Source organism: Castanea sativa, chromosome 5 (assembly GCF_040712315.1).
Source record: "Castanea sativa cultivar Marrone di Chiusa Pesio chromosome 5, ASM4071231v1".
In the NCBI taxonomy this organism is placed as follows: Eukaryota; Viridiplantae; Streptophyta; class Magnoliopsida; order Fagales; family Fagaceae; genus Castanea; species Castanea sativa.
In genome coordinates this window covers 38263693-38335781 of record NC_134017.1, presented here as the reverse complement: position 1 = coordinate 38335781, position 72089 = coordinate 38263693, and the positions used below count along the sequence as shown (strand labels likewise).

General features: G+C 35.8%; 3 protein-coding genes across 4 annotated transcripts; all 3 read left to right on the top strand.

Annotated features, from left to right (window-relative positions):
- Positions 1 to 26861: 26861 nt before the first annotated feature.
- On the top strand, positions 26862 to 36609 carry LOC142636224 (splicing factor U2af large subunit A-like). 2 transcript variants are annotated; one of them, XM_075810367.1, is made up of 18 exons: positions 26862 to 27174; positions 28111 to 28283; positions 28535 to 28654; positions 29039 to 29106; positions 29733 to 29803; positions 29898 to 29942; positions 30031 to 30090; positions 31220 to 31280; positions 31416 to 31528; positions 31765 to 31880; positions 32017 to 32115; positions 32338 to 32413; positions 32588 to 32676; positions 33342 to 33408; positions 33496 to 33588; positions 33848 to 33929; positions 34667 to 34734; positions 36151 to 36609. In XM_075810367.1, the coding sequence occupies exons 1-18, from the start codon at positions 27070 to 27072 to the stop codon at positions 36286 to 36288; spliced, it is 1644 nt and encodes a 547-aa protein (XP_075666482.1). In that variant the 5' UTR covers positions 26862 to 27069; the 3' UTR covers positions 36289 to 36609. The 2 variants fall into 2 exon arrangements, with proteins under 2 accessions (XP_075666482.1, XP_075666483.1); XM_075810368.1 differs by lacking the exon at positions 26862 to 27174 and adding an exon at positions 29369 to 29501 and having other exon boundaries at positions 28268 to 28283.
- Positions 36610 to 56585: 19976 nt separating this feature from the next.
- On the top strand, positions 56586 to 57329 carry LOC142635140 (uncharacterized). The gene is made up of 2 exons (XM_075809347.1): positions 56586 to 56989; positions 57053 to 57329. Exons 1-2 carry the CDS (start codon positions 56586 to 56588, stop codon positions 57327 to 57329), a joined length of 681 nt encoding a protein of 226 aa, XP_075665462.1.
- A 10087-nt stretch (positions 57330 to 67416) lies between these two features.
- Positions 67417 to 69199, top strand: LOC142636859 (stem-specific protein TSJT1-like). The gene is made up of 4 exons (XM_075811149.1): positions 67417 to 67879; positions 68160 to 68400; positions 68495 to 68615; positions 68826 to 69199. Exons 1-4 carry the CDS (start codon positions 67671 to 67673, stop codon positions 69014 to 69016), a joined length of 762 nt encoding a protein of 253 aa, XP_075667264.1. The 5' UTR covers positions 67417 to 67670; the 3' UTR covers positions 69017 to 69199.
- Positions 69200 to 72089: the final 2890 nt, after the last annotated feature.

The window sequence follows — 72089 nt, the reverse complement described above, 5'->3', positions numbered from 1 at the left end:
TAGTGACTCATTAAAGGTATGAATTGTAATAATTTATAAATTTGTGGTTTTAATTTAAAGTTTTCAACATTTAATCTTTAATTTGAAATTGTCCCTAAACTATTGGGAAGTTATGTAATTTATTCAAATATTTAATAAAAGAATAAAAGGTAACCACTTGATTTGAGGAGAGTTTAGCCTCTTGCTACACAAGAGTTTAGCCTCTTGAGCACTTTTGGTGCAGTGGTCACTCTACAAGTATAAATACTTGCGGGATGTTGGGGGCAAGAATCATGGTTCATGTCTCCAGGAGGGAGCTTCACATGCATATACACTTAGATTACGTTAGAATATAAATTCTATCTTGTATAAAAAAAATAAAAAATAAACCACTTTTTTTTTTAGAAGAAAAAAAAAATTAATGTTTTAAAGTAAACAATATGTAAGTTGGCTTGGGAGGCTACCATTAAACACGTCGGGAGAGATAGAAATGAAAGACTCAGGGAACGGAAGAAATGGGGATGTTGAAAGCCATCATATGTGTGGTAAGAGATAGATTAGCAACAAAAACCAAGATTTTTTTTAAAAAAAAATCCTTAAAAATTTGACTGTTGTGCAGCATTTGAGAATTCATTTAGATGGTAGGATTTGGGTGATTAAAATCTAAATGCCTTGTTTGGATAGTTTAAACAATGTCAAGTATTTGGATTTAACAAATCCACCAAGAATTTAAAACCTTTAAAATCCTTGAATTTGAAACGATATATAAAATCAATAGATTTGAAATCATGGCATTTCAAATCTATTTATTTAAAATTCAAATCCAAATCTAAATTCAAGCTTCCAAACTCAACTTACATTGTTTTCAATTACTCACTTATGTATTTGAATTTTGAATTGGTTCATGGGTTGCTTATTCATTATTATTACTAATGTGTAACTTCGTGCATATGCACGGCTACAATTAAAAACAAATCACAATTATACTGTTCAATTTATAAAAAAAATTTAGAAGATATTGGAATTATACATGGTATTAACTTATTTTTTTAAAACTATAAAATTTTAAAATATGTAATGGTTTCTAATTATATATAGATAATTCACTTGCAACAAAAATTAAAAAATTAGATGGACTCATGGCGCAAAATTGGACTCCAATTGAAATTCAATTTAGAATTTAATTAAATTTGGACTTTTTGCTTTTTATGCTCAATAATTCACTTGACACAAAAATTAAAAATCAAATGGGACACATAACACACAATTGGACTCCAACTGAAATTTAATTTAGATTCTAATTTCATTTTTTTTTTCTAAACTTTGGCTTTTAATATATATAGACAAGAGATTGAAAGGGTCATTAAAGAGTCATACATGATTTGAGGGCATCTATATGTATATTTATGGTGTGGTCTCCACTTGACTCCCAAATTTAGAATAATTTTTGGACATATGGTGCAAATTAGACTTCAATTGTAAATTTTAATTAGATTTTCCCTGAGTTTTGCTTACCTTATTAATATATATATATATATATATATATATATATAATTTTAAAAAGGCCACCTATCCGTAACTTTAATACTCCCACCTAATACTCAAGGATCGGGAGAGATTGGAAGGAGAGGCTCAAATTAGCACTTCTGATATTCCTCCTCCTTGTTGTTTCACTGCATGGTTTGTCGATTGTAGGATCTTCGTCTTTAGACACTGACTAGTTTAAGTGAAGCACATATATGGAGAAATTTCTAATTGTTTAGTGTTTAGGGGCATCCTACTTTTACCTATTTTTGCACTTATTAATTGGCAATGTCCTAAACATATGTATTTTGATTACCTATAAATCATTTAGAAGCTATGTGTATCTTTTGTAATCCGCTTTTTATTTTATGGCACCCAATTTGTTAATTGATTTTTTATGGAATGCTTTTAGGTTAGTCACTAGTGTTTTTTATGCCTAGTTTGTTTCGCTGTAAAATGTTTTATTAAAAATATTTTCAACATTTTAAAATAATTTTTTTGTTTGTAAAATATTGGTCAAAACTAAGAACATTTTCAATTGACTATAAAACCCTTCGTAAAATTTTATAAAACATTTTATAGAATAAAAATAAACTTGGTAAAACATTTTACAAACTAACCAGCTTGCACAATCCCCCCCTTAAACACTCGCCGTACACCTTCCAGCCCTCTCCTCTGGAGCTTAGTTTGCAACGAGTGGTGATTGGGTTTTTGGTGAATCGTGGAGGTGAAGCTTCGATTTGCAATTGGGAGTTTGGGAGGCTCCAATTGCAATTGAAGGGCGTTAATGGTGGCGGCTGGAAAGTGTCAATCTAGCATCTAAGTTGATTTGTGGCTAGGCCCATAAATTCCTTAAGATTGCACTGATTTAGTTAATGGGTCTTGGCTTGATCTAGTCAGGGATTTGGTGGTGGTGAGCTTGGTGGGTGCCGAGTTGGTGGATGGTTGGTAGGTTGCGATATGAATTATTTTATTCTCATTTTAGGATACACCAAACACTTCAAAATGTTTTCAACTAAAAATATTTTACAACAAAACAAATTATGGTTAATATAAATCAATTTTTTTCTTTTTACAAAATAAATCAACATGTATTATACACAGTGGCGGAGTTAGAATTTGAGTTTAGGGGGGGGGTAAGATTAAAAACATAAAATTAGAAGCAAAATTTATCAAAGATATCTCAAGTTCAAATACCACTCTTCTCATTGTAAACTATGAATTACATCAAACAATAGTTTATAAGTAGGACTCACTGAGCCTTTTTTTTTTTTTTTGTTCATAAAAATATTAAGACTTTATGTAATGAAAATAAAAAAAGAAAAACATTGCTAGTTTAATAAAACTTGGATATAACGCTCATAACCTTTTCAACCGACTAAGCTTGAACCTTGGCCATAGATGACTTTGGCTAAAACCAAGGGAATTACCTTTGAATATGAAGCTAATACATAAGATTTAGAGGGTTAGAGCATATCTTGCAAGCTAACAGGGGTATCATCTAATTTCACTTTACATTCAATGCTTTGAATAACTAGGGATGCCAACTTGAAAGCACCCATGTTACACGACTTTGAAACAAAGTGTTTGTCAACTTCTAAAACTATGCAGCAATAGCAAAGTCTCAGAAACCAATGGATTAGTCAACAAGAGTCCCTCATATAATTGAATTCGAATTATTAATTATTGTTAAAAATCAAAGTTCCGTGAGTCATAATATTTTATCAAAAAAGAAAACACTCTTGTGAGCTCGTTATTAAGTTATTTGCTAGTTCTTTTTAACTTGTCTCTTAAAAAGGAGGGCAAACTTATCCAAAATATGTTAAGAGGGGCAAGCTAGACGCTAGACTCTTATATTGAAGGAGTTTTTGGGGAGGTCCGGGGGGGTACTTGACCCCCCTGGCTCCGCCCTTGATTATACATGTTTTGTTGTTACCATTTTTTTAAAATGAACAGCCATCCGTGGCCATATAAATTAAATTCACAAATAAATAACTGGTTAAATTATACAAATGGCCTCGAATTTTTATTTATATTTATTTATTACCTAAAGAAACCAATGGCCTTGAGTTGAGTGCCAGTATGATACAGGTAAACTTTTTGATTTCACGTTCATAATAGAGATATCAAGTCGGACCTGCGTTCACAATGGTTTGCAAATTAAAGGAAATTTTATTTACATTAATGCTGCAATTTTTTTTTTTTTTTGAGAATGAAGTAATACTGCAAGTAGGTAGCCCATGTCTTATTTTGTCAGTATTGTCCGCTGCCCAAACAGAACTTTTCCAAAAAATGGGACATTTTTGGTAATCATCAAAGATAATTACCAAGCTATTCAGCAAAAAAAAAAAAAAAAGATAATTACCAAGCTGATTAAAAAAAAAAGAAGAAGAACATAATTACCAAGTTACCATCAAATATAATTTTTTTTTTTTTTTTCATTTGCCTTTATAATGCCTCCTTTTTTTTTTTTTCGTGAAAACATTATTGCATCCACTTACGCTGACATTGGAAAATCTATGAACCGAACCTACAACAAGAAACTATGTTCAATAAGTGGAATGCCAGCTTTCAAAAAAGAAAAAGAAAAAGAAAATAAGTGGAATGCCACCTTTAATCTTGACATAGACTCGTTTGTGTTAACATATATAGTGTTGTGGGCTTTAGGCCCAACTAGTTTACTTGTTTAGCACTCTTATTTGTATAGCACTCTTACTTGTACTACACTCATATTTACTTGTACTGCACTCATATGCCTCCTATATAAAGGCACTCATGTATATTTTTTCAGTGTGAAATACAATACTATTGAATTCAGTATTTCTAACATGGTATTAGAGCCACTGCTCTGACCTTTTCTTAGCAGTCTTGTCTTTATTGGTGTAACTCCGTTCTCAATATTGCTTCCGCTGTCACGACAACTGCCGCAGCCTTTCGCCGTTGAACCTTCGAGTCTTCCAGACATCGTCCTCAGGTTCCGGACCAGCAGCAGCCGCCGTTGAGGAGTCCGAACACTGCAAAGACCACTGCCTTTTTCGGCACCGTCGTGAATATTGCTCCGAAAAATTTTCCGAAGGTACCACGAAGATCGTCTTGCTCCGATCTATCTTTTCGTGAAAACCTCACAGTCATCGGAGTCTCCACGCGCCCTCACGCACTGCCAGAAGTTTCTGCACTGCAGTTCACGCGCCCACGCGCCGAACCGAGCCGCCACGCGCCTGCTCACGCGCCTCCACGTGCCATACTGATCCTGCTGACGTCAGCCCTAGTCACGTCAGCTGCCACGTCAGCAAGCACGTCAGCTTGCCATGTCAGCTACCGTTGACTTTGACCGTTGACTGTTGATCGTTGACCGTTGACCGTTGACTTTTCTGGAGTTGACTTTTTGCGGCCCAAGTTCTCCTTACTCAGTTTTTCGCGTAGATTTCATTTTTGCAATCCATTTTTGCATATTTTGCTTCTAAATGAAGAATAAGGACAGGTCTTCTTCCTTTTGCAACGATCATCGCAGACAACCTAGTAAACGCTTTTGCAATTTTTGCAAACGTTTTAGCCATAATATTGAGACTTGCTTTCAGCGCAATAAATCAGCTGTTTCAGGTTCTTCTGCCACTATTGCTAACATTGAAAGTGTCCAACCAATGGCTCCCGTCTTTGCACGCCTAAGTCTTCGTGTCGCACTTTCACCATGACCACGTATGACCTTAAAAACATCATCGCCAATGTCATTCGTATGGTTGGTAATGCATCTTATTCCTCTTCTCTCTCGGCCTTTGTCCGTATGTCTCCTTCCTCTTGGCTTATGGATTCTCGCTTGTTGCAATCACATGACACCTTACTCGTCCTTATTTTCGAACTTAAACCCGCACCACACCCTCTTACTATTCACACAAATGGTTCCACAATGTCCGGTCATAATATAGGTTCCGTTTCAACCTCCAACTTCTCCGTTTCTGGGGTCTTTAATGTTTCTGACCTTTCTTACAATTTGTTTTCTGTGGGACAATTAGCTGAGTTGGGTTATCGAATCATATTTGATTATTCTGGGTGTATTGTGCAAGATCCAAGGACGGGACAGGAGCTAGGGACCGGTACCAGAGTTGGGCGTATGTTTCCCGTGGACAACCTTCGTCTTCCACTTGTTGCTCCTGTTTCTATTGCCGCAGCTGCTGCAGTTTCCTCTATTCCTTCTCTTGCTCTTTGGCATGCTCGACTTGGTCACGCATCTTCTTCCCGTGTACAACAATTGGCTTCTAGAGGTTTGCTAGGTTCAGTATCTACAGAAAATTTTGATTGTGTTTCATGTCAATTAGGAAAACAATCAGCTTTGCCTTTCAATTCTAGTGAATCTATATCCACTGATATCTTTGACCTTATTCATTCTGATGTTTGGAGACCTTCTTCTGTCTCTAGTATTGGTGGATCTCGATATTTTGTTGTCTTTGTTGATGATTACTCTCGCTATAGCTGGATCTTTAATATGAAACATCGTTCTGAATTATTGCAAGTGTATTCTAATTTTGCAAAAATGGTTGAAACTCAATTTTCTAAACGTATCAAAATTTTTCGATCTGATAATGCTCTTGAGTATACTCAATATGCTTTCCAAGCTGTTTTGCATTCTTATGGAACTGTTCATCAACTAACTTGTCTAGGTACCTCTCAGCAAAATGGTAGAGCCGAACGAAAACTTCGTCATATTCTTGACACTGTTCGTGCTCTTCTTCTCTTTGCCAAAGTTCCTGCTCCTTTTTGGGGCGAAGCTGCCCTTCATGCTGTTTATACTATTAATCGCATTCCCAGTCCTGTCATCCAAAATCAAACTCCATATGAGCGCCTTTTTGGGTCACCTCCAGACTATCACCACCTACGCTCATTCGGCTCTGCTTGTTTCATTCTTCTTCAGCCACATGAGCATAAGCACTCTCTTCCATGGTCTTTTCTACTCTGCTCGGTCTCCTCTTGTTCTCCGTGCATTTTCTGATGCTGATTGGGCAGGAGATCCCACTGATCGCAGGTCCACCACTGGTTATTGCTTTCTTCTTGGTTCTTCTCTGATTTATTGGCGAAGCAAGAAACAAACTCATGTGGCCCGTTCTAATACTGAAGCAGAATATCGTGCCCTTGCTGATACCACATCTAAGCTTCTTTGGCTACGATGGCTTCTCAAAGACTTAGGTGTGTCAACATCCTCTGCTACTCCTCTTTATTGTGACAACAAAAGTGCCATTCATATTGCTCACAATGATGTCTTCCATGAACGGACTAAACACATCGAGATCGATTGTCATTTTATCCGTTATCATCTTGTCCATGGTGCTCTCAAGCTAATCTCGCTCCTCTACGATCAATTTGCGATATCTTCACCAAGTCACATCCTAAGAGACGCCTTCGTACTTTGGTTGACAACCTCAAGTTGGTCTCACATCCACCTTGAGTTTGAGGGGGTTGTTAACATATATAGTGTTGTGGGCTTTAGGCTAACTAGTTCTTGTTTAGCACTCTTACTTGTATAGCACTCTTACTTGTACTACACTCATATTTACTTGTACTGCACTCATATGCCTCCTATATAAAGGCACTCATGTATATTCTTTCAGTGTAAAATACAATACTATTGAATTCAGTATTTCTAACAGTTTGAAATTACAGACGCCTTTTTAGCATCGAGGGTCGAGGCCGGCCTTGTAATCTTGTTGTAGAAAAAACAAAAAATTATAAGTAGAAATTCATTGAATCCCTTATCTATATACGTTTCATGCATGCACATGACACGATCCATTTCCCACTCCCATTTCTTCTAAAGTCATTTTTCTTCATCCTTGATCCATGAAAATTTTGTATTCACAAAAGTTGAATTCTGCTGAGTTATTTTCTTGTTCTCTCAACGTTAACGTCAACGTCGAGATATATATATATATATATGACATCACATGACACATGCATATAAATCGACAAGCATATGCTTGATACTTCCGAATATTATATGGTAGTAACGTGAAGAAGATGGTTTGATCATTTTTAGAGTGTGACCACCAAGTGTTTTATGGCAACAACTTCACAAAACTTCAGCCACAAATGTAGAAAATGCCTTGCCCTATTGGACCTATTGGTCCATGTCCTCTTGAATAAAGTTTTGCAGCATAAGCACATGGGACATGGATGGCGAAATCTATCGAAAAATTATTTTATAACAAGAATGAATATTTGATTGATGGTATGAATAATGAATATGATTATACTAAGAATTCTTTTTAAATTTTAATTTCAAAATGATTCAATAGTCTATATATATATATATATATATCTTAGAAGCCAAAGTTCAAAAAAAAAAAAAAAAATCCAATTAGAATTCAATTGGATTATCAATTTTTGTGTTATGTGTCTCATTTAATTTCTAATTTTTGTGCCAAATGTATGGTTTTAAAAATGTATAAGCTAATACCATGTATAATTTGAACATATTTTCAAAAAAATGTATAATTTAAATTGTAAAATTATGATGATTTTTTATTGTACCTGTGCACATGCTCAGAGTTACACACTAATTATAATAATAATAAAAAATTGAATTCTAAATGTTTACTAATTATCGAGTTGTTAAGAGTTGTTACCAACTCCTGTATAGACTATAGACCACCACTAGTCTACTAATATGGTTTTATTTTTACATTAATAACTTATCACTTCAATAGTTTAAAAAGAAAATGACAAAATTGTAATTCTATTGAAAAGAGAACGGGTAAGGAATAAGGATGCCTTTTATTTTATACCTAGTAGCCGCCCAAAAAGGAGGGAAGAAAAAAATTGCGGCCGACTTGTGTGTGTGACCATTTTTCAACATGTCCAATTGTTTATTCCCTTATTACTCTATGTCCTTCTCTAGTCAATTAATGTCCATTATGCGAAAGAAGATAAAATATTTTGTTACTATATATGCAAATGCAATAAGAAAATGTTATCTTGAAGCTAATTTCTCAAATTTTCCAGGTTATTTGTTTACACGAGACAAAATGGGTACTGTTTGCATTTTTATTTTCTGTCTACTGGAAGCAATAACTTAGAAGTGTCGCATTATTATTAGGATTTGGAAATGTTAAAAATGTCACATTAGCGTATGCATGCGTGTATTATAATAATGCAAAAATGAAGTCTTAATTGATGATGTAAAAAGGTTATAATTAATTTATTACAGTAGTTTTTTTTAATAAATTTGACAGTATTCCCTAATTCATTGATGTAAAGCCAAGAAATACTACCACCGTGCACCCTTTGTGCGGTGGTCACTTCACAAGTATAAAAACTTGTGGGATGTGGAGAGTAAGGACCGGGGTTCAAGTCTCCAGGAGGGAGTTTCACACACATTTACGCTTAATGGCCTGTTTGGAAGTTTAGAGAGGGAGGAGAGTAGAGGGGAGTAGAGTAGTGGAGAGTAGAGTAAAGGGGAATGGTTATCTTCCACCTTGTTTGGATGTTTTTAAAATTAGTAAGGGGGAAAGGAGTAATTAGCTCTTCCTCTTGTTTGGATGTTTTAAAAATTATGATGGAAATGAGAGGAAATTATTTAATAGACAAATTTACCTTTATTTGCAACATTGGTCTATGATTAATTTGTTAGATTAAATAATTATTTAATCAATTTTCTCATTCTATCACCCTAAAAAAAAAATCTCATTCCATCAAATACCACTAATAAAAGTATAAAACTACTTATAAAATAATTTGTTATAAAATATCAAATAAAAAAACTGTTATAAAATAATTGTTATTACCTAAAAAAAATTATAATAAAAATAAAAATAAATCACATAGGAAGCAACCACGACCCGCCGCCTTGGAGATTTCTAGGTCACGTCCGCCACGGCATCGACGCTGCCGTCTTGTGTCCCCGATCAACGGCCGGTTTTCGTGCAGAGTTCCGACGTCGGACCTCCAGCGAATCGTTCGGCTTCAAGCTCGCAGTAGGTGTTGAAGTAGCCCCAGCAGTTCTCGCACCTCGGCAATAAGTCTCCCTCCGATCCATACTTGGGACCCTGACCGTTCTTGTCCTTCTCCGCAAATGGCGTCACCGTCACGCCCCACGGCATACTCGACTCGTCCTGCGTGCCCGGATCTATCGGGAACTGCGACACCGTCGCTCTCCCCAAAGCGCACTGTTTTGGTCAGTGATAGAAGAAAAAAAAGGTTGCATAGCTGCTTTGCGTTTCAAGTTTCAAAACGACATCGCTTGCTTCTGTTTCCTTCAACCCCTTCGTTCCTAAGCGCCATAAAGCTTCCCAATACCTTCATTCATTCACCATTCTCTTTGCTACTGCTACTGGTACGTATTCAATTTTCTGACACTCAATAAGTTTTGTTTTTTTTTTAGCTTCAGTATTAGTGAAATAGTGAGATTCAAAAAAAAAAAATTTCATTCACCTTAAATTTTAAATTTTCTCAAGAAACAAACAAATATTATTTATATAATCAGTTTGTAATTTTTTAAATTTAGAAAGGGTAAATTGAGAAATTCATTTGGTCAATAATTCATCTACTCTACCCTCCCTCTAAATCTCTTCAATTTGGGGAAATTAAAAATGAGGGGTTAGAGGTAGTTAAAACCCTTCCAAACCTCTTCCCCTCTTTCCTTAAAAAACTTCCAAATAAGGTAATTGAATTACTCTCCCTCTCTCTACTCTACTTCCCTCCTTTTTTTTTTTACTTTCAAATATGCCATAAATTAGATTAGAGTAGAATTCTATCTTGTTAAAAAAAAAAAAAAAATACGACTTGGCTGCCACAGGACAGACAACTGGGACATTAATACTTTAATTTTCCCGATCAGTGAGCGCGACTTAATTAAATTTAGTACTATTAATTAGTATCAGAGACATTTGCGCATGGCGCAAGATTTTGTGAGGATGAGATTGAGTTACGTACGTGGAATGATTTTGACCATTGGGAACTAGGACAATTGTGTGGTTGTCACTGTACCACTTTGAGTTCATGTATCGTATGCACTTGTTTGTTCTCAATGATCGAGCTTACGGTGTTCCTTTGTATTCGGCCTAGCTAGGCTGTAGCGATAGAATGCTACTTCTCCGTGACTATCTGCTTCGTATTTTTTCGAATCTGTAGAAGCTGGCCCATAGTTATATATTTGTCAATGTCATTTTTATTGTCTTGTCATGCCTCGAATTTTGATTGGCTTAATTGGCTTTCAATTTCAAACCCAGCTGGTCCATGCATGATAGAAATAGAATGGAGCCCAAAATTCCATCAAAAATACAAGGTAAATTAAAGAATCTTGTAATTTTGTAATATTACTTGATCTCTTTGATAATGAGAACCATATATGCATGGTTCAAATTCTTCATCTTCACTTATAATAACAATTAAATTATTTTAAATATGCAATATAATATAAAAATTGTTTTTTTTTTTTGGACAGTCTTTTAGAACCTAGTATCATTTTTCTATACCGTGACAAAATCCTATGACTTTCATTATTCTCTCTATTCTCAAGACGCATTTTAATTAAAATGAAGATTTTAAACCTTAGTAATATTTCAAGAGTACATCACATCATTTGCTCTTTGCCTAAAGAAGTGGGATTGCTTTATCTTGGTTTACCTTAAAGTTCTCTCAAGCCAACAACATAAAGTGCTCAGGTTGGTTTTTTTTTTTTTTTAGAAAAAGATACTGTTTCGTTAATTCATCAAAAAAGGTTAATTGTTATCATTGCACACCAAAAAAAAAAGAGTAGCATCTTATCAAAATGGATAAAGTAAACGAAATTGTCATAAATAAATGACTTGCTTAATATTTACATATTTAATTAAAGAGTTTAATTATTATATATCATTGGTTTGATGTTCAGTTTACAAATATGAACATTTGTAAAAGTAAAATTGAGGTTCAAGTTTCAATGAAAGAACTATATGGTCATCTCAAATAAATAAAATAAAATATAAAGAGTCCAAGTTGCTAATTAATTCATTATAATCGGCCGGCTCCATATATATTAATATTTTTGTGAGGCTGATCGAGGAGGGAACAATTGCGAGGTATTCACTGGGTGTTTCTACTTTCTACGTAGTTCCACATCGAGACAAATATTGGTCCATGCAGGTGCAGTCCCACAATCGAAATTCAAATTGAACACGATTTTAATTATGAAGAGAAAAGGAAAAAAAAGTGCAATGAGCTAGCTAGGGACCAAATCCCATTTTATCCTTTATGTACTTAATTAGCTGCCTGCGTCAGCGCCTGCGTTTTTATCTACACGCTCGTCTTCTGCCAACTATTTTCCCTTCCTGCGGCTGACAAATTATTGCGGCAAAACAGAAACGCAGTTTGGTTATAGCTTCGTACAATTTACTGTTATGCACCAAAATCTATTTATTTGTGAGATAAATTAAAATAATTTTATAAAATTTTAAATTAATTAAAAACTACAATATTACATGATTTGTTCTTGTATGATTTCAATTTGTGTTATAATTTGATGAAAAAATCCTTACTTGAATGTGCAATGACTTACAAAAAATTTGTCCTACAATTTCAAATACTGAAAAAAAATAACTTTAAAATTCAAATATTAAAACTTCTAAAAGACTAAATAATATTAAAGAATTAAATGATTCACGACTTAGAAATTATTGAAACAAAACAAAATATGTATGACTAAAATTATAAAAATATAAAAAAAAGATTGGGTTACATTCAAAATAATAATTTATGGCTATAAGTTTGCATCATATCATAAAATATTACCTTAGTGAAGTAGAGAGATAATAATAATAATAATAATAATTGTAAGTGCACAATTGTACTCGGACCCAAAAGCAGGTGATGGGCTCAGGCCCAACGAGCCTTATACAATGAAATTGGTAGAGTATGGATTTGAAACCTAAGTTTGGGATGTTGGAAGATCAATTAACAGGCTAGAGTGTCACAATCTATGCAAATGATAAACAAGTATGACAAGGAGACCTCCTCGAACGTAAGCCGAGAACGATTTATATAAATATTCTCTTTCTATGCCAAAGTTTACAATTCTTAGTTCTTTTTAGCTAAGGAGTTGCGCCCCCTCTCTTTCCTCTCTCATCTCCTTATATACTTCTTCTTCTTCACTAGTTCCTCCACTTGTCATACAAATCTTCCCCTTAGATACTTGTCTCATTCACCACCTTCTTGAAGTCTTCAACTAATAGCAAGAAGACTGAATTCTACTGTTCAGAGGTCATTTCCCCATTAATGCGGCCAGGGAGGTAGATGCAGAGCCTTTAATGTGGTGGTAGCAGCTTTTTCCTCAGATATTTCTCATACGTTCTTGCTTCTAAAGGGTGCTTGGATCACCCTTTTACCCATCAGTTTCTCCAGAATCCTGCCTCTAACCCATTTAGCAAATCCAGGGTCATTGCCGGGCCTGTCTGAGGAGGCACTCCTCCTCGGACAACTCCTCGGATCTCTACAGTGTGGACTGACTTGTGGGCCTAGAGGCCTTGATCAAAACAAATTGGTACCAGCCAATCAGGCCCAAAGCCCAAACGTTTATTCAAGAGCTTTTACCCCCCACAATAATAATAATAATAATAATAATAATAATAATAATAATAATAATAATAATAATAATAATAATGTCAACGTTTGAGTTTGAGTTTAAATTGGACTTGTTAGAGAGATAGAGTTTCACTTCTTGTTAAGTTTGGACCAAACAAAAATAATTTTATTTAAATAAAATGATAATTTTATTTAAATATTGTGTTGATATGAAAAATTGTGAGAGTTTCAGAGGTTTCGGTTATATATATAGATAATACAATAGTCCTTTGGAATTTGGACAATGAAATAGCTAGCTAGATAATTAAGAACGGTAGGTGCTACTACTACTACAACTACTACTACTACACTCTTGTTTACTACATGGATTTAATTAAAGGATTTTCTCAAATAAAGAAAGACAATAAAATATGGAGTTAAAGGAATGAAAAAAAGTGGTTTAATAGTATGTGCGTTCAATGAGTGGTGCAAAAGTACAAGGGGAAAAGAAAATTTTGAGTTTTATTTCATTTTTCTAAGGACTCTAAATTTGATAATGTGGGGGGTGGAAGAGTCCTCATCTAGGCCTTAAGTTCAACAATAAACTGGGACGCGGGAAAGAACTGGGCCTAACATGTATACTTGAAGGAAGTCTCAAGGGACAACGAGCTATGGAAGAAAGAAAACTGATCTCAAGTACCCAAAAGGAGGAAAACAACACGGGAAAATAGTTCCCGTGGAAAAGATAAGAAACTAATCTTACTTAAAGCAAGGTGTACAGATGATCCATATGTGGTTTCCAAAAGATGCCTACAACCACGGGAAACTTCCAGAACATGCAAGAAGATTGAAGATTTTTATCTCTACATTAATGAGGGGGTTCTTACCTAATCTCTACTGCATTGAATGCATATGAGATAGCCTATACAGTACAAATACCCCTTAAAATTTAGAGTTCCAAGGGAGTGGAGGAAACTGATAAAGTAAAGAAAAATATCCCTGAAAGTTTAGCTAGCAATAGGATAGCTGTAGAGATAAGAAAAAGAAATGTACCTATAAAGAGAGGGTGAGAAACAAAAGTAGGGGATGGGAAAAAAGTGAGCAATCTTAGAGAAAGAAAAAGAATGTATAACACCACGGGAACAAGAGAGTTTTTGGTGGTAACACTTGAGCAATATTTGTAATATATATGGTCAATGAAATCAACTGTTTGAGTTTCTCATTGTGGAGTGTTTATTCCCAATTGTTCAACTGTAAATAGATTGTGTAAGACATTTCAACCGTAAGCTGTGGAGGTCTTCTCGGGCCAGTTTTTGTCTGCCCACAGATAAGAATGAGTGTAAACCCATGTTTTAAACTATCTAATAAAAATCGTCATATTATTATTTTTACTTAAAATGCAATGCATTCTTTCACATATAAATAATAACAACTCATCTCAATAAACTCTCAGTTATAAAAATTGATTGGATTTAGTTGTGTCTATTTTTTAATATATAATAAAATGATGTGGCATGCACGTATAGATCAAAGGATGTAAAACGTAAGTTTTAAACCCATCAATATGTGATAAACCATATGTTTTACATTACATCCTTATAGAATTTAATATATTTTCTAAAACGTTTCTTAAAAAAATATTAATTTGCTTTAATGAAATGATGAAGAATAGATAAAAAGAATTTCATAGGTGTAGAAAAAGAAATTTTATATACTAGTATTATGCTCGTGCGATGCATGGCTTAATAAAAAATATTTTGATAATATAATTAAATTTAATAACAAATAAAATTAAAAAAGAATTAATTCAAAATTTAGGATTAAAAAATAAATTATACTTGTACACTTGAAAGAAATCTATTTTTTATTTATTATTTTGATATTTAAATCATTTGTTTTAGTATTGATTTCATTCAAATGGTTATAAGTTATATCAACCCTAAACCAGCATAAGTATCCATATGTAACATTCTAAATTAATAATAAATAAAAATATAATACTCTAACTTAATTGTAACATTCTAACTTACTAATAAATAAATATAACACCCTAACTTAAATTAATGTTTGTAATTGTATTGTGTTTTAGCCTTTAAGAACACATATATTATTTTTTATATCATAAAAAAAACACAGATATTAATATTACACATGAAAAAATAATGAATTCAATAATTGAAACGGTTGAAAACAAAATTAAGCCATGTGTGGGCCTTTTTTTTGCAAACGTTAGGTTGGGCCGCCTCCTGCTGCACTTGGCCCCAAAGTTTTCTAGATCAGGGAGTTAGGACTGGTCCAATAGCAACTCTCCTTGATCCGGCTTGTGAGCAAATGATGAGTCCAAGCCCAAGGGAAGATGCTGCAAAGTGGGCTTATTCCTTATTTCTACCGCAGAAGGAACTTTTCTTCAGTTTCTGCCACAGGTCTAACTTTTCTGCTGTGTAATGAAACTGTCTGCGGTGCAGTAGAACCATTTGCTGTGCAGTAAAACTTTCTGCTATGCTTTAAAGCCATCTGCTGTAAATCCTTTTGCTATGCAATAAAGTTGTCTGCTGTGCATTACAGCCGTCTACTGTAAAGCCTTCTGCTGTGCAATAAAGCTGTCTGCCCTGCATTAAAGCCTTCTGCCATGCAGTAAAGCCTTTTGCCGTGCATTAAAGCCTTCTGCCGTGCATTAAAACCTTTTGTCGTGCAATAAATCCTTCTACTGTTCAGTAAATTTGTCTGTCGTGCATTAAAGTTGTCTGTTGTGCATTAAAACTATCTACCATGCAGTAAAGCCGTCTGCTGTGCTAATGAAGCTGTCTGCGGTGCAGTGAAGCTTTCTGCTGTGTTAATAATACTTTCTGCTATGCTAATAAAGCTGTCTGCCGTGCAGTTAAGCTTTCTGTTGTGTGAATGACTACTCTTCATTTTTTACTGCAAGAATACTTTTCTACTTCCTGCACATAAACAAATCTAAAACCCAAAGAAAATACCAATTAAGCAAGTATTAGCTTACATGGGTTAGCATATTCTCAACTATATACATACAAATATTCGTAAATATACTTATACGTATACACATATACATCTATAAAATATGTTCTGCAGAACATGAGAAATAAGTTATATATATATATATATATATATATATATATACACTTATGGCAAGATAATGGGTCAAAAGTAAAATACGTAATAACAAAAAAATAAAGAAGAAAGCTTCGGCAGGAAAGGTTTAGCTAGTATAATAGCTAACACGGTAAAGACAATAAAAAGTTACTACAACAGAATAACTAGTACAACAAGTAAATATACCACAACAAGACAACTGATACAACAAACGTAACAAAAACGTACTACAGCAGGATGACTAAATACAGCAGATATAAGTTATAATGAGAAAAATCAAATATATTTGCGATCAAAATCAAATATAGAGTTTTCTCATAAAATAAGTAAACCAAGAAAGAACCCAAACCCCAACTTGAACAACCTTGTTATAGGCTCCTACCATTAAAGTTGTGCATTTTGGAGAATAGGCCTAAATGGCTACTAGCTATTACTTTTTGGAGACTTCAAAGAGTAGGTTTGCTAAGAGGGAGGGAAAAGATGGTATATTGATGCATGCCCCTATTCCTGTTGTGTTTTCGCTCTTCTTTTTACCACTTTCTTTCTTTCTCTCTGTTTTTTTTTTTTTTTAACTCTTAGTTTCCTTACTACTCTCTTGCCGTAAGTTGTTTTTCTCACTTAGGTCTTTTCCCTTAGGTGCTCCCTCTCTTGGGTCGCCTTCCCATTGGGTCTCCCGTGCTTCCTGTCCCCCTCTTCTCATGGGTTCCCCCCTTCTCCTTTTATAGTGAACTAATTCAATGAGATTTCTCCCTTTTACCCCCAGGGCTTCACCAATTACTTTTGGTTCGTTGTGGGCATCCATTCAAGACTACCCACTAACCTATTGGTTGCCCTAACCACTGTCATTGCTCCGTTTGTTTGCTACATCATTACTCATTTCACGACAAAATTTCCTTTTGTTTGTTCTTGTTGTATGCCTCTATCTCTAGGTTCAAATGGGTAAGGATTAGGCTACCTCACTATCTAACTCTATGGCATGCATCAAATGGTCCCAACCATCTACTACTTCTTTTGGGTAAGATACCATCCTAGCAAGGTATACTCCCAAAAGAAGTTATGCCAGGAAACCAAATATAGACCTCATTTTCCCCCCACCACCAACTCACATCCTCTGAATCTCCTTGACCATGGGCTCACCTCCCTTATATTGGCTGGGTACAGGTTGGTGGTGCTCCAGCTCTTTTGTTTTTGTCTTTTTTCGTTCTCACGCCGTTTCTACCGTAGCAGATTAGTTCTGCTTCGTCCTGCTGCATGTTTTTTGTCTTATTTCTTCACGTGTTTCCTGCTGCGTTTGTCATTTCCTTAGGTTTGATTTTTCTTTCCTTCACGTGATTCCTGTTGCTGACACTTCCTGCCGTTCCTTATTTCTTTTCATCGTGCTTCTTCATATTAGCTTTCACGTCTATCTCTTTTATACAAAAGGATTTGGGCTTTTGTGAGCCAAATAATGATGAATGGATCAAAAAGGTCTTGGGCCCAATTTATCTTCATCTGCCGAAGCCATTCTGCTCAAGACTATATTCTGCGGCAGATTTGTATTTTGCGGCAGATTTGTATTGCTGCAAATAGCTTTCCCTTGTATTTCTTCCTGTGGACCTCTCTTGCTCTTTAGTCTTCTTGGTGGGCCTTTGGGCTTTGCTTTTCGTCTTGCAACTTATTGGGCTTTCTTCCTCATAGGCTTTTGGGTATGGATTTGCAAAAATGGGTATCAACAAGCCAAAACCTCAATTCATTAATGAAAAAATATCCAAAATTTTGAACTTAAAAAAAAAACAGAGTTAATTAAAGATAGACTTACATAGAAATTTGGACAAATGGATTCTCTCATATCAAATTTCATGTTTGTCAGCAAATTTTGCTTTTAATTAAAGAATATAGATTACATGGAACAAAGCACCAAACAAAAGCCATAACAAATTACATCCATTATAAAATATTGATGTCAACAACAAATACTCATGTAATAAGAAATTAAAAAATACAAATATATTGCTTGCTATATTGACTTCTAAAAAAAACACTAAAAGGTGTGATCAAACATAGAATTTTAGCCTATCTATAAAACTTGTTGATAAAAATCATATTATATATAATAAAAAGGCAACACATACACAAAATCTATTCAATTTGATGAAAGAAAAAAAAAATTACCTGCAAGGTTGTAGGTAGGGCAAAGAGGATAAATGAAGAATATAGCAAATAATTGTAAAGTACGTAGTAGAAATAATAAAACACCAAAAAACTGTGTGCATATATAGTGAAAATTTTAGGTTGGGAAGAAGATGATATGAACAAAAAGAAGTAGTTTAAGTGAAACTCAAATACTTCTTTTTTAAAAGATTTATTATTAGGAAAAAGATGATATAAGATGCAAATTTATCCACAAAAAAAAAAAAAAAAACGTAGGAAAAAAAAATGCAAGTTCTATTTGTGAGGTAGACTAAAATAATTTTATAAAATCTTAAATGGATTAAGAAACAACACCATTGCATGATTTACTCTTGTATGACTTCAATTTGTGCTATAATTGGATAAAGAAGTCATTGTTTGAATGTGCAATAGCTTACAAAAAATTTGCCAGACAGTTTCAGATACTGCAAAAAAAAAAACACAAAAATTCAAATATTAAAATTTTTGAAAGACCAAAAAATATTAAAGAATTAGATACTGCAAAAAGAAAAAAAAACTCAAAAATTCCAATATTAAAACTTTTAAAAGACCAAAAAATATTAAAGAATCATGATTCACGACATATAAATTATTGAAAATATATATATATATATATGATCTTAAAATATATATATATATATATATATATGACTAAACAGTGGAGAAATATAATAGAAAGATGAGTTACATTCAAAAGAATAATCCATGACTATAGCTATTGAAAGGAATCAAAAAATTTTGAAGCCTACAAATTATGTGTGTGTGTGTGATTACATAACAGAGAAATATAAGAGAAAGATGTATTACCATCAAATGAATAATTCATATGTTAAAACTTTTGAAAGACCAAAAAATATTAAAGAATCATAAGATTTACTTCCTATAATTTTTTGAAACAAAACTAAATGTATATGGTTACACAATAAAGAAATATGAAAGAAAAATTGATTACCTTCAAATGTATAGTCATTGAATTTTGCAAAAACATGTTCAAATATTACAAAAACTAATACAAATTCAGATGTTAAAACTTTTAAAATCCCAAAAATTATATAATTAAAGAATAAGTTATTGAAATAATTCAAAAAATATATGGCTATTCAAAAGAAAAATATAAGAAAAAGAAAAAAAATATACAAACCCATAAAATAATAAGTTTTAAATTTTAACAAGTCTAAACTTTAAAGGATGAAAAAAAAAATCATATATTCTCACAAAACCCACTCCAAATTCACACCCAAAAGAGCTCTCTCACCGCAAGGAGAAACCTTAATTTTCCCGAAGTAAGTTGCCTCAGCTTGAGGCACAAAACATGTGACGTTGAGCATAATTACCGAATCCAATGACTCTTTAGATAAGCATCCAAGTAGGACTTGGATTGCTTAAGTCGGCAAAAGATCTTTTTTTGTCTTTTACGTTTTTTTATCACTTTTTTATTTAAATTCTATCCAGGTAATTCTATTTTATTGATTTTAGGCTTTGTGGATAACATTTTAGATAGAGATATCTGTGATAATTGTAAATCAAATATTACTTTTTTTCATTACTTGATTTGTTATATTTATTCAAAAAATATGTATATATCTATTCTTAAAATCATAAAATTTATTAAAATATTTGCAATTTGATGAAGTTACGTGGCGTAATCATGATGTTTAAACCCAACTTTTATTATATATAATATGATATGATTTTTTTTTAGGGTCTGGTTAATGTGTGCCCTAATTCATCTATTTTTGAAAAAAAAAAATTTGAGAATTGAAAAAGCTGTTAAAATTATTTTAATTTTGGAGAAAATTTTTTTCAAAAATGATAAATTATTATATGCCTAAGGCACACATTAACAAATTCTTTTTTTTAAAACAAAGATAGAATTTTATATATTTCTTTAGTAACAATTTATGCTTTTTGGTTCAATTTCTTAATGATAAGATATAGAATAGGCTGATTCCAAAAAAAGAAAAAAATACCACATATGTTTCTATAGCTAGCCGTGTCTGTGCCGTGTTTGTTTAAAACCATCAAAAGTTACATGTTGGTGCGGACAAAATAATTTAACGTCAGGACAAACGAGCACATATCAATCGCACTAGAAAATCGAAGCCTAGATGTAGATGATGTTCTGTTCGTACACGGAACTTATCTACCGTACTCGATAATTGATCAATCTTCTTCTTTGGAATGACCCATAAATCATAATCGTTGCCAAATGTAGAATTTAAGGGACAGGTCGTGTGACTGTGTATCAGAGTATGACATAGACTTGACTCTGTGAGAGAGAGAGAGAGAGAGAGAGTGAGTGAGTTTGTGTGTGTTTTTACTTTTTAGTGTTTCCTAGTACCTAGTACGGTAGTACACTCCTTGCTTTGTAGTTTGTACGCACTAGTCGAAGCGTTTATTGAAAAAACACTCCAAAGGGCCTCAACTCCGGTGAGCCCATAAACCAGAAAAAGATCCACAGGGGGTCTCACGTGAAAGCATTTTGAGCTATTGGACCTTTCCCAAAATGCAAGGGAGGAAATACGAGGCTTGTTTAAGTGGAAAAATATCACCCCTCATTACTTATCATCCTATACTTAAAACTTGTTTTTGTTTTTAGTAACTCATTACCCAATTTGGCGAGAATTGAGTAATGAAAACAAAATCCCAAAACCTATCCAAACAAGCATCTTCTCTATGAGACCCACTTATTTTGAGTGATGAGGGATGGAAATAGGGTGATGAGGGATGGAAATAGGGTGATGAGTGATGGAAACCCACAAATCCAAACAATCCCTGAATGTTTTTATGAACAACTTTTAATTTCTTGCAAATTAATACATTTACAACATATTTTTATAAATGTATTTTATTTATCTATATACTGTTAAATAGCCTATTCATGGAAAATATAAAAAATTTACACTAGCACTAAAATAGTGAAAAAAAACCATAAATTCAAAATCCTAATATTTCACTTTCAACTTCAGGGTCTATATTAGATTTGACGAAATTGGACCTAACTTGGTGACTTGATGTAAATCCAAAGGAAAATACTGGATCCAAACTCAAGATATTTTACTTGAAGTAAAAATGGGTTGACCTATGCCTTGACCTGTTTTTTAAACATATTTTTTCAAGGACAATGGGATATATAGTGTGAGAAAATTTATATGCCAAATAGCGATTCTCAAGTATGAATTATGAAGATTTTTAATACTAAATTCACTATATATGTTTTTTTTTTTTTTATATACAAGATAGAATTTCTACTCTAGTCTAATTTAAGTGTATATGTGTGTGAAATTCCCTCTTGGAGACTTGAACCCCGGCCCTTACCCCCAACACCCCACAAGCATTATACTTGTGGAGTGATCACCACACCAAGGTGCGTGGTGGTCACTATAAATGTTGAGTACATTGAAGTGCTATTCATAATAAATATTTATTTATTCTTCTTTACCTAACATGTTATGATTTATTTTCAAAACCATTTTTTATGTAGTTATCTTTCTCGATAATAATAATATGACTTCATTAATATTTTATATGTATGCACTTGAGAAGGTTGATAACTTGACAAAGTCCATGACATTCAATTTTTTTTTTTGTTATTTTATGGTGATGATATTATTTGTGAATTTTGAATTGTGTAAACTTAAAAATCTACATATCATTTAACTTTTATTTTTTAGTATTATATTATTTTTGACATTTGGTGTTTTTTTGGGTACATTTATTTGCATGTGAAAAAATGCAAGTAGACACTTGTAACCCAATCAACTCAACCCGGTTACCAAGTCTACCTAAAACCAACATTTTGTCTATACTCTATAGGTTCCTTGACTTCAATTTCAATATTGAATAATCATCTGGTTTGGAAGAAATCCAAGAATTTAAAGAGAATCCTAAGTTCATGTTATACTTGAGCTCAAAATATGTAATTAACTGAATCCTCGGTATATAAACTTTACTAAAATTTCAACTTCTTCATTTATCCATTTCCTTTAATAGCTAATATATATTCTTCTTTATTTTCGTTTGCTTTTCAGATGATGTTGAAGCCTTGGTGGCTGTGAGAGCCATCCTTTTAGCACAAGAGTTGGGATTTTCATCATTTACCTTTGAAGGAGACTCTGAGGTGGTCATCAAGGCTTTTAGGCTGCATTTGTTTTGACTGAAAAGCATTTCAAGAAATTGTTTTACACCATGTTGTGTGTTTGGTAGGTACAGAAAATTTGGTCAAACTGAAATTATTTTACACTTTGACTGTAAAATAACCTTTCTCTGGTGTAAAACAATTTCCGTTCTTATTTTACCTTCAAAGCTCATTTTCTAGAATGAAAACAGAGAGAGAGAGAGAGAGAGAGAGAGAGAGAGAGAGAGCACGAAGAGAGAGAGGGAGAGAGAGAGAGAGAGAGAGAGAGGGAGAGAGAGAGAGAGAGAGAGTAGAGAGAGTGAGATCGAGCTCGTGCCGTCGAGCTCAGACCACCGCTCCAAGCCCAGACGCGCCGTCGAGCTCGCTCCGGCGAGATCGAGCAGTGGGATCGCATGTCACCAATCTACAAGCCACCACCCACCCCCGTCATCGCTACCGCCTCTAGATCGAACCACCGATCTCGTTGCCTAAAGCCCCAAGCTCGAATCGCCGTTGCCGATTTGGCCACCACCGTCCTCCATCCACCCTGATCTCTCTCTTTCCCGATCTATCTCTCTTTCCCGATCTATCTCTCTTTCCCTCAATCTCTCAATCTTTCTCTCTTTGATCTCTGATTTTGTTGTTGTTGTTGTTGTTGTTGTTGTGGTGTGGGTGGTGGTGTTTTGGTGGTTTTTGTGTTGTGTGGTGTTTGTGTGTGGGTGGTGGTGGATTTTCTGTGGGTGTTGGTGTGTAGGTGCTAGTGGATTTTCTAATATAAAATTTGTTTGGAAGCTGAGAAAATGGCTGAGAAAATGTGAGAAATCAGTAGAAAATTTGCATTTTCAGAATGTTACCAAACACTTGAAATTATTTTCTAATATAATTTTTATAATGTAACCAAATACTAGAAATTATTTTCCTTTCTCGAAAATATTTTTACCTGAAATTATTTTACACCAGGAAAATATTTTAAACTAAAACAAACGTAGCTTTAATAGCAATGATGAGTCATTCACTTCATTTGGTCACCTCCTTACCTTGGCAAAATCAACTACAGATGCTTCAAGTAATATTTTTTATTCCCATACCCGTAGATTAGACAATACTATAGTGCAGAACCTAGCTAAACATGCTAGATATGTTAGAGATTTATTGGTGTAAATGGAGGATGCTTCTCCACACCTCTATGTTGTCCTTTTAGCCGATCATGGCTGCCTTTCTCTTTAATGAAAATTTGAGATCTTTCTTCTCAAAAAAAATATTTTGTTGCATGTAATTTACAAACTATGTAACACCTTTTAACCTAGCTTCATAATATTGAGGTGGGGGTTTTTAAACTTTGGAAGTTTTTGTTGGAAACACTATTACCAATTAAGGTAGAAGGCTCTTGGTATTTAGCTTCATACTTTTAAAAGTTGGAACCAATCTAATTTTTATTAAGTTTTCAAAAAATTCATAACACGCATGTAGCTTGGGTAAAAGTTCTGTGGGGGCCATTGAGAAAATCACATCATTTTTTATGTTCCATTCCACTTGGACCCATCACAAACATAAAAAGCAAAAGAAGTGTGAAAAATTTAACACCAAATTTAGCGTCTTTTTTTTTTTAATAGAAAATTTAGCGTCTTTGGACTTCTCAAATGAGTAAAGATAAAATTTATTATTTTATAAATTTGCCAATCACCAGGGTAAAGAGGTTAGTTTGATTCAATTGGTCATTTGTATAATATTGCTCTCAAAAAAATAATTAATTTCTTACAAACGTAAAATAAAGACCACCCTCACCAAAATTCACAAAATACAGATCTCCCAACTCGTTATTTATTTTTATCAATAGCATTTTAAACTTATGATGTCTGTTTCACGATAATTGCTCTTTATTATCAAGTTAAAACACCAATTGATTTTTGGGGTAAATGCAAATTGAACCTAATTATCTTATTCGACGACAAGAGATTTTATTAATTAAATTAAGGCCAAAATGCAAAATTGACTCTCTAAGTTTCACCATTTATCATTTCAGTTCTCTGAGTTTTAGTTTTGTTATTTTAGTTATCCGTTATTCTTCTGCTAAATGTTGCCGTTTACTAACTAAAACGATGCTGTTTTGGACGATTTTTTTTTTTAATTTATAAATTTAAAAAAACTGAAAATGATAATTACAAAAAAGAAAAAAAAGGGCTCAGGGAACGATGTCATTCCTCTGGCCATTGAAAGTCATAAACTATTCCCACTCCCATTGCTGATTAATTGAGAAATTTGGGGGGGAAGATTGATCTGCAAAAACCATTTATAGAGGGTAAAGATCCTAAGCAAAATAAAAAACCTAACAAGATCTTGAGTGGAATATTAAACGAAAGGCAATGTTGATGCATTTAAACTTTAAAGGCTGAGGAACATAATTGAGGATTGCATTGAAAAATTAGAAGTCCCAATTTGCTTGACATGACAAAACGGGTCAGAATTTTCTAACTGGACTCGACTCGAAAAATGGACCCAAACCCGATTTTTTTGACTCGAAGCAAAAACGAGTTGACCCGTGACCAGACTTGTGTTTTTTTGCAAGTCAACCCAACCCGACTCGCGACCCAAACCTGAACCATTTTTAAAAACTTTTTTTTTTGTGCAAAAAAATAGTAAAATTAAGACAATATTGATTTAATTGTTTGTTGTGAACTTTAAAAAAACAATTAAGACATTTACATAACTGCATGCCAATTAATTGAAAGATGAATGATTGAACATTCTGTAATGAGTAAAGATTTTTAGATATTAAATAACAAAGTACATGCCAAGATAATCTGGTTACAATAAAGTTAAAACATAGATTTAAAATTGTAGACATATGTGAGAAACAATTCATAAGTGTGAAAATAGTGAAGGCAAAGTATCAAATTAGTATAAATTATGAACACTTAGACCTATTTTTTAACAATTTATGTCCAAAATAAATGACTTTTCAAAATAAATTATGATATTTCTTAGAGTATGTGTTAATTAACAATGATATAATATATATAAAAGAGATCATGTATAAATAAGTAAATAATCAAACTTTAATGTATATCTCAAATTGAAATAGAGTGCCAACCACAATTGATAATAGATTATAAAATTAATTTTCAAAATTGTAAATTTCTTATATATTTTTATTCTTTTTTAAATGAGTTATTCAATAAGTCATTTGTAATTTTGTCTTATATTTTGGGATGTTGATATTGTGTAGAAATAAAACTTGTGTATTTTTTTTACTTATCTTTGTGTTATTTTGTTTTAGATAGCAATGTTAGGATTTGTATAATTTTAAAATTGTTAAATAGGTATTAATAAATATAATTGAGTTCATTCTTGATATAAGTGGTGAATTCAAAGTAATGCATTTTCCATCAAGTAATTTGTTGCATGACTTTCCAAATAGCAAATACATTTTATTTTCTTTATATAAAAAAATTCATGTGAAAATATTAGTCAACCTTACCTGCAACCCAATTGACCTGAATTTGTTTTTAACTACTTAAAATGACCCGTCTTTGACTCGCAACCCAATTGACCCGACCCCGCACTGCCAGTTTTGCCACATCTACAATTTGCCAAACGAGTAGATGCTTTGTTCTCTTCAAACTACTTTGCTACATATGACTTATTTGAGAAGTATTTTCATTGTAACCAAGATCAATTTTAAAAATTTGGACTATTATTTTTTCTTGGTCTCCCAATTCGGTTTTCCAAATACTGATTCGCTGCCTGCAGCTAAACAATATACTGCATAAAGGACAAAGAATTTGTAGGTGCTTCCCATTAGAACTGGGTTCATAAGTTTCAGTCCACGTTTCTTTTCATCGTTGACTTGACTGCTCTAGACAAGAGGAAAAGAGAATGGTGGGCAGGCTAGGTTCCCTAAAGCCTTTAGTTTCTTCAAAGCCTTCAGTTTCTTCTTCTTTTTGTAATTAACATTTTTCATGTTAAACTAAAGCCTTTAGTTTCTTCAAAGCCTTTAGTTTCTTCTTCTTTTTGTAATTAACATTTTTCATGTTTTTTAAATTAAGAAATTAAAAAAAAAAACATCCAAAATGATGTTGCTTTGGTTAGTAAACAACAACACTTAACATAAGACTAACAGATGACTGAATTGATTATAGTTGAAATTTAGAAGACTAAAATGACAAAATCGAAACTTAAAGGACTAAAATACATGCTTCAAATTTCTCCTCTGCTGCTTCTTGCCGTTGTTAAAGAAATTGTTACCAAATGTAGGTTTGCATCTAGCAAAAAAAGAAAAAGAAAAAGAAAAGTATTCTTGCCTTGTCAAAGTGGGCTTTTGGTGAATTAAAAAAAAATTGGGGGTTAGGGCTTCTGCACAAAAGTCCAGCCCTTACTCGGGCCAACTTCGGTAGAAACCCATTAATAATTAATTATCCTCCTGTTTCTGTGTTCTGTCCAACTAAAAGCAGCGTCGTTACTCGACTCCCGTGTGCGCGCGTGCAATTCATATATCGTATTCGCATATCATACTCTGAAAAATATCCAAATCTGTAGACTGTAAGAAGAAATAGATTGCAAAACGGTGAGCACAGCACAGTGGTAATAATACATAATTACCTAAAATTACGATTAGGGTTTCAATTTCGAATTCTAAACCTACAATGTCCGATTACGCCTCTATTGACAACGAAGAAAGACGCGAACCCGAATCCGAATCCGAACCCGGTCGCTCTTCTCCTCTTGATGCTCGCCATTCGCATCACAAGGTCTTTTCTCTTCCTGTATCTTAATTGCTTAATTTTTAACGATTTAATTTTTTCGAATAATGTGTTTATTTTTGGTGTGGTTATAATGTTTCAGCAAGTGTTTAGAGTGATGTGGTTTTAGAATCCGAGTTCTGCTGGAGATTAATTTGTGTTTGGTTCATAGCTATATGTAAAAGTATAGTTGTACTTGGGGAAAATATAGATGAGGTTTTTAAAAGCAGCCGGACGTGGTATTTTGAACTAAAACAAACATGACCTAAAGTAACCTTTGGGGCTGGAATTTTCCCAATCCAGCCTAAGATTTTGGATTATAACCTAATTTAGTTGAATGTATGTCTGTGACTGTGCGTGTAAACACGGCTTGTGCTATTACGCCCATCGAGGAACAATTCTTATTTGTGCAACAACTTTTAAATTTAGTGCAAAACTTAGGTTCTCCAATTAAATGCAAACACGTCTAGACTGTATTGTACATTGTATAAACAATATTATCTTTCCTAAGGAGAATTAAAGTCAATCTAGTTATGTGTTTGAATTTAATTAGAGAACCTAAGGTACTATACCTAAGTTTTATCCTTAAATTTATTGGTAAGTTACACGTGCAACCAGTAGGTGATCGCATGACCTCACCCTTCATCCTGTTATTATGGGAGGAGGAAGTGCCATTTGAGGTAGAGCTCATTGGCTGTGTGGCATGCTTAATCAGCTTTAGTGAAATTTTGATCATTTTTGCGTTTTGTTCATGGATGTTGGTTTACATTTAAATTTGTAACTTCTCATATTCTAGTAGTTTTGGTAGTTTTACTGCTTTGTTGTTGTTGATTATGCTATTCTAGCTTGCAGTGTATTCTTTGTATCTCTTATACTCTTAGTTTGTTTCGTAATCTGTCATTATGGATATTAGTCAAATGACTGACTAGGGTGAAATTATCTCAGCAAAATTCGTGTGGATCAGATCGTGAGAGGCCGAGGGTTAGAGAGCGAAATCGGGATAGGGAAACAGATGGAGACCGTCATCACAGGAACTATAGGGATAGAAGTATGAGGGATGATAAAGGAAGGGGCAAGTATGATGATTATGACCGTCATCAAAGCAGCCATTATGACAGGTTATCACATTCTCACTGATTTTATTCGTTTACTGATTATCAAAACGATTGGAACTAGTCAGTGAAAAAAAGGAACTATTGGTTACAAGATTTACCTGCACATTTTAACGCGTGGTCCTTTCTTGACCATTGTTGTGCTTTGGAACTTATTTAATGTAAATCCCATTAATGTCCCATATAAGTGCGTTGAACATGTTTTTCAAATATATCCTTATATTCTGACTAGTAAATATCATATCTCCCTTTTGTAGGCACCGTTCTTATGGCGGAGACAGAGAGAGGAGGCATAGACATAGATCACGATCCTCTTCTAGGGATGGATCTAAGAACGAATCCAGATCAGACTCTCGTTCTCGTTCTCGATCAAAAAGGTGTGCATCATAATCAACTATTTCTGTTTTTTCACTTTGATTTTCACACTTGCAGATATTCTTCTGCAATCGCACTGGATTGATCTTCCTATTTTTCTCTAAATAACTATTGATCTTACTATTTTTTTAGTAATTATTTGTAAATCTCTCTCTTAATCGAATGAACCCATGTAGATTTGGGATTCTAGCTGTTCTGTTTACTTTGTGTGACTGCATTTGTATCACAAGTTCCCCACTGACTGGTATACCATAAAATAAGAGAAATGGTGGGGAATTTGTTATAACTTTGAGATCCATAGAAATTTGGAAGGTGTTGTTATTTAATTTGGTTTTGAAAACTGTATCACTCTACTATTATTTTGCTGATTGTCTACATGTCTGCAGCAAACGAACAAGTGGTTTTGACATGGCACCATCTAATGCCGATGTGCTGCATGGTGCTGCTGTTCCAGGTTTGCATCTAAACTCTTTACTTACATCTAGCAATTATTATCAACTAGTTAACTATACCGGGTTCTGTTCAATGCGAAACTTGTATTTTCATTTTTTAGTAATTTTCTGCTCTTGCCTGTATTGTTTAGAGTTGCTTGTGGCTTTTATTAAATGATTTTCTAATTTTTAATAGTTTACTGTGGTTACTGAGAACCATTGTTGTGTTCTTTGGCTGTTGTGTGTGGTTTTTTGTTTGTGTCTCGTGATTATGGTTTGGGTAAGGAGGCAATGTTGGACTACATGTCCCACTGTGGTACACCTCGGCGTGACTGCTGTAGATCTTATGTTCAATGGAGAATCAATGCACTGATTGGCTGGATCTTGTTCGCCTCCCACCGGCAACAGTTGCCATTTGGTAGACTTACACATATTTCCCTATCATCCGCAAGGGATTTCATTTCTTACTTTGTTTTTTGATGGTATAATTTAGGTATGGTAGGTTTCTTTCTTGTTCTATTTATAATGCGATAGATAATTAGGCTTTTAGATGTATAACTTCTCAAAAATCTCTTGCAACACATTTTAATCTTTCAGTTATATTAGTCATCCTTCAGTATTTACTTCTTCCTCTCTGGCAATAATGTAGTGCAACCACCAGTTGTTTCTCAATCAATGCCAGGAATCGTACAGAACATGTTACCTTTTGGGACATCACAGGTGCATGTTTTCCACAAGCATCATTTATTGATAACCTCTGTCGGGTCTGCCATTTTTATCTTCACATTCCTAAATTACATGTTATATACTGCAGATGGGAGCTCTTCCCCTAATGCCAATCCAAGCCATGACCCAGCAGGTGAATTGTGATGCCTTCCCCCCTCCAGTAATGAGGTATGCTTAAAAGATTTCCAATGGAGTTTTCTCTACCTGTTTCTTTCTTTCAGGCTACAAGGCATGCACGACGGGTATATGTTGGTGGGCTTCCTCCAATTGCAAATGAGCAGGTTTGCCTTGGTTTTTGCTTCTTCTTTCTCCTTCCTAAGTATAGACAAGGCTCCTTTTTCCCTTGTTTGACATAATACCAGCACCCTTTATGTATATATTCCACTATGTGCGCTTTCAAATTCTTATTTTTTGTGATAAGGATGGTAGTAAGCCCCTTTACATTTTTTTTTCTTGTGTTCCTTTTTTTTAGACTTAATCTGACACTCTGGTCATGCTAAAAAGCCTAAAATGTGTAAGCATATGTTGCATACATCTTTTTACTGCTGACTTGAAGAACCATAAATTAACCCTAAAGACCCATTCATGATTTATAGTGAATATATCTTTATGCTGTCCATCAAACTACTACAACCCTCTTTTTTATTATTATTATTATTATTATTATTTTTTATTTTTTATTTATTTTTCTGTTTTGGGATTGGGTGTGAGAAAAATATACAATACTAAGCAGACACAAGTTATAACTTTACCCAAAAGATGGTATTGGCAACCAAATTTTGTTTATTTGATCAAAAACTTCACTTAAAAAATTATCAGAGGTGATTGAAGGATATTAGTATGTATTTCAGGAAATAAGATGTACCATTTTCTGTTTTTGCTATGTACTTTATGCATGGATGGGTAGTTTCTCTTCAATAAATTCACTTTATGCATGGGTGGTACATTGTATTATTATCTAACAAAGTCTTCATGAAGCTAATCCAAGTCAAAAGGCATGTCTCTAATTCAAACTGTTATCTCATATAGAATAAGGATAAAGTAATAATTCTCTTACTCTTAGCATATTATACTAGTATCTAAAGTTTCTTCTCTCTGTTCCTCATTCTGTGGGAGCTTTGTCAGACAATAATATATCTCTGATAGCATTTCCATATGCATGTTATGCTAGCTAGAATGCTAGTTAATCCATGTTCTTTTGGATCTTTAGTGTTGCTAATTTATAAGAAAGCTTGCTAGATGCTGTTACATGATAGTTGCAGTTAACCTTGAAACTTTTTTTTTTTGTATTTATTATTATTTAATATTCCTAGTTGTCACCTCTTATGCATCTTACCCTTTAAAATAATTATTTCATTTAATTCTTTGAAGCACGCTTTGAATGATGATTTCCTTGTATATTTAAAACAGACAATTGCAACTTTCTTTAGTTCTGTCATGGCAGCAATTGGTGGAAATTCTTCTGGACAAGGTAGTCATTTAACTATAAACATGTTGCCTATGCATGCATTTGCAATGGATGATTCAGTTCCACTTTGTAGTACATGTGTATGGTCTCACAAGTTTTGTTTGATTATAGTGCATAATCCTGTATTTGAACTTGTAGGTGATGCAGTAGTCAATGTCTACATTAATCATGAGAAGAAGTTTGCGTTTGTGGAGATGAGAACTGTTGAAGAAGCAAGTAATGCAATGGCATTAGATGGGATTATATTTGAGGCATGCCATTCTGAAACCTATTTTTCTTAATATTTATATTTCTTTTTCATAAGGGGAAAGGTGGCTTTCGAAAATAACAACAAAACGAGTGGATGTAAGAATGAAATGAAAGCACTTATGGGATAGAAACTCGTGTTATAATGTACATAGAAAAAGGAACTGAACTGAGCATCGACTCAGATAAAGTTATTTCACAACAAATTCCTCATTTGACATATTTTTTGTGATCACACAAGGGGGTTGCTGTGAGGGTGCGAAGGCCTACAGACTACAATCCTGCATTGGCTGCAGCACTTGGTCCTAGCCAACCAAGTCCTCATCTCAACTTATCTGCTGTTGGGCTCACACCAGGGTATACCAGCTCTATTGTTTAATTCATATGACTTGGTTTGGAGACATACTCTTTATAAAGTCTTTGTAAATTAATATGTTGTGATGTTGAGTTGAATTTGTTGCTTCTGTTGTGCTAATTCTGGATCTGATTGCAGTTTAATTGGTGGAGCAGAGGGTCCTGATCGTATCTTTGTTGGTGGACTACCATACTACTTTACTGAAGCACAGATAAGAGAATTGCTACAGGCCTTTGGGTATGGGGTTTAATGTTGTTTTTATTGGTAATTACACATGCACCTGGTAGGTCTTGAATATGAGCTAGAGCTCCTTGGCAATTATGGGGCTTGAATAACTACGTATATATGCTTTTTTCTTCTTAAAATCTCATATATTCTTTCCCCTTCCATTGATAGATCTGCTTCCATTTGTGATAAACTATTTTTTCATGTCCTAAGTGTACACTTGACCTATCACAGACCTCTCCGTGGGTTCGATCTTGTTAAGGATAAAGACACAGGAGTCTCTAAAGGATATGGTTTCTGCGTCTATCAGGTAAATAAAGTTAACATTTAGAATCTCCAGATCTTAACTTGGACTGCGGAGACTTAAAGATTAATCAAGTTGATTAATATATATGGCAATCTCTATTCTCATTTTTGTACAACTTTATAATTCTGGAGGATTCTTCCTCCTGAAAACTGTTCAGCTAACATACAAGAACTTCAGGATCCAGCTGTGACGGACATTGCTTGTGCTGCTCTTACTGGCTTGAAAATGGGTGATAAAATCTTAACAGTCAGGCGTGCTACTGCCAGGTTTGTTTTGTTTCCACACCCCCCCCCCCCTTTTTTTTTTCAAATTGAGCCTCAAATGTATATGAATTGACAATCTTTAGACAATCATTATCAACAGTGTCATTTTTATTCCTGCTTATTTTATGAACATTGTAGTTTAGTTTTAGTGGAATTCCTTCATTTTACTTCCTCTTATAGGTCTTCGACTTAGTTGACACAAGATGTGCAGTAAGAAATTCTGTTTGTAAAAGGGTTCTAGAAATCAAATTGAGTGGGGAAGAAATGTCAGAAAAGTCTGCACTTTTTCTAGCATCGAGAAACTGTGTTTTGATCATTAAATCTTACTCATATAGGATATATGTATTTGTATCATGGATTATTTATATTTAGTTTATTCTGATTTTCACGGTTGTAAATATGATAACTTGGGTGCAAAAACCTAAGCCTTATGAGATTTTCCCATTCCAAAAGTAAAGCGAAAGTAGATCCAGTACACGCATTGGGTCTTTTGATCTATATCTATCTGATGTCTTGTTTAATATTTACAAAAGATATGGTAAATGTCTATATGTTGCTATATATCTACAAACAAGCACTAATTTGTCAAATTCATCACTGGCAATATGCATGTTTAATTATGAGCCTGTGTACATTACCTGAAATGTTGTTGGCTTGGAATTTTACAGCTTGGGGCAGTCCAAAACAGAGCAGGAAATGATCTTAGCACAGGCACAACAGCATATAACTATGCACGTAAAGCCCGAATTTGTGTGGCTCCTGTTTCTTTATTTTAATCTCATTCATCTCCTTTTTTGATTTATCCATTGCTTTGTCTTTTAGAAAATGGCTTTGATAGCTGGTGGTTTAAATCTTCCTGGGGTAGCACCAGTAGCAAATGCAGAACCTGCAACTAAAGTTTTATGCTTGACTGAGGTATAGCTTTTATTATCGTAAACCGCAGCTATATGGATTTTCCTATTATTATTGGCTTCCAATGTTCATTGTTCTTCCACTAGTTTTAGTAAAACATCCAGACATATGTCCTACTTGTATAGTTAAGATAGAACATTAATCTTTAGGTGATCAAGTTTTTATTTCATCAGTTCTTTTCCCCTTTGAGATTGTGGTTATTAATAGGTTGATTTAACTAACCGATTTCAAATAATTCGTTTTTCTTCCCTAATGATAAAAGGCAATTACTGTGGAGCAACTGAGGAATGATCAAGAGTACGAAGAAATATCCGAAGACATGCGGGATGAATGCAGCAAATTTGGTATACAAGTCTTATGAATTGGCTTCTTCTAATAATCAATTTATGTTTCTAGTGACAAACCTGTGTATGTAGAACATTTACAAACTTAAAAAAAAGAGAGAAAAAGGGGGGGGGGGGGGTTGGTAGAAAACCACCATAAACTATGGGTTACTTGCAATTTGCACCCCAAATTATGAAAATGCTCAATCACCATCCCAATTGTAATAAACCTTGCAAATTGCACCCCATTGTGTTAAAATTAACAGTTCATGCAAGTCACGTAACTACAAAAAATTAGTATATGCCCCCCCCCCCCCCCCAAAGAATATGTACAATCAAACACTTAAATCACCATGCTTAAACATATCTAAAAAAGAAAAACAGGGAGCAGAGTGAACATTCTAACAATAGATGAAATACAAATACAGGAATGGCTGGTCTCTCTCGAAACCTATCCCCTGCACTTGAAAGCAGGACTTTGATTGTAACCCAAAGATTTTGAGACCTGTGTTCCGGTTTGTTTACTATTATTTTGTATCCTATATATTTGGTCTCCCCACCCCCCTCTACCCCTTTCCTTCCCTTTGTCAACAAACTTGTAGGTTGGACTACAATGATCGCTAGGGCAGCATATAAGACACCATTATAACAAAGTATACTTAAGAGATCCACCTATACTATATCTATTTCTGGTTCATGGTTTGTACTACTACCAATATATAGTAAATAGAAACTTTTTTTTTCTTTGGAATGATTAGGAACTTTGGTGGGCATCATTATTCCTCGTCCAGATCAAAATGGAGACTGGATCCCAGGTGTTGGAAAGGTATATTTAGTTCTGTTTTGCTGTATGTAATTTATTGGGTTTCTGCCTGATCTTAGTGCGTTCAATGTTTAATTCCATTTCTTTGCTTTTTAAGTGTACTAGTACTGTTAAGTGTATCATTTGCTATTTTATGTTTGTACCTTGGGCAGTAAGATCTCTGTATGGTTTTTATTGACCTAGAGAAAGTGTATGGGTTTTTTATTTTTATTTTTTATTTTTAAGTAGAGAGTGTATGATAGGGTACCAATTTCTCTCTTTGCACTGGTGATGGTTGCGCTCACTAGATTGATTCAAGATAAAGTCGCTTGGTGTATGCCTTTTGTCAATGATATAGTTTTTTTAGTGAATAAAACTAGATGTGTTGAAAATTTTGCCGTGAGGGATAAAACTTAGTCCTCTTAACTCCATTAGATTTTGTCATGCATTGTGACCATTAAGGCAACTGCCTTTGTTGCATCATTTACTGATATATTATCATATTTGTTTTTTCTTTTTCAATGATTAATAGTTATATATTACAATTTTTTTTTTGTATTCTTTGCTAAATATATTTGTGATTCAAGAAACGTGCAAAAGTACGTGAAAGTGCTATTTATGAATTTATTTTGAAAATTGTTTTATTTTATACTAAAATTAATTTTACTTGAAGGATTACTTGAGTAGTAAATGCAATATGCTTATATATTTTTTAATAATCTTAAAAAAACAGTGAAGATTCATTTGAAAGTTATTTTCCTCTTTAGATATTTTTTAGTCAAATTTGCTAATTGTTTGAATTCATTTTCATTGCATGCTGGAAGCAATTAAAATGTCAACCAGTTAACATGGGAAGAGAGGAAAAGAGATCAATAGATGTAATATCTTAAATAGCCATTTTGGTGCTCTTTTCAGTGTGTAGAGTTGCTATGGCATCATGTATGGCCTGATCATGACAAAATTTGTGTTTGTTTGGTGGCTTTCTTTCTGAGTAGGGAAATTGCATATTGTTTAGTAACATCTTAGTCTTCTTTGAAACTAATAGGCAGATGGTTTTGCAGATTTGCAAGATTTTGTTTCTACTTGTGTTGGGAAAAGGTTGCGTTCTTTTAATTCCTTGCTAGATTTTCCTCAACAGACAGTCCTTTTACCATCTCACTAGTTTTTTCTAAACAGAGTTTTTCCTTCTCTCTCTCTTATTTTTTTCTCCCCCCCCCACCCAACCCAGCCTGATAAGTGAGTTTCCTTCTCTTAACTCAAGTCTTAACCAGGTTTTTGACTAGAATGCCCTTTTTATACAATTGCTTGGCTGGCTGTATAATTAATTCTAAATTTTAACAATGATTAGGAAGTGAAATTGTGGCTCACGAGTATTTTGAAAAATCAATGGCAATGGCAGTTACGTCAGTATTATCATCCCTTATGATTTTTCATTTGCAGGTGTTCTTGGAGTATTCTGATATCTCTGGTTGTGCCAATGCAAGGAATGCACTGAATGGGAGGAAATTTGGAGGCAATGTAGTGAGTGCCGTTTATTATCCAGAAGACAAATATTATATCAAAGATTATGGGGCTTAAGTATCACAATGTCAACTAATTTGCTTTTACTGAGATAACTTATAGACAACGGTTAAAGTGTAAGGACAGCATGTCGTAACCTTTGATTTTGTTTATTTTTCGTATTTGGGTCAGGCCTTTCCTGTAGAATTAAGGCTTTGCCCACTTTTCCGGGTAAATTGTAGCTACACATCATGTATGTAAAACGTCATAGAGATTAGCTGCACATGCTGTATCTATACGAGGGCATACCTTACTGTGTTCTTATACACCAAAATGAACAGTATCATTGGAGTTGCTTATTTTCTTTATCAGTTTCAATTTAACTCTACTTTTGTATAATTGTCAAAATTTTGAAATTTAGACGAAAACATATGAATAATAAATCTAGTCACCTAGCACTTCTGATGTAGTTCACTCTAAATAGGTATATAAATAATAAAAGTAGTGTTAAACTAGAGATTTTATTATGAGATATGCTCTCTATAGGCCCAAGTGTCGATAAACAAATGGAGATTCGCTTCCGGCAACTTTGATAAGCTTCCTTGCTCTAGCACCTGGATTTTCATGAAGAAGGTTGGGATATTTTTGAAAGAGATTCCCAAGTGGAGTCGTAGGCGGGGCAGTAACCTCAATTTTTGGTTTGATTATTGGATTCAGGGGCTGCTTCTCAGGGAGGAAGAAGATTTTTTGTTACTCATAGTTTGGATGGAAGGAGAGAAAAGGGAAGTAGAGTAGAGTTGACCGGAAATTAGTCTGTCTAGAAATTAAAGTCATACCTTGTTCTTGTGTGACTGCAGTTAATGATAGTTTAATCAGGACCCATTCCCCTGTAGGCTTGAATTTGGAGGACACTTGCGCCACCTTAACCTTTTGTTTTGTTTTTGTTTTGTTTTTTTGTTTTTGTTTTTGGTGTGAAAGTGTATGGCAAATCATGGGGATATTTGGCCTCTAGCATGATTATATAAACAAATTTGTTAGGAAGCAAGGTTTTCAAACTATTTTAAGAAAGTAACATCTCGAGCTTTTAGTGAAGAAATTTGAGTTCCAAGTTGATGTGGATAAATAATTCACGTGAAACTTGAGTCTTAGAGGCTCAAGTTCCATACAAAGGCGTACAAGTGTAGGAGAAGAAGAAAAAAGAAAGGAGAAAAAGAAGAAAGAAAGAAAGAAAGAAGAAGAAGGAGAAGAAGAAGAAGACCCATGGCAAAGAAGAAGACCCACAACACGCACAAACCCTGTCTCCGTCAAGCACATCCCGATTGTCAATCTACGGTATAGTTCACGATCTCCATCACCACACACGATCTGAACCCCCACCCACCCACAAAAATGTGAATGACTTGAAGGAAAAATCCTTGGAAGATAGATAACATTGAATGAGATTTGAAAGGTTATAGATGATTTTATTTTCTTCTTCTTCTTCTTCTTCTTACAATGTCTTTTGCAAATACCCACTTGATGGACCTAACCCTTCAAGCCCATTAATCATTGAGCTACTATTATTTTTTTTATACACTTAATGAACTTGAGTCTTAAAGACTCGAGTTTCACGTGGGTTTCAAGTGCATACTGTTCCACAACAGCTATGTGCCACCACTGGAACTTGAGTCTTAAATGCTCAAGTTTTGTCACCAAACTTAAGTCTTAAAGACTTGAGATGCTATTTCGCCAAATAGTTTTAGAAAGATGACAACTTACAAAATTGTTATAAAATTAAGGCTAAATGCAAAAAAAAAAAATTCCACAAAACATGGATGTATCTCACAAGCTTGTTTTTTTGTGTTCGTTGTAGTAGCCTAGAAACACCAATTTGTGATCTATGGGACTATTTTTGGTCAAGACTATTGGACTAAACTAAATTTTACATGTTACTTATTGTGTTTTTTGATATCCCGTTGCATGATTGGGTAAATGAAATGCACAATTCAACTCTTCAATTAGGGGGTATTCCGTATTCCTTGGAACATTATTCTCCCTTTTTTACTTCTTGGACTATTTGGTTAAATAAGAATTCCCCGTTTTCAGCTATGAATTTGTTCTTCCATCAAAGACCATTAACCTTGCCCTATCATACTTTATTGAATATTTCTTTCTTTGTATAAACATTGATGGGTAACCGAAAAATGAGTCATCATCCATAGGAGTCGTCCGAGAGAGAATAAAGAAGAAGGATCCAAGAAACTCTTTCTTTCTTAGTATTAACATTGATGGGTAACCAAAAAATGAGTCATCATCTATAGGAGTCGTCCAAGAGAGAATAAAGAAGAAGGATCCAAGAGAGAAGATAAGCTTGTCTAAAGGAAAACAAAATTCGTCTAAGGAAAAAGTTCATAGACAAAGGATAAACACTTAGCAAATTCCGAGCAATCCCATCAACCAAGAAGTTAGTTACACGATGATTAACTATTATGAGATGTGGGGTGAATCCCCCAAAATTCACTCCACTCTTCCCACTAATTCCACACTCTCCCATGATGATATTGGCACCTAACAAGTAGACTCACTCCAAGTTCTCTATATAAAGGACTAGACCTCACCAAGCAAAGGTACGCAAAACTAGTCTTCCACTTTTTATACTTGAGTTCTTGAGAGAAAAACTAACTTGATTGTCAGAGGGTCCTTGGTCGGTACCATACCGGTGCACTCCAATAGTCTCTTTTCTCTTTTTAGATTGTTGATTCACAATCGTGTTTGGAGCATATGGCCTACTAATATATGTACCTCATAAGTTGGAGCCATTTGTGAGAAAAGAGTTTGTCACTTAGCTCCCTATGACAAAAGGATGTATGGTTCGAACTAGATCAATGCCTACAAATCTTGAAAACCAAGAAGTAGGAGACACGTCCAACCATCCTAACCCCACCCACAATCCTCCTCCAACTTCCATCCAACAATAGTTGCACTTCATGGCAGCTGCGGTGGTTGAGCTGACAAAACAAAACCAAGGATTGGCCAAAAAAGTCTAGAAGAAGAAGAAGCATCATTGACATCGACATGTAGAATAGGAAAAACCAAGATGAAATCAGGAGGTAGGGGAGCAGAAAGCAGTGTTGATGGAGAAAACAAGTCAAGGGGAACAATAACTCGGAGGGTACCACACCAGAAGCAAAAGGTGAACATAATGCCGATTGCCATGAAAGAAATGATGAACTTTGTGAAGGAAAGGACGCATTTAGATGACCTCATCCAAAGGACTAACTCCCCCTTCACTGCGTCCTTTACATCCCATGCTTTACCCCCTAAGTTTAGGATGCCCCAACTGGACTCATATGATGGGTCACGAGTTCCTTGTGATCACATTGGCACATTCAAAACAACAATGCATCTCCAAGGAATTCCGGATGAGATCCTATGCAGAGCTTTTCCCACAACATTGAAAGGCTCAACCAGAATATGGTTCAACAAAGTGCCACCAAACACCATATCTTCGTTCCAAGAGTTGAGTAAGTTATTCGTCAATAACTTCATTGGAGGCCAATGACACAAGCGTTTGTTGTCCAGCTTGCTGCAAATAGAATAAGGGAAGAATGGAAGCCTACGATCTTTTATCAATCTTTTTAACAAAAAGCCGTACTGGTGGATGAGGTAGATGACAAGGTTCTCTTGATAGTTTTCAAAATGGGGTTACCTTAGACTTGTTCATTGATAATATGTTTGACCAAGAGCTTCACATGATGTCAGAATTGCTACACTCAACACAGAGCTTCATGAATGCTGAAGACACGATCATTGCTAAAAGCAAAAAGAAAACTGATCAAGTAGAAGAAGGGCCTCAGGCTAGATACATGCCATATCTAGAGTAAGGCCCTAGTCTAAAACAAGTCAAGACAAGAGAAAAGAGAGACCGAGATGGTAAAAACGTAGGATCATCGTCAGGATGATACTCAAGCTACACGCCACTAAACACCTCACTTGACCAAGTGTTTATGCAAATTAAGGATGACCCATCAATAAAGTGGCTAGAAAAATCGAAAGGAGATCCTAGAAAATAGTCGAAGAGCAAGTACTGTTGATTCCATCAAGAACATGGTTTTATCATTAACGAATAATATGACTTGAAGTTGTAGACATCGCATTTTGTACCCCTTACGACTTGGGCCCTCGTTCCTCAATGATGCTGAATTCTAAGACCCAAGGTTGGTTTAGGGCCCAATTAGATGTTAAATTGACTTGAGGAATGTTAAAATTAAAAATATAAATTTTAATAAGCAAATAAATCTATTTTTGGAAAAATAAGACCAAGGAAACCCTCACTATGCACACGCAAGAATCAGCCTGCGCATGCAGCTTTCAGCATGCGTATGCAGGCCCGATCTTGTGCATGCATAGCGAAGTACAGAAACTAAACAAAACAAGTTTTCTTCATTAATGTTGAAGTTTGAAACGAATCCCACATCGTTTAGGAGTTGTTCCAAACCCTTATTTTCACACTTTAAGTAGTCTTACATGGTATATTTTGAAAACACATAGAAATCCCATGGGAAAACACTAAGATTCATTAGAAATAGTGAATCAAAGAGGGAGTTTTTCATAAAACATCCTAAAGTCAATTTTCTTTTGATTAGGGTCTTTTCTGGCCTTGATCTTTGAGTTTAATATTACTAATCACTCTTTTTGTTGATTGTGAATAGATTTGACTGAGGGGAACGGTCAAAAATCAATCTTGAAGAGCTTTTCTTTGACGTATTAGTTTCAAATATTTCTTTTTCTTTTCCTTTATTTTTTGCTCTCTAATCTTTCTGTTTGCTTTAGTTTTTATTGTTTTATGTTTTAATATGTTTATCTAGCTTAGGCTTATTTAGTTGTATGTTTTAAAAGCACATTAGGTTGCTAGAATTTGTGTTTAAGAGATCTGCCCTGTTTATTTTTTTTAGGGTTTCTAGGTAGAAACCCACGTGCACATAATCTTGCCTGCATACGCAGGCTTGATAATGCACATGCAGGGTTATTCATGCGTGCACATGAACTTGCCTAGAAACCCTAATTAAATTCATTTGTTTTTGCTTTTGCTTTCACATGTAAATTTCTGTTTAGCCTCCTTTCCATATTTTTATATTTTCAAAGCTTCTGTTTCACATGTTTAATTATCGTTTTGCCTTTCACATTTAGAATTAGGGTTTACCTTATGTTGTTTTGTTTTGATGCCATAAATATGCGTTCCCATTCTTATTCCATAGGTGTTGAGTTGCTGCAAGGTAAGTGAGATAAGTCATGCATTCACAATGCACATGCATGGTTGGGTTTGATGATATAATTGTGATCTTAATGCCTTGGATGATGACATGTTTTGGTTGGCTTTGTTTTTACCTTTGATCTTAATGCTCACATGTTTCTGTCTTGGATAGATATGATATGATGATAGGGTTTGTAATGAAGCACGATTAGATGAATGATTAGGGTTTGTGTTGTGATGAATGCCTTGATGCCATGACATGTATGCTTGATAACGCCTTAAAATGTATACTTGTTATATATTTTTGTGGGTGTTATCTCCTTATTATTATGCTTAATTTGTATAATCAAGTCATGATTTGCATTAGTTCCTATTATTTATCTTTACATAATTTCTTGAATAAGATGTCATTCATTACATGTAAATTTCTACTTTTAGGAAATCATGTGAAAAAGATGAGCTATAGGAGTTTGTGAGTGTATAGAGGCCAAACTGGAATTAAAGATGAGCTAAAGGACCATGCTTAACTGTCTAAGGGGGTGTAGTTGGAGTGCTTGGGTTATCTACCATGTTTGGAAACTTCAAGTAAAGAAAGAAATCAAAGAGGCAGAATTTGAAAAGGAAAAATCAGATTTAAACATTGATCAGTATTTTGAGTGTATCTTTCTCCTCAAAAATCCAATTGATACAAGACTAGATGGGTTGGAACTGTAACTTAAATATCTACAACTTTCCCGTTTTGAGTTTTTCAGAATTCACAATTTTTGAAGGCCGAAATCAACTCACAAGTTAATGCTATAAATTTGGACTAAAATTAAAATAGTAAAAATTTTATTTTCTTTGAACACTTTGACGTTAGGGTTTGAATGGAGGCTGAGCAGAACGAATTTTCGAGGAAAAAACCTTGTAGTTTCCTCTCTCTAATGGCAACCTAAACTCTTTGCTAGGGTTAGGGGTTATGTTTCTTCTATACGGTATGAATATTCAATGTGATTCTTTTTAAGATTTTATTAACAACATATTTATTTATTCAATTAGATTTTTTTGATGTATTAGTTCTTTCATGCTTTCAATAAGTTCAGTTATGTTTTTCTTATTGTTTAGATGAATTTCTAATAGTTTCAAATAGAAATCAAGTTTTAAAGTGAATGTGTTTTCCTAAAAAAAATTTCGAAGTGCATTATTAATCTAGGTTATCATGTGTTCTTGAATTGTCTCAATTCAACCAAATCATAAGTATTTAATTATATAAAAACAATCAATTATAAAACATATAATTTCTTAGATCATAAAGAATTTCATATCGATATAGGGAAACACCCCGATGCCCTAGTATTTACATTATTGACTTAAATCAGTTATCACTGTTATTCTTGTTTACAATCACTAGGCAAAAATAATTCTTCATCATCACCATTTTTTTTTTACATTGTCTTTGAATTTGCCCCGCTTCTTGTGGTGTGACCTTGGTACTTCGAGAATTATATTGCTACGATCTCCTGTTCTTGGGATTAAACAAACAAGGCTAAATGTATGATAGGGTATGCCATGATTAGATGTATGTTAGGTCTTGTTTGATTGCTATGATTAGATGTATGTTAGGTCTTGTTTGATTGCCATGATAGATGTATGGTTAGAGATGATTGATGCCATGTTGGGTGTTTAGATGTATATTAATGTGTTTGTGTGAGAGAGTTAGAATGACCATATTGAGTGTGCCTTTAATAGGGTTAAACATAAGACACAATGATGGAAAGCCAACCTTAGGGTTGGGCAGTTTTGAGTGCCTAACACCTTCCCAAGACTGTACCTTAACTCCAAGCCCATATATTTGGTAGTAAGATCAAAAGGTCCTTTTGTGAGAGGACACTATATATATATGGTTCCTAGGCCATTGCAAAAACTAGGCGGTGACTCCCCCCCCCCCCCTTATGTCCATAGAAGCAGCAAATTGAGGCTTTCATTAGGCATGAGAAGTTGAAGAATTTCATTGGATGAGAGCACAGAGACGAAAGACCACCCCTAAAGAGCAAAGTAGATGAACCAATTCATCCACCCCTTCATGAAATAAGGGTGATTGCAGGGGAAATATTGACATGTTGATTGTCCAAGTTAAAGGAACTTATCTATGAGCTGTACAAATTGTCCAACTCACTAGTCATCCACCAAGGATGGACAAGCCAGTTGTAACTTTCACAAAAAAAGTGCTAAGAGACTACACCATCCTCATGATGATGAAATTTTTATTACCTTGACGATTGCAAACTTCACCATAAGGAGAATACTGGTGAATAATAGGAGTTCAGCAAATATCCTCTACTACCCAGCCTTCCAGCAAATGAGAATCGATAGAAACTACTTCGTCCAGCACATGTTCCTCTGATAGGGTTCGGAGGGAGGAAAGTCTTGCTTGTAGGAATACTCTCTCTCTCTCTCTCTCTCTCTCTCTCTCTCTGTGTTATAGTTGGTGCTTATCCATAACATATCACAAAGGAAGTGAATTTTCTCATCATTGATTGTCCGTCCTCATATAATGCCATTGTAGGACGATCTACTTTGAATAGTTGGAGAGTTGTAATGTCCACTTACCACTTGTCCGTCAAGTTCCCAATAGAGTATGACATAGGAGATGTGCAAGGAGATTGGTTGGCAGTTAGAAAATGCTCTTTGGCTATGTTGGAGATGGATGAACAATTGCCAACAATGAACATTAAGGAAATGAGGATGGCTATTGAGCCGAAAGAAGTACTAAAAGATGTTCCTTTGGACGAATCCAACTTGAGAAGTTCACATGAATTAGGATGAGCTTGGAGGAGAAGACGAAGCAAGGACTCAACTTTTTCCTCAGGAAGAGCAAAGATGTATTTGCTTGAAGTCTTGAAGGCAAGCTTGAGATTGACCTTAGCATAATAACACATCGTCTAAATGTGTCCCCATCCTACAAGCCAATCTGATAGAAAAGAAGGGTGTTTGCTCCAGAACGAGATAATGCCGTCAAAGAAGAAGTACAGGAGTTAGTTACATTAAGGTTGGTTCGAGAAGTCTACTACCCAGATTGGTTGGCAAATGTAATGATGGTCAAGAAGGAAAATGGCAAGTGGAGGATGTGTATAAACTTTACAAATCTGAACATGGCATATCCAAAAGATAGTTACCCTTTTCCACGCATACCAACTAGTGGACTCAATGGCCAGACATTAGGTACTAAGTTTCATGGATGCATTCTCTGGGTACAATCAAATCAAGATGGATGAGGCAAATCATGAAAAGACGGCCTTCATCACAAGCCATGGTTTATTTTTTTTATAAAGTAATGCCTTTTGGTTTGGAAAATGCATTTTGGTAGTCGAGAAGAGGATTAGTCTTGATGTTCGGGAATTTGATAGGTGGCTTAGGTATCTTCCTAGATTGAATGAGGTCTTCAATGTCATGATAGAGACGAGTGCATTTATCAGTAGAATGACCATGGCTCTAATGGTACTTGCAATACTTACTTGCATTGTAGTTTAGAGCTGAGGTGTTCGGAGTATAACTTCCAAGATCCAATGGCTTAATGAGTCCTTTGGTTGACAAAGTTTCAATGCTTGGGATAAAGTCATCCCCAATGTAGTGAACTCTCGTCCAACATTAATAACGTTAACTTCACTCGTCTTACCTCCTTTGTTACCACTATTACTTGAATTCTCTACCAAACTTCTTTTGAGATTTTGCACCACTCTTCTCAATAAGTTCACTGTTGATGGCATCCTCAACTTGTATACTAGCACCATACAAATCCACAAAAGTCTTCAAAGGAATTGGTACGATGCAAGTTTGCGCCCATAAGTAGGTAGAATGTTCTTTATGACCATCCTCACTTGGTCTCTCTCACTAAGACGATTAGGAATCTTGGAAGTTTTTCCTCTTCACCTTACTGGAAAATCAGAAGAAAATTCGCTGCTCAATTTCTTTGTAGTTTCCAAGTCTCTAAGGCTCACATCCAATTAAAAATTGTGTGAATTGGGCATACTGTGAGAGACCTCGCCGAAAGTGCCTCTCAAAAAAGAGATATTTTTGGAGTGCTTTTTAGGGCCCCTCGCTTTTTGGGTAAGTGGTGTGGAGTCGCCACTTATTTTTTATACATAAAATAAGAAAAAATAAATAAGAAATACATGAATGAATAGTATCCTTCTCATTGATTAAATAAAAAATACATGTTTGAAAAATTGAAAATTATATGGCTTTGGGTCCTAGTTACAAACTATCAAATAATTACATGACTTTGGGTCCTAGTTACAAACTACCAAATAATTACATGGCTTTTTGTCCTAGTTACATTATACCCAAAATAGAAAAAAAGATAAGGCTTAGATCTACCTATCCAAAAGAACTAGATTCAGAGGCTAGGTTATGGAATGAGAAGGTGTTAGACACTCATTCCGCCTAGACAGAGTCTAGTCTTCTAGACTCTTGTGACCAATGTACCATTTATGCATTCTATGAATGACATGTTGTATATACACAAAACTAAATCACACAAATTTATTTATGAATGAATCCTCTTATTTGTTTTAAAAAATTCAGATCTGTTTTAGTGATAAAAAAAAATTGGTTTTGGTTTGTCAAAAATGCCAGATTTTTTTTGTAATAATAAGAAAAAATGGTTTTTAGAGAGAAAATTCAGATATTTCTTGGTGATAAAAAATTGGTTTTTTAAGTTTAGAAAAATCAGTTTTTTTTGTAATAATAAGAAAAATGGTTTTAACTTGGTAAAAGATCAGATTTGTTTTGTGATGATTAAAAAAAATGGCTTTTGATAATTAAAAAAATCAAATATGTTATTATATGTTCAAAAATATGGAAAAGATTTTTTATGAAAAGAAGTTCATTCATAAGATAAATTTATGCTACATGAACTAAATAAAACAAACAATCGCAATCATGCATAATCTTTTTCTTTGTTTCAAAATCTGCATATGTTAAAAAAATCAGATCTGTATCTAAGAAAGATACAAATCAGTTTTTGATTTGAGAAAAATTCAGATATGCATCTAATAAAGATGTAGATCCATTTTATTTTGAAGAAAACTCAGATCTACATTTAAGAAAGATGCAAATCCGTTTTTTGATTGAGAAAAATTCAGATCTACATCTAAGAAAGATGCAGATCAGTTTTTTTATTAAGATAAATTCAAATCTACATTCAAGAAAGATGCAGATTTGTTTTTATTTTAAGGAAAATTCTTGGTTATATGCAAATTGTTGAAATTAAGAAAGAGAATATAACGATCACATATAAAAATCAAGATAAACTAAGCAATGATTAACAATTCATATTATGGATAAAGAAAAGCATGCATCATCATTATCAAGAAGCATAAAAAAGGATAGGGTGATTGAAAACAACCTCTTGCATGAGCACTCCTTGTTCTTGAGCAAAGTTATTGATTCCGTTCCGTTCCGGCCGGAACGGCCGAAATTTTTCGTTCCGGCATGCAAACCGGTACCGAGATACCAAGCATTCCACCTCGGGCCAAATTTCGGGGTGTTTCGGTCCATTCCGGCCATTCCGGAAAATTTCGGCCAATTCCGGCCGAGATGTGAATTTCGGCCGGTACCTGATTTGGCTTGTGGGAAGGAAAAAAAAAAAAAAAAAAAAGTCCAAACGACGCCGTTTTGGACTTAACTAAAGTCTAAAAACCTAATCTTCTGATTCTTTTCTATTCGGCTATCTCTCTTCTCTCCCATTCTTTTCTTTCACTCTCAAATCCCTCTCTTACTCACTGCTGCTGTGCTCACTGCCGCCGCTGTGCTCACTGCTCATCGCCTCATCAATCTCACTCTCTCGTGACTCCCTCTTTCTCTCTCTCTCTCGGATTGAAGCTCAACGGTTCGCCGGTTCGGCTTCGGCCGTATTCTTCTCTACCCTCACCTCGAATTGTTTTGCATTTGATAGAAGTGTGGAGAATATCTGAAACTTTTACATGTTTTGATGCACTCACACACACACACACACATATAAAGAGGAAAATGAAATAGAGACAGGGAATAGAATCTTGACTTAAATTGCCAATTTTTGTAAGAAATCAGAACTTTAATGTTCATATTCTGAAGGAGAAATTGGAGATAGCAAAATGAGGGGCTTTGTTGATCCTTGTTTCTCTGATTTGTGTTGCTGGTGTTGCAGTGAAACACGAGTCTGAAGGGTGTGTGTCATAATAAGTATTATTTTAGAAATATTGGATTTGTGAAGAGAAAGATACCCTCACTCTCTCGAATCTATGTCTGGTTTTTCCACCTCGGACAGACCTTTCTGTTTTTATAAATTTTTGAAGTCATTTGTTGTGGTTTTATTTTTATTTTTCTCTCGGATTGTCATGAACTTCTATTTTTTTTTCTCTTGGATATGCGATTAAGTGTACTTAAGTTAAGATATGTGATTTGTTCATTAACTTCATTTAAGATATGTAATTTGTTTGCTCATTCACTTCATGCAAATTAAATTAAATTTTAGCCACTGCATTTGATTGAATTTGATTACATTTCATTGAACAGTAAACTATGGTTGATCATCATAGTTCAGCTGCTACTTCTTCGCACGTGGCCTCTCGCACACTGCAAGATCGAGGATCCCGCATGGGCTCATGCCCGTGCGATTGCCTAACGCAAAAATAACACTATATGTTTGAATTGTAATAAGTTTATCAAAGTTGGTGTAATTACTAGACTTAAGTATCATCTTTCTGGGATTAGGAGTAAAGTTGAATAATTTAAAGTTTTTTCATCTGATATTAGGTTTCAAATGAAACAAATGATTGAAGAATTAAAAAAATCTAAAGAAACTAAAAAGAGGATTCAGTCAGAAATTGGGAACCCATATGGTGATCCATTTGATGTTGATGAGGAGGAGGAGGAGGAGGATAAGGTTAGGGTTGTTGAAAAGAGTCACCCTCAAACATTAGGTAAACGAAAATCTAGGGGAAAGGATGTTGACATTGATATGGGTCAAACAAGAGGAAAGAAGAAAATTAAGAGTTATTTTGCTCCTAGAACAACCCCTGGTGCTCAACCCTCTATAAGAAGTGCTTTGGCTACAAAAGCAATGATTGATAATGCAAAAATAAATGTGGCAAGATGGTGGTATCATTCTAATGTACCCTTCTATGCATCTCAATCACCCTATTATCAACTTATGATAGATTCCATTGCTTCTATTGGGCCGGGATTTAAGGGGCCTTCTTTTATGAGTTGAGGGGACCCCTTTTGAGAAATCATGCATGAAGTTAATGACTTTTTGTTAGATATAAAAAATGATTGGAAAGTATATGGATGTTCAAAGGATGTCGATGGGTGGACAAATCAAAAACAACAACCAATAATGAATTTTTTGGTGTATTGTCCAAGGGGTGCCATGTTCTTGAAATCTATTGACACTTCAGGCCTTACAAAGGATGCTGAAACGTTGTTCAATATATTTGATTCTGTTGTTCAAGAAATTGGCGTGGAATATATTGTGCAATTGATTACGTATAATGCTTGCCTATAAAAAAGCTAGAAAAAAATTGCAGCAAGTAGTAACTTTATTTTGGTCTCCTTGTGCAGCTCATTGCATAGACTTGATGTTGGAGAATATTGCTAATCCTAAGTGGTTCCCTCTTGTTGATGAAGCAATTAAGAAGGCAAAAAAGATAACAAAGTTCATTTACAACCATGGAGTTGTTTTAGACTTGATGAGGCAAGATTTTACAAATGGAAGAGAGTTATGTCGTCCTGCAATTACAAGGTTTGCCACTAACTTCTTAAGTCTACAAAGCATGCTAAGGTTCAAAAAAGAGCTTAGACAAATGTTCACTAGTGATAAATGGCTTTCATGCCCCCATGCTAAGACCGCCGTTGGGAAGGAGATTAGTAAAATTGTTTTAGAAGATTATTCATTTTGGTCTCAATGCACGCACATAGTGAAAGTTAGTGAGCCTTTAGTTAGAGTACTTCGTCTTGTTGATGGGGACGAGAAACCTGCTATAGGGTACTTGTATGAAGCAATGGACAAAGCAAAAGAGGAAATAAAAAGAAGGTTAAAGAACAAAGTTTCTTTGTATGGACATTATATTAGAATTATTGATGCTAGATGGGACAAACAACTTCATAGTCCTTTGCATGCAGGCTGCTTTCTTAACCCCGCAATTTACTTTAGGCCTTCATTTAAAAGGCAAAATGAAGTTCAAAGAGGGTTGCTAAGCACTCTAATGAGGTTGGTTCCCGATCCTGACATTCAAGACAAAATAAGTTCACAACTTGATGAGTACAAAAAGTCAATTGGTGACTTTGGCACATCACTAGCAATCCGCCAACGAGAGAGACTAAATCCAGGTAAACATTAATAATTTAATAGTATTTCTATTTGCTTTCAATATGTCTATTTATCCTTTATTTTTGTTATTGTAAGATTACATGGGCAATGCTTATTTTATATTTTTATTTGTTATTGTAGTTTCATGGTGGGAGCAATTGGCCTTGGAGCTCCTGATTTACAATCATTTGCCATTCGTGTGCTTAGTCAATATTGTAGTGCAACTGGTTGTGAGAGAAATTGGAGCACATTTGAATATGTTCACTCAAAGAAGAGAAATAGATTGGAACATAAGCGAGTAAATGATTTGGTCTTTGTCCATTATAATTTGAGGCTTCGACAAAGGTAAATTTATCATCGTTACTCATATGGAAATGAAATGTACTTTCAAATAATTATAATTTATAAAATGTTACTAATGTTTAATAATTTCATTGGTAGGAACATTCAAAGGAATAAGTATGCATTAGATCCTATAAGCTTGGATAACATTGACTTGATGGGAGATTGGGTGGCTGAAGAACCTGCACTTCTTAATCCAGATGACGTAAATTGGGATTGTCTTAATGAACCAGCAGCCATAGTGAATATGGAAGAGGATGCTGAACTTGAAACTATTGATGTTGATAACGATGATGATGATGACAACAATGAACATGACTTGACAAATCTTCCAATGGGTGTTGGTAGTTCTTATGGGAGTTCTTTTGATGATGAATTTGATCCTTCTCTCATGGATGATGATGAGGAGGACTAATATTATGTTATAAATTTTGTTGGCTTATTAGTTATTAATTATTATGGGCTTATGTAATGAGTAATGACTTGTTATAAATCTTCCTATTGTTTGATGTTGTATTGAGGTTTAAGACATAAGAGTTAAGACTAAATGTTTTGTATTATTTGATGTTTAGTTATTGTCTTGTAAATCTTCTTATTGTGTGATGTTAAATAGATGTTCTTATTGATATTTAAGACTTAAGAGTTAAGACTAAATGATTTGTATTATTTTAAATTTAGTTATTTATTTATTAGAATTGACAATTTTATGTTTTACAAGAATATATATAATTTAATTTTTAGAAACTCGAAACACCTTAAAACGGTATGCCGAAATCGGCCGGTACCGAAATATTCCATTCCACTGGACAAACCGAAACGGGGTCCGAAACGGTATTAATAACAATGTTCTTGAGATGATATTTTAGGGTTCAAAGAAATTTATTCAGTTATTTTTGAAACCTAAAAACCCTAATTTTAGTAGCAAATATCAGAGAGGATCAGCAAATATAAGCAATTTGAGAGCCTAAACACGTATGCTTCTCAGAGCACAAAAAAAAGTCTTATGAATTATGAGATCCAGTCCCTATTTATAGAGGCCAGAAAACTCTAAAACATAGCTCCGATGTGTAGAACGCGAATCGGGACTCATCCTTCTGCGAAAAGATTGAAAAGGGTGCGCCTTATTGTCACTCGAAGAGCGTTGGGCCAAAGCCCAAAAGAGGCCAATTCGGCACTTTTAAAGTATTGTTCGGCACTCCAAAAATGCCGAATGGTACTTTGGACGCCGAATGGTACTTTCGTGTTTGGGTGCGTTTTGGACTCTCTTTCTAGGGTTTTTTGATCCGATCTTTGTACCTGGATGTGCTTTCATCCTTAGTCTATGATTTTTTTAATCTCTTTTCTGGATAATTTAGACTTTTTAGGAACAATTATCTTGAACAGTTATTTTATAGATAAATCCCTTAAAATAAATCTTGATAAAATTCAGATTATCCATAATTTTATTGTTATCCAATTTTTTCTTTTATTCCTATGCATGCAATCCTATTTTAGACACTAATTATCAACCAATCACTAAAATATTTAACTAATTTTAATTTTCTAACCAATCAGAATCAATTTAAATTAATTGTGCATGGTCGACTCTTCCTAGACACAATGCATGTTGACCGTGCAAAATTGATCATGCGATATCTTTCGATCTGATGGTTCGATTTAAAAACCGAACACACCATTGCGACCATTAGAATCTCAAGATCATTTTTATGATATGCAATGAATAAATTGATGCATGTAATGTAATCATGATTTTTGGGGTACATGGATGGTCATTCCAGTCATCTTCCTTGATTAAATCATGGGTGCAAAATCGAGTGTCTACAAATACCTTTCATCTTCTCAATTTCTTGACTCATTTCTTTGGTTTTCCTTTACTGTTCTTTCTTCTTAGGTTCCTTGTTGATCTCAACCTCTTTTTTTCTCAAAACAATCATCATCAAAGATAGAGTCATCATCTTGAAGTTCTTCAATTGGCTTCTTTTTCTTTCCTTGAGCTTTCTCAAGATGGTGAAGCCTTTCAATGATAGGAGCAGTCATCTTTGTCATCATTTCTTCCATCTTCTTCAATATATCTTGGTCACTTGATGCCATTTGGTCAATAGAAGTAAGATTAGTTCTTATGAGTTGATTATCAGATGTTTGAGACCAAGAAGGTTGTGCAAGATTATTTTTAGCAGTAAAGGTGGGTCATCTACAAGAGATTTATCTTTATAAGAGACAATTCATGAAGATCACCAACAATAAATTCTACATTCAATTCCCACTTAACCATGCCCCTAGAATGAAAACAAATTTTTTTGACAAGACCCAAGAAAGATAAAACCCAAAAGGATGAAACTTGAAGACACAACAATGAAGAAAGTGTAAGATGACAAACCTTGCTGAAGGGGAATAAAAATGAACATGACAGATCTACATGGTTGATGTGACGACACAAAGGTGACAGGTTCATATTTGACATAGCCAAGGACCGCGGATCCACAGTGGACGGACGAATATGATGCAGTAGTCATCCTTCCAGGCTTGGTTCCAAGAAACCCTAAATGGGATTTACGCTATACGATTAGGGCTGATGTGGCTTTGCTTGATCTCCACGTGAACGTGTATAAGAGGAACTCTTGCGTCACACGTTTAGCCTTGATCAAAGGACTTCTATAAGGAAAAGAACTCTAGAAGGTATGCGAAAGGAAAAGAGTTCTTATTCTAGAAGGAAAGGATTACATGGTTAAGGCATGAATGTTAACCCTACACCACTATAAATACTCCAAAACCCTCAAAAACCAAGGTAAGCATTATTGACTCAACTCTGGCACTTTAGGGTTGTGAAAAGTTCTAACTTGACCTTCGGAGGGTTTTTGGCCGGCACCACACCGGTGCTCTCTGTTAGGTCTTCGCTTTTCGTTTTGTAGGTGTTGTTTCGATTTGGAAGTGCGTGTAGCTTATTGGTGATTTTTCGGCATCATCAGTTGGCGTCGTCTGTGGGAAAGCATCAGCACTGGAGGGTAATCAACCTTTGCTCTATCTTTGAGACAAAAAGTTGCATGGTACTCACTCGATCGATGGCAACAACCAACAATCAAGGCGACGAACCGCACGCCACAGCTTTAGAGAGGCAAGTCCAAACGCTTGCGGCGAAGGTTGAGCGCCTAACCAAGTAGAATCATGATCTAGAAGAGCAACTACGGCAAAGGAATGCGCACCCAAGCGCACCAGAGAAAGACCAGGAAGGTGCAAGCGCGGATGGGAGGAACCCGGAAGGGTCTGAGGGTAGCAACGCTCCGAGTAGACCGGAGTGGCAGGACACTAACCGACCATCCATCTCTGACACCCTACCACCTCATATAGCAGCTGAGATGTAGGAGATGAGGGAAGGGATGGATGTGATGATGAACACCCTAAGAGGTCGAATCTCGAGCGACCTAGATGACCTAGTCCATAGAACTGATTCGCCTTTCACAGCGCTCGTAAGTTCATGCCCCCTTCCCCCAAAATTTTGCATGCCTCAGGTGGAGAATTACGACGGATCCAAGGACCCATTGGATCACTTGGAATCTTTCAAGACCCTAATGCATCTTCAGGGTGTACCGGATGAAATCATGTGTAGGGCTTTTCCCACCACATTGAAAGGACCTGCGAGGGACTGGTACAATAGGCTGACGCCTAATTCCATCGGCACTTTTAAAGAATTACGCGCACAGTTCGTATCACACTTTATCGGGAGTCACCGGCATAAGAAGTCTACCGTGTGTCTGATGAACATTAGACAACGAGAAGACGAGACTCTAAGATCATACATAGCTCGCTTTAACAAGGAAGCCCTCTCAATAAACGAGGCGGATGACAAGATACTTGTAGCAGCGTTCACAAACGGGCTGCGGAAGGGTAAGTTCCTGTTTTCTCTGTATAAGAATGACCCAAAGACCATGTCTGAAGTGTTTTACAGGGCAACGAAGTACATGAACGTAGAGGATGCCTTGCTGGCTCGAGAGGAAAAGCCTAGAAAAAGGGAAAGGCAAGAAGACACACGATCGGATAAGGGACGAAAGATGGCTAGAACCGGAGAGCGACGGGAAGATTGATGACCCAAACCACCCGCAGGAAGATTCACAAACTTCACCCCTTTCACAGCCCCAATCAACCAAGTGTTAATGCAGATCAAAGATGAAGGAACCCTGACGTTTCCTGGCAAGCTGAAGGGAGATCCGAACAAGAGGCCAAAAGACAGATACTGCTGTTTTCATGGCGATCATGACCACGATACGACGGATTGTTATGACTTAAAATAGCAAATTGAAGCCTTCATTAGGCAAGGAAGGTTGTAGAGGTTTGTGAGGAAGGAGAGAATGGATCAACTCCAGGAATAAAATCCCCGACAGGAGAACGAGCGTCCCAGACCACCTGTAGGAGACATACGGATGATTGTAGGGGCACTACTTCTGCAGGGTCGTCCAAAAAGGCCAGAAAAACCTATTTGCAGATGGTTCAAAGCATCCAGTTGACAGGTTCCTCACCGAAAATGGTGCGACGTGATAACCCCAGCATTAGGTTTTCGGAAGAAGATGCGCGACGCCTTCACCACCCGCATGACGACGCGCTTGTCGTCAGCATACGGGCAGGGGACTACAACATGCATCGAGTTTTGGTGGATAACGGAAGCTCAGTGGATATCCTCTACTACCCCGCATTCCAAAAAATGGGGATTGGTAGAGAACGACTGGTCCCAATAAATGACCCCTCGTTGGCTTCGGAGGGACAAGGGTCTACCTTTTGGGCGTCATCACGTTGTCTGTGACGATCGGGGATTACCCATAGCAAATAACCAAGGACGACCCACTTATGGTCGACTGCTCTTCTGCTTTTCTTGTGGTCGACTGCTCTTCTACTTTTCTTGTGGTCGACTGCTCTTCTGCTTATAATGCCATCCTCGGACAACCCACTTTCAATGCATGGAAGGCTGTAACCTCAACCTACCATCTAATAGTCAAATTCCCCACCAAATACGAAGTTGGAGAGCTGCGCAAAAATCAAGTGGCTGCACCGGAATGCTACGATACCATGATGGAAATGGAAGACCACCTACAAGCAATGAACATCGAGGAACAGCGAACGGTAGCAAAACCGGTGGAAGAGTTAGAAGAAGTACACTTCGATGATTCTAGGCCCAAACGGATCACAAGAATTGGCACATTGGCTAGCCAAACAGTTTGACAGGCGCTTGCATTATTCCTCAAGGAAAACCAAGATGTTTTTGCATAGAGTCACAAGGACATGCCAGGGATAGACCCGTCGAACATGGTTTATAGGTTAAATGTGCCACCCTCTTTCTCTCCTGTCCGACAGAAGAAACGAGTGTTCGCCCCTAAACGAGATCGAGCCATAGCAGAAGAAGTACGGAAGCTACAAGAAGCAGACTTCATACGTAAGGTGTACTACCCTGATTGGTTGGCAAATGTAGTAATGGTCAAGAAGGCCAATGGGAAGTGGAGAATGTGTGTTGACTTCACATATCTGAATATGGCCTGCCCTAAGGATAGTTACCCACTCCCACGTATTGACACCCTGGTAGACTCCACCGCAAGACATGAACTCTTGAGCTTCATGGATGCCTTCTCCGGCTACAACCAAATTAAATTGGATAAGGTTGATCAGGAGAAAACCTCGTTCGTAACGAGTCAGGGGCTTTTCTGCTACAAAGTAATGCCTTTCAGGCTTAAAAACGCAGGAGCTACATATCAAAGATTGATGAACAAGATGTTCACGCACCAAATTGGCAAAAACGTGCAGGTTTACATAGATGATATGTTAGTAAAAAGCATGCAGGAGTCCGATCACATGAGGGACCTCCAGGAGACTTTCGATAATCTTCAGTCATACAAATGAAGCTGAATCCGAGCAAATGCGCGTTAGGAGTAACCGCAAGAAAATTCTTAGGATTCATGGTATCCCAAAGGGGCATTGAGGTCAATCCAGAGAAGGTGAAGGCGATAATGGAACTGGCTCCTCCAAGGACGGTAAAGGAAGTACAAAGTTTGAACGGCAAGATAGTAGCCCTGAATAGATTAGTATCAAGGGCGACGGACAAATGCCTCCCCTTCTTTCGCAAGTTGAAAAGATCATTTGAATGGACAAATGAGTGCCAAAAGGCATTTGAAGGTTTAAAGGGGTATTTCTCCGCTCCACCGTTGCTCAACCCATCTATGCCGGGGGAAGAATTGTTCCTATACCTTGCCGTCTCTTTAGCAGCTGTCAGTGTGGCTCTTATCAAAGAAGAAGATAAGATACAAAGGCCCGTATATTTCATAAGCCGGATACTAAGAGGAGCAGAAGAAAGGTACCCTCAGATGGAGAAACTCGTCTTCGCATTAGTAACCGTGGCACAAAAGCTCAAACCATACTTTCAAGCACATACCATAAATGTCATGATAGATACCCTTACGAAGAGCAATGAGTAGCCCCGAAGCTGCCGGACGGATGGCATTGTGGGCAATCGAGCTGAGTGAGTTCAACATTCGGTGTCAACCACGAGCGGCTGTGAAGGGACAGGTATTAGCAAATTTCGTCGCTGAGTTCACCATCATAAAAGACCAGGGGGTAGAGGAGGCTCCCTTATGGAAAATCTATACGGATGGATCTTCTAATAGACATGCTAGAGGGGCCAGAGTGGTACTCCACACCTCGGAAGGAGATAAGACCGAATGTATGATCTGTCTGGATTTCTCTACCACCAGTAACGAGGCGGAATACGAAGCCTTAATAGCAAGACTGGATCTCACAATAGCCACAGGAGCTAAGAGTATGATCATATACTCCGGTTCTCAAGTTGTGACCAGTCAGGTTAATGGGAGCTACGAGTGCAAGAATGAGAGAGTGAAGAGGTATCTCGAGGAAGTGAAGGATCAAGTAAACAATCTCTAGATCAAGTTGGTTCAAATCTCAAGAGAAGAGAACCAAGATGCCAACCGACTCGCAAAAGCAGCTTTAGCAGAACCAATGATCATCCCCGACCAGGTATTATCCTTCGTCCAACTATCATCATTATTAGATGGCACTAGCATACTGGAGGTAAGCAGTGAGCATTGTTGGATGGCTCCGATAACGGCATATCTCAAGGATTGCAAACTGCCAGACAACAAAGAGGTCGCAAGAAAGTTGAAGGTTAAAGTTGTTCGATTCGTTTTGATTAAGGATGTCCTATACAAAAGAGGATTCTCCTGACCGTACCTAAGATGCCTCGACTACGACGAAGCAGACTACGTCATGAGGGAGGTCTATGAAGGAGTTTGCAGCAACCATTTTTGATCTAGGTCTTTGGTGCACAAGCTACCCCGTGCAGGATACTACTGGCCAACAATGCAGAAGGATGCCAACACATACGTCAGGGCCTACGACAAGTGCCAATGATTTGGCAATCTCATAAGGCAACCAACGGAAGAACTCACCCCTATGACAGCTCCATGGCCATTCGCATAATGGGGATTAGACATCATGAGCCTGTTCCCAACAGCGGTAAGACAGTTGAAGTTCTTAGTAGTTGGCATTGATTACTTCACCAAATGGGTGGAAGCAAAGGTTTGGCCACTATCACGGAGAAGAATATCCGAAGTTTTGTATGAAGGAATATTATTTGCAGGTATGGTATTTTGAGGGTACTGGTTTCGGACAACAGAAAACTATTCTACCATGACACATTCAAAGACTTTTGTTCCCAGCTTGGGATTAAGAATCATTACTCATCACCTGCCCACCCGCAAGCCAATGGATAGGTTGATGTCACAAACTAGTCTTTGTTCAAGATTATCAAGACCCGGCTTGAGGGGGAAAAGAGCATATGGCCAGATGAATTACCAAGCATTTTATGGGCATACAGGACAACGGCGAGAACACCGATAAGGAAAACACCGTTTCAATTGGCGTATGGTTATGAGGCCGTCATACCGGCAGAAGTAGGACTAACAAGTTATTAGGTGGAAAACTATGACAAGAATAAAAATGACAAAGCCATGCGTTTACAGCTCGATCTTATGGACAAAGTCAGGGCCACAGCAAAGCAAAGACTAGCTCTGTACCAGCACCTAATGGTGAAGCATTACAACTCCAAGGTCAAGCAAAGGGACTTCCAAGTGGGAGATCTGGTCTTAAGAAGGGTAGTCGACGCTACAAAAGATGTCTCTCAAGGGAAGCTAGGACCTAACTGGGAAGGACCATACGGGATCATTTCATGGCATAGGAAGGGAACGTACTACTTAGAAACACTAGATGGAAAAAAGCTAAGTCACCTATGGAACACAGAGCACTTGAAGAAATACTACCAGTAGGCGAAGGACAAAGACGACAACATCATTTACCTCCTCATTTCCTGTTTATCTTTTAGTTTTTATTTCCTACAAGTACTTTTAGGGCTAAATGGCGTTTTTCTTTTTTTTCTTTTTTATGAATAATATTCTACCAATCCATTATAATAAGAGTAGTTTATTCAGAGCATATGAAATATATTTTGTTCAAAATCTACCAAGTCCACACAGTGGACAAATCATCCAAGAAGGATGAAAATCTAACTAGTCCACACAGTGGACGGATCATCCAAGAAGGATAAAAATCTACAAAGTCCACACAGTGGACGGATCATCCAAGAAGGATGAAAATCTAACAAGTCCACACAGTGGACGGATCATCCAAGAAGGATGAAAATCTATTATCCACACAGTGGACGGATCATCCAAGAAGGATGAAAATCTACAGTCCACACACTGGACGGATCATCCAAGAAGGATGAAAATTGATCAAGTCCACACAGTGGACGAAACATCCAAGAAGGATGAAAACTTATCAAGTCCACACAGTGGACGGATCATCCAAGAAGGATGAAAATTTACCAAGTCCACACAGTGGACGGATCATCCAAGAAGGATGACAACCTATCAAGTCCTCCTAATGGACGGATCATCCAAGAAGGATGAAAACGTATCAAGTCCACACAGTGGACGGATCAGGATGAAAATTTACCAAGACCACACAGTGGACAGAACATCCAAGAAGGATGAAGACTTATCAAATCCACACAGTGGACGGATCATCCAAGAAGGATGACAACGTATCAGGTCCACACAGTGGACGAATCATCCAACAAGGATGAAAATTTATCAAGTCTATACAGTGGACGGATCATCCAAGAAGGATGGAAATTTATCAAGTCCCCATAGCGGACGGATCATCTAACAGACGAACCGTCTCAGGACCACGTTCATTAAAATGATATAGTAAACGGGTCACTAAAAACAAGATACAAATTTTTGGTTGAAGAATAAGAATCAACAAGGACGGCCAAAAGAAGACGGATTCATTGAAAATTAGTCAAAGTACTAATGAAATATAACAAGCAAATGACAACGGTTGAAATTAGCTGTTCTCCCATACATTTTTGATATTTAAAAAATAAATACATGTTACTCCTGAACCACAACAGTTTCCTCGTTAGCATCAGAGCCTTTGGGTAAAGGTTGACGGGCGTCATCCTCGACGGGTCCTTTTTCACCAACATTTGGGGCCTCGTCATCACCAGGACCTTCGCCAAAGAGTTCTTTCGTCCCTTCAGAGTCAACTGGGTGGGCAGGAGTCTGACCCTCGTTGTCTATATTGATATGAGCGAGGTTCAAATCAGGAAACGAGGCCTTTACTTGACGAAGACAATCGTCGAATCCGTCACCAAAAAAGGAACCCAGTTCAGCCAAGAGGGCGTCGGAGTCTCTGTATTCCTTTACAGCATCAATCTTGGCTTAACGAATGTTGTCTTCACTAGCTTTCACCGTCTTCCTTAGTAATTCCACATTTTTTTCTAAATTTTCATGAGCTTGCTCGGACAACTTTAGTTTCTGTTCATGTTGAAGCTTCCAGAGCTTTAACTTGTCAAGCTCCTCCGCCGTCGCCTTAGACTTTGCGCGGACATGCTCCAACGTCTTCTCATGAGCGAGGCACCGATCCATTAATCCCTTAGCTGTCACGACCGTCTGCACCAACAATATATAAGCGAAAGAGTAAAAACATGATGAAACAAGTAAGCGACGGGTACTGACCTGAGTAAGACTAAATATACAGGTCTCCCCGATTGCCTCCGTCGCATGATTACCAAGGTCTTCGTAATCCTCGTCTTTGATGATGGAAGTTAACTGACCGAGAGCGTATTGCGAATCCTTGCGAAGCAAGACGAGGGGATTCTCTTTGACGGGGTCAGGATTCGCCATCAGACCCTTGCCCTTACCTATCCCTAGCTTAGGGGGCAACTTCGCCGCACCGGACCCTTGACCAGTAGGCAATCCCGTCACCAGATTTTGTTTCTTACTATGACAGTCAACCTTTTCAGTTGGTAACCTTTTTGCAAACGGATGAAAAGAACCCGTCTTGGTAGGGAGGTCAACATCACGTTTTCTCTTGAGAGCTTGCTGTTTGATAAGAGCTCTCCTCCTGGCATCATCCATTTCTGCAAAAAGTAGACGGGTGAAAACAATGTTGTACGACAAAGCAAAAGTTGAGGGTCAAAAGACTTACGCTTACGTATTCCTAAGTCGTATCGATGGGCAGCAACTGTAGGTTTTGGACCATCACAGTACCAATGAAGGGTGTCCAAGGTGACGAGTTTTATCCAAGTCCTTTCCGACAGCCTGGTGGTTTAGAAGATTTTTTCTAAAAAGCTAAATTGTTCTGTGGTAATAGGTGGACGGTCTCTAGCTGCAAAATTGAACGGTTAGAATAACTTCAATACCTCATAAACGCTTGGAAAGTAAGACAGGCTCATACTGGACAGAGGCATTATCCCCCAAGTCTTATCCACCGGCATGTATTCGTAATCGTCAGGACGACACATCCAACCGTCTCCCTGAAGGAAGAAGTATCGACCCTTCCAGTTAAGATTGGAGTCGAGGGTCTCGGACACTAACTTAAGCATCGGACTCCTCGGCACGAAGCTATACATGCCCTTCGACTTGGTAATCTCAGACGGACGATAACAATGAAAGAACTCTTCCACTGTCAACCATCTCGCCCCATCAGACATCACACCATACAAGACCTCAACGCTTAGGAAAACTCTCCAAGCATTTGGCGAGATTTGACTGACGGCTAAACCTAAGTACTAAAGGAGACGACGGTGCAAACCACTTAATGGGAATCAAAGGCCCGCTTTGAGCATCTGCTCATACACCCCAACGTCTTCAAGACCCTTGTAATAGCACTTCTCGGACTTAAAAGGAAGACGGATGGAAATGTTATCGAGTATCTGATATTTCTGCCTAAACGTATTGAAGTGTGGCTGCTTGATGCCAGAGATGAAATCATTCACTGTCCACAAAGGAAGCATGACGAATTCCCTGAAACCGTCAGGGCCTATGACAGACTGGATCGGTGGATCTATACCGTCTAAGTCATCGTTCGAGTCATACTCTGACCCGTCCTTATCCTGCCCTTTATCTTCCACATTAGAAGGAGAGCTGGCTGACGGTTCCCTCTCCTCACTATAGGTGTCTTGGTCTGCTTGACCTAACAGGAATACCTCTTTGTAGCCCGCTCCCTCGCGAACATAAGACTGACCACTTGACACTTCACTAGACATCTGACACCTACATATGACGAGTAAAGGAAACCTAAGACTCTAGATCTATGCTGACGACGGACCAACATGCGAAATAAAGAACATAAATTAATAAGCATAGAAGGCACTCACAGGTGGACGATATGAAAAGGCGACGGACGAGCTGAAAGGACGACAAATCTTAACTTCTTGAGGCGACGGATCACACAAAGTGGACGGTTGCACTCTGATCAGCAGAAAAATTTCCAAAGTGTAAAAATGAAAAGGATGGGTAATATATATAGAAGGAACGGCGCGGTAAACGAAGGGGCACATCGATTCCAACAAACTACCAGTGGAGCACCACCACGTGCCCCTAGTACATTTATGATTGTTCCAACGTGTCCATCAAAACAATACTATCAAGGGTCAAAACTAACCGTCATTCCATCAGACCGCAGAGGAAAGTTGACGGCCTCATGGAATGAGGGGGCAACTGAAGGGGAATAAAAATGAACATGACGGATCTACATGGTTGATGTGACGACACAAAGGTGACGGGTTCATATTTGACATAGCCAAGGAGCGTGGATCCACAGTGGACGAACGAATATGATGCAGTAGTCATCCTTCCAGGCTTGGTTCAAAGAAACCCTAAATGGGATTTACGCTATACGATTAGGGCTGATGTGGCTTTGCTTGATCTCCACGTGAACGTGTATAAGAGGAATTCTTGCGTCACACGTTTAGCCTTAATCAAAGGACTTCTATGAGGAAAAGAACTCTAGAAGGTATGTGAAAGGAAAAGAGTTCTTATTCTAGAAGGAAAGGATTACATGGTCAAGGCATAAATGTTAACCCTACACCACTATAAATACTCCAAAACCCTCAAAAACCAAGGTACGCATTACTGACTCAACTCTAGTACTTTAGGGTTGTGAAAAGTTCTAACTTGACCTTCGGAGGGTTTTTGGCCGGCACCACACTGGTGCTCTCTGTTAGCTCTTCGCTTTTCGTTTTGTAGGTGTTGTTTCGATTTGGGAGTGCGTGTAGCTTATTGGTGATTTTTTGGCATCATCACTTGCCAAAACATGGGCCTAATGACCTTAGACAAATAAGAGTGGCCCTAAGACCCAAACAAAGGACAAGATAAGGTAACAACCCTAGATAACACGACATCAGCCTAAGGCCTTAAAACAAAAACAAGGAAAGCTCAAAACCTAGACAAAACCAAGGATGGGCCTAAAGCCCCAAGACAAGACATGGATGGGCCTAAGCCCATGACACGAGAAATGATAGGCTTAATGCCCAAGATGAGAAAAAGGTGGGCTAAATGCCTCTAGACAAAACAAGGATAGTCCTACGGCCCAAGACAAGGATGTGCTTAAGCCCAAGACAAGACAAAAGGTGTGCCTAAGTCCAAGACAAGACAAAGGATGTGCCTAAGTTCAAGACAAGACAATGGATAGACCTAAGGCCCAAGACAAGAAAAAGGATGGGCCTAAAGCCTTAGACACAATAAGGAAAGACTCAAAACATCAAACAACATGGGCTAATAGAATGGGCTAACTTTCAAAAAAAAATTATTGCTAAAAAGAAACTCAAATAAGCTTCTTCTTTTTTTTTTGAAAATTTAAATTTTGAAAGAAACTCTTTCTTTAAAATTCAATTTGATTTTTTAGAAAAAAAAAATTTTATAGAAAAACTCACTCTTAAAATAAATTAAAAAAAAACAGTTCTTTATCTCTTGCGGAATCACCACAATGGGCAGAAGCACCCGCGATGAGTAGTTTTCTCATGAGAAGTACACCTCGGCCTAAAGTGGACTGGGCGGAAAGTGAAAATGGGGTCGCCACCTAGTTTAGGTCCTGAAACCAAATTGGGCCTTTTGGGCCACTTACTTACATGTATAGGTCTGCATACTGGATTATGGATCCAGAATTTGGGTACGGCTTGAGAAGGTGTTAGGCACCCACTACCGCCCAGCTTGTAGGTTGACCTCTATTATGTGTTGCTAGGCCATGTTTAAATAAAGAAGTTATTAAGAGAGTCATAATCTTTAACCTAAACATACATCATGTACTTAATTAAAAGTACAAACTTAACATGTTAAAGATCACACAATAACTGAAAAGGAAATACATTAAAACCACAATCAAACATATACTAAAAAGGAAAAGATAACAATTAAATAAACACAAAAGGAAAAAAAATCACAAATAAACCAACATGGCAAAAATTCTAAAACACATATGGAAAATAATTAAACACATTTAATTAACTAAATAGAGCCAAATAGAATCAAACAACATGTGAAAGACAAGATTTTTGTCAAATCTAAGTTCAAAGGTGTGTACACATACCAAAAAATGAGTCATCATCCATAGGAGTTGTCCAAGAGAGTATAAAGAAGAAGGATCCAAGAGATAAGATAAGCTCGTCTAAAGGAAAGCAAAATCATCTAAGGAAAAAGTTCATAGACAAAAGATAAACACTTAGAAAATTTTGAGTAGTCCCATCAACTAAGAAGTCAATTACACCATGATTAACTATTCCGAGATGTGGGGTGAATTCTCCGAAATTCGCTTCACTCTCTCCACTAAGTCCACACATCTCCTATAATGGTAGTGACACCTAACAGGTAGACCTACTCCAAGTTCTCTATGCAAAAGACCAGACCTCACAAATCAAAGGTATGCATAACTAGTTTTCCACTTTTTATACTTGAGTTCTTGAGAGAAATACTGACGTAATCGTCGGAGAGTCCTTGGCCAACACCACATCGGTGCACTCCAACAGTCCCTTTTGCTCTTTTTAGATTTTTGATTCTCCATCGTATTTGGAGGATATAGCCTACTGATATTTTACCTTATCAAACACTATTTTCCTCAGTCCAAAACAGGTAAATTAAATAAGGATGGTTTCTCAATGGGCATTTTAGGACCTACTAGTGCGGGCGGTCTCATTAGGAACAAAATGGTACATGAATTCTAAAATTTCCTCTCAAAATATGGTGGACTAATAATGTGATTACATAATTATAGGTCCTTAGGGATTAAGAGAAAATTATGTTTCGTTTGTTTCGATAGAAAATCTCTTGTGAAGATAGTTTTTTTTTTTTTTTTTTAACTGTATTTGGTAGTGTCAAAATAAATGTCAAAGAAAAATTATCTTTGGCAAACAAAAAATCCTATTAAAAATATAACTTATTGTTAAAAGATTGTTTTTCTTTAAAATCTTTAGTATGATGGTCACTTTACAAGTACCAAGTTCTAGTGGGTGGGGAGGGGAGGGGGGTAAGGGCCAGGGTTTAAGTTTTTAGGAGGGAGTTTTACACATATATACACTTAGATTAGAGTAGAATTTCTATCTTGTATATATATAAAAAATTCTAAAAAACAACTCTATCTCATGCCATGCTAAATAAAGAAGGTTAAGAGACAATATTGAAATTATTGAAAAAAACTCTATCTCCTTTATAAGGATGCAACCAAACATAGGGAAAAAAAATGAGAAAATGATTCATTAATGTCAAAACAAATGGAGCAATTAGTTGAATTGAATTAGTTATTGTTACAAAATACCTATCCACTACCAAGCATATCCCACCTTTGATTAGGAGTGTGTACGGGTTGGGTTGAGTGGGTAGAGGCCAATATTTTTAAGTTTTAACCAACCCGTTAATGGTCGGTTGGGAAAATTCTAATCCACCACCAACCCACCAATCTCTAAATCTGGTAGATCAATTGAAAATCTTATTGGCTTCAACCTGATGGGTTAAGCAGGTTGGGAGGGTTGTCAAATTCAATTTGACTAACTTTATTTCAAATAAATTGAATAATTGTTTTCCTCCTTAAATAAAAAAAGATATACAAATTATAATTTTTACTAATAATAATTATGAATATTACATTACTTTTTATTAAAATGATTGAAATTTTATCACTCGAAAAAAAAAATCTAAAATATGAAATTAGAGCTGTACATATAGTAAGATCAAATAACAAAATCTTAGAAAGACCAGTTGAATTTTATTAGAGAAGAGAAAGGTGAAAATAAAAAAATAAAAGGGTAGAGAAAGAGATGAGAGAAATAAAGTGAAGGAATAAGTGAGATAGAGTTTTACAATACAATATAAGTTAGTGGGTCAGGTTATGATGGGTGAGAAATATTTCAACCCGACTCATCTCACTTAATGGACCCGCACAAATTGGGTTGTGCAGGTTGGAGGGTCAAATGATTTTTTGCACAACCCTACCTTTGATCTTAAATCTTGTATTTGATTCCAAGTAAGATAATGGTGGGCAACTATTATATATATAAATGTGCTGACATTTTGGCTAATAAGGGCTATCAAGTATCAACAAGAAGTAAGGGAAATACTGTGTAATTGTACCAATTTTTTGCTTGATTATTTTATTGAAACAAAATTTTTTTTTTTTGGGAGAAGGTATTGAAACAATGCTTGAATCTTTATTTTGTGTATTTTATAACTTATAAAAAGTTTTGTTTAACGAATAGGCTTATACACTTGTCAAGGAGGCTTTAAAAAGATCCCACTTACATTGAAAATTAACAAAAACTAATAAAATTATAGATTTTAAACAAAAGATGACTTGATTACATTATAAAATTCTAATGCACAAAACACCATCAACAAGACCCATACGGCAAAATGTCACTTCTTAGGTTGTTGCGCATGTTTTGCAGTCAGCCGAATTGAATTTAGTTTTATTATTATTATTATTTATTTTTTAAGACTCAAAACCCAATTGATTTAAGGTAACAATCGATTATAGTAATAGTTGGTTTAAAACATGGTTTAGAAACCTGAACTAAGGAAGTATCAATATATACATTGATAGTTGATACTCACGTCTTACTTCTATTATCAGATATACACATACACGTCTTATTGATATTGAGACATGATGAAATTCATATTGTAATTTGTAAGAGCACTTCTTTTAAACCGTAGAAGCCCATAATAAAAAAGAAAAAGAAGATTGACATGATCAAGTAAGCAATCTAGGCTCTGCCTGGGAATGGCCAAATTGACATGGACATATCCACTTTGGTACTTTCCATTTCAAACAAAAAAGAAGATTGACTTATCCACGTCAGACATACGAGATGAGAGAGAGATAGAAGTCACCGACACCAATGATTTCGCTGACTCGGATCCCTGTCACAGTCACATTTCCCCTGACTTGGCTCGGCTTGGCTGCTAGTACTAGATTCTTTCATTCTATTTCCATCTCCTAGTCCTAGGGCCTCCTAGGCTAAGAGTCTATGACCAGGAACAGCAAGGATAGGAATGGGATAGCATACAAACCCAATCAATCTAAAGATATATTTATTTTTAGAGCAATTCACGATTCTTCTCTTATCTTTCTTTTTTTTTTTTCTTTTTTTTCTTTTTTTTATGGGACTTCTCTTATCTTTAAAACTAAATAAAGTAACAGTCAAAATTAATCCTTACTTTTTTCGGTTAAAGATACGGAAGGAAACTGTTCCATACTGTAATAATATTTATTTTGGAAACATGTCTCAGCATTGTAATTGGTTTATAGGACATTAATAATCAATTTTACTTATCAAAAAAAAAATCAATTTTAAAAAAACCAACAATACTGTTAACAGAATAAATTTTGATTTTATTTATAAATATTTAAGATGACACAACGTGAAGAACAGTAAAGTATCACTTCTATTAAATAATAGAAACTATTAGCATAAGTTGGGTCTCTTCCCAGCCTTAATCTACGTGTTTTGGATAACGTTGCCACGCACGCCCTCTCTGTCTCTCTGACTATATATAGAGTGTACGCATGACCAACTTTTCTTCATCACTACTCTTATCTCTGTTAATCTATTACTACTTCTAAGTCTGTTTGCTGGTTATATTACATTTTTGGTTTAGATCTCTGTGTGTTTTGAGGGGAATTATACTTTGAAAGCATAGTAGTGAAGGAAAAAACATAACAGTAAGAAAGATGTTGGGAATATTCAACAAAGAATTGGTGCAACCTCCTCAGGAGCTGAATAGCCCGGTCTCATTGAATTCTTCTTTGAAGCCTAAGCTTCCAAAAGAGATTTTGAACCACTTCATTTCTCATTCTAGTAATGCCTTCTCAATCGGCTTTGGAGATGCAATGTCTTTGGCATATATTCCACCAGAGAGAACACATTCCATTCATGAGAGGTATCCTCTCTCTCATATATGTGATATGTGCGTTTCTGTTAATGGGTCATGCAGTTTTGGTCAATTGACTTCAAGGGCTTGTCTTTTTATTCCCACTTTCAACATGTGGGGATTGGATTCAAACCCAAGTTCACATTTATGTGAGAATCGAACAGTGTCATTGAGCCACAAGACTACATTTGTTAGATAAGCCATTTTTTTTGGGGGGAGGAAAAATTGTATAATACAGATTGATTTTATTTGTGATTGATATAATAATTTAATTAATTGAATATTGCAGGTTGTTCTGTGGTATAGATGAAATATACTGCATTTTCTTGGGGAGTCTAAACAATCTAAGCAGCCTCATCCGGCAGTATGGCTTATCAAAGGGCACAAATGAGGCCATGTTTGTGATTGAGGCATATAGGACACTCCGTGACAGGGGCCCATATCCTGCTGATCAAGTCCTCAAAGATTTGGATGGAAGTTTTGGATTTGTTGTCTATGATAACAAGGCCAGAACAGTCTTTGCTGCACTGGTAAAAATCTTCTACAAATTCTAAAAAGGAACATATGTAAAATTTTAGTTCTGAATTCATTTGCTTATTGTTTTTGTTAATTTGTTTTGTGTAGGGTGCAAATGAAGAAATTAGGCTCTTCTGGGGTATTGCAGCTGATGGTTCTGTGGTGATTTCTGACAACTTAGATGTCATAAAAGCAAGCTGTGCTAAATCATATGCACCATTCCCTACTGGTATGTAAAGGGCGTTTATTGTCACATTCAATATATTCATAGGTACATTCTAATTGATCCCAAAACTTCCATGGCCTCGAGAGTTTTTTAAGACCCTAGCTAAAAGTATGATCGTGTGGCTATCGATTTCTCTTTGAATTTCATTGCATAAATACTATATAATTGCATTGAAAGCAATCTAAAGCTAAGGTTTGTTGAATGCAATTGCAGGGAGCATGTTCCACAGTGAGAATGGGTTGATGAGCTTTGAGCATCCAAAATTGAAAATGAAGGCAATGCCTAGGATTGATAGCGAGGGGATCATGTGCGGGGCCAATTTTAAGGTTGATGTCCAATCAAGGACCCACAGCATGCCACGTGTTGGAAGTGAAGCCAACTGGGCAACATGGGGCTCACATTAATTCCTGACTCAGATTCATAAACACAGTAGTGTGAAACCTATATCCACCCAAACATTTTATTTGGTGTTGATTATTTCTGGTTTTTGTTGTACATTAGCCTCACTTATTGAGTTGAATTGACTTGCAATCCTTGTATATGAATAAAATGTTTTAAAGTTTATATGGGGCTAAGTGATTGGCAAATTTCTCCGTCTCTTGTACTTTCTTACAAATTCTTACCAAAACGTGAACTGCAATCATCTTTTCAATGAAGTGAAAACATACTGCTGCTTCTAGTTTTAGATGTTGTGGATAAAGTATGCAACACTGCTGCCTAAGTTTTAGCAGAACGTGCTCGTAACTAGCCACCATTTCTCACACCAAATAACTCTTATTCAAAGAGAGGGATAATTATTGAGTAACCCGATCGTTTAAATAGAGTTAATTTGATCACTGTGCATGATGGTTATTTCATAAGTATAAGTACTTGTGGGGCGTGGTTCAAGTTTCTAAGGGTATGTTTGGTTGGGGTGAAAATAGGGAGGATGGAAAATAGAGAGAGGAAAATAGAATGAAAAAATAAGGTATGACATTTTTTACTGTTTGGTTGAGAGGGAGAGAAAAGTGGTGGGACCCACTTTAACTGTCTCGCATACCCAAGCAATATGCGGAAAAATTTAACATTTTTTTTTTGTTAAGTAAAAAAGTGAGAATAGTAGTTCCAAACTCGTTTCACAATAATGTGATTACATTGTATTATATATATATATATATATATATATATATATATATATATATATATATATATATGTAAGCACTCAATTGTACCTGGACCCAAAAACACACGTGAGCTCAGGCCCAATGAACCTTAAATAATGAAATTTGTAGAGTATGGGCCTGCAATCTAGTTTAGGGGTATTGGAAACGTGACAAGCAGGCTATAATGGCACAATCTTTGCAAATGATAAACAAATATGACAAGGAAACCTCCTCGGACGTAAGTCGAGGACAATTTATATATTACTTCTCTTTTATGCCAAAGTTACAGTTCTTAGTTTCTTTTCTGCTCCTCCCCTAAAAATAATCATCTCCCTTCCACCACCTTCTTAAAGTCTTTTTATAATAGCTGGAAAGTTTTTTTCTACTGTTCAAGGGTCACTCCCCCATTAATGCGGCCAGGGAGGTAGGTGTAGGGTCTTTAATGTGGAGGTGGTAGTCTTTTCATAAGATATTTCCCTCACACCGTTGCGTTTGGAGGGCGCCTAAGTCCCCCTTTTAACCAACGATTTTTACGTAACCCTGCCTTGATCTTTCTGGCGAGTCCCAGGGTCATCGTGGGTCTGTCCGAGGAGATGTTCGTCCTCGGACGAATCCTCGGACTCTCGACTCATGGCCCGATTTACGGTTCTAAGAGGCTTTTAGTCTAAACAAACTAGTGTCTATCAACAAAGCCCAATGCTCAAATACTTACTTAGGTCTTTTTAGTCCCCACAATATATATATATATATATATATATATATATATATATATATATATATATATATATATATATATATTCTTTAAGTAAAGAAGCCTATACTCTATATCTTGCTTTTTTGTATTTATTTTATTTTATTTTTTTGCAAGAAAACATGTTGCATTTTACTTTCAATTATTATATATGCTAAGATATTTTGAAATATGGTTATAATATAATGAAACATGCATTAGAATCCAACACATTAAAAAAATTGAGAATGTATAATTTTTATTAGAATATGAAAATGAATCTTGATGATTTCATATGAAAGCTTTATTTTAAAATTTTGGGGAAGTTAATTAGCAATTTATTCAAACTTTGTTTCCATTTTATCATATAGGAACTATTAAACAAAGTTATAAAAATTTATATTTTTATAATATCTAAACTCATGTATGAGAATCAACTATTACAAAAAAATTTCTCCCAAAACATATATTGATTTTTATTTTTCATTTTCACACAATTTAAAAAATGTGAAAAATTGAGGAAGCTAAATGTGTAGTTGATCTTCGTCAATCAATAACTAACATAAAAAGGTAGGGAAAGCAAACGTATTCATGATGCAATTGTTTATCATGACCATATTTGTTTTTGTATACCATGGAATCACCTCATTATGTTGATCTACTGAGAAATTTATACATTTAATACTCTTGTTCTCAAAAAGATTCATGTAGTAGCTCTACAACTGTATCTTGTTTTATCTCTCCTAGTTCTTTGCTTTGACGAACTCACAATTTTTAAATTTTAACAAATCAGCCAAGAAAATAGTAGAAGGAAAAATAAAATAAAAATACTTTGAAGAAGAGCAGACTTGTTTGTGGCGCATCAAGCCTAAACAAATTTTTTTTTTAATTGTAGGTCCAATTCATATTGTGGTGTACAATATGATAATAGTTGTTAAATACGTCCTAGTAAAAAGGAAGAGAGAAAGACCTCGAATTATAAATTATCATGTGTCAACAATCAATGCAATAAACTATAAATTATATTGCAAGAGAATTGCATTGTTGATTATAAAATTGCCAAGGTAAGCATCCAAGTAGAGAGAGAGAGAAAGATAAGTTCAAGTTACACTTAGTGCAACTTCACAAGAGTTACACCTTTTTGGAACCGTTGATTCCTATTAGATCTAATGGTAAATAACACACTAATTGCTATGTTATCAAATTTCTAAAAAAAGGTGACATCAAAGCATTAAAAGTCATTAATGACTTTATATATATATTAAAAATTCATTAATCTCCACTTTCTATCCCCATCATCTTCTTCTTCTTCTTCTTCTTCTTCTTCTTCTCTCTCTCTCTCTCTCTCTCTCTCTCTCATTTGCCTAGGCCTCTTTGAGCTCACCTCCTCCTCCACTGACCCACTCAACTCATTGGAGCTACACGTTAAATTTAGCTGGTTAAATTCAGAAGTATAATTTAGCTTTAGATATAAGACTAACACCGATTAAGGCCAAAAATGTTAAATTTTTTTTACTGGTTAGTGTACTCTGTCACTTAACAATGAAATGGGGGTGTTCTAGTCTAAATGAAAATTTGATCAAAATTCAGAAAATTGAAGCTCAA

What these genes read in the sequence shown, in the direction of transcription:
- LOC142636224 (XM_075810367.1), top strand. Translation starts at nt 27,070, where the DNA reads ATGTCCGATTACGCCTCTATTGACAACGAAGAAAGACGCGAACCCGAA. An exon ending in CTCCAATTGCAAATGAGCAG is followed by an intron (nt 30,091 to 31,219) that starts GTTTGCCTTGGT and finishes TATTTAAAACAG; the next exon opens with ACAATTGCAACTTTCTTTAG. An exon ending in AAGTTTTATGCTTGACTGAG is followed by an intron (nt 33,589 to 33,847) that starts GTATAGCTTTTA and finishes TAATGATAAAAG; the next exon opens with GCAATTACTGTGGAGCAACT.
- LOC142635140 (XM_075809347.1), top strand. Translation starts at nt 56,586, where the DNA reads ATGGCATTGTGGGCAATCGAGCTGAGTGAGTTCAACATTCGGTGTCAA. An exon ending in AAGAATGAGAGAGTGAAGAG is followed by an intron (nt 56,990 to 57,052) that starts GTATCTCGAGGA and finishes TCAAATCTCAAG; the next exon opens with AGAAGAGAACCAAGATGCCA.
- LOC142636859 (XM_075811149.1), top strand. Translation starts at nt 67,671, where the DNA reads ATGTTGGGAATATTCAACAAAGAATTGGTGCAACCTCCTCAGGAGCTG. An exon ending in GAACAGTCTTTGCTGCACTG is followed by an intron (nt 68,401 to 68,494) that starts GTAAAAATCTTC and finishes TGTTTTGTGTAG; the next exon opens with GGTGCAAATGAAGAAATTAG. An exon ending in ATATGCACCATTCCCTACTG is followed by an intron (nt 68,616 to 68,825) that starts GTATGTAAAGGG and finishes ATGCAATTGCAG; the next exon opens with GGAGCATGTTCCACAGTGAG.